Source organism: Notothenia rossii, assembly GCF_949606895.1.
Source record: "Notothenia rossii genome assembly, chromosome: 1".
NCBI classification, from domain to species: Eukaryota; Metazoa; Chordata; class Actinopteri; order Perciformes; family Nototheniidae; genus Notothenia; species Notothenia rossii.
The window spans coordinates 88,706,827-88,777,607 of NC_136912.1; the positions used below are offsets into that span (position 1 = coordinate 88,706,827).

Genomic DNA, 70,781 nt, shown 5'->3' on the forward strand with positions numbered 1-70,781 from the left:
TAGCTCTGTTAAACAAAGTCGTTCTACCAGAATTTAAAGTTAAATGCATGTATGCATTTCGTTTGTTAAACCCGTTTAAAAGTGTATCAATAATGCTCTTTTTTTCTTGCCTGGATCCAGTAACTTTTCTAAAGCCTCTGGGTACCCACCAACTGCTCAGAGTCAATAGTCACAAAAAAAGTCACACTCGTAAAATGGTGCAATTCCTTAAATGCCAAACTATTCCTTTAATGGGGAATGCAATCCCATACTGACACAGCTCAATACTTCCAAGACACCAGAGTGACTGATTATTTGAAAGACCACAATCATTTTCTAGATTAAAGCAGGAACAAAACATGGGAAACATTTGTGTATTTATCAGGAAAGTGATATATACTTTTATATCACCCTCACTGTCTTCACTTACATATTATGTAAATACTTTCTGAACTAAGCTGCCAACGAAGGCTGAAGGAAATCACATCCAACATTAACACATATTAAATCATCACTATGGCTGTGAAATCAGAGGAGTGGGAACTGCATTGCTATGGTTAGTGCTGTAACATCAAGCATTTTTTGGTGATCTGCGCTTTGCAGGTAAGCTATAGCATTACAATTGAGAGAGTAGCAAAAGTCGGAAAACTTTCTAACACTCCCATTCATCAAACTGTAAATACATGCAGGAAATACATTGCTTTCAACAAAGCAAAAACCCAGAAGGTAGAATTGTCAATGTGGCATTTAAAGAGGAAAAAATCTTGTATTAATTCAACTTAGTTTTTAAACAAGACTTGCCTTTAATGCTATGTGATACTTACTTCCTTCATTCATTTGAGAGCCTCAGTGGGACCACGCTTGTCTGATAATAATTAGTATTCATACTTCATGAAACACACTTACTATTCCTCTTGTGTCTCATGTCTTTTGTTTAACGTTCACATATTAAAGCCACTCACCAGGTCTTGGGAATCTTTAAGACTCATGCAGCCGACATGCACAGCAACATGATCCATTCTGTAGAGACATGCACACACATACAAAATAAATCTCACAAACTGTTTCTGTTTCGTGACCCTCAACACATTTCCAGATAAAGATGATGAGTGGCCACTTACTTGCCCTTGGCTTTCTTACACCACTCCTCAGCCAGGAGCTTCCTCTCTGCGACAGTGAGAGACATGCTCTCTCCGGTGGTGCCATTCACTGAAAGCAAGTAAAGTCTTTTTTAATCAATTCTGTTTCCCATGTAACAAAAGCACATCTTACAGGAAAGGAAAGGGAACAAACACACATGGAACTAGCTGTGATGAATCAGAAAACAATAGCCCACATTAAAGTACAATAGGGACGGAAATACCTTGATATCCATATTGCAACAATATGGTAGGCTTGACAATACTTCTTTTTTTAAAAACATTAGCACAATGCAAATATTTTTATAAATAAATCATCAGTAATGTGGACTTAGGTGGAAGTGAGCAAAGACATAATACAAAATAAACGTTACTATAATGCAGCCTTTAAAACCAAAAAGAGACACTTATTATTTTTAAAATCCAAAATCTATGATGATATACAGTCTCAAATCATAATATTTATATAATATCAAGATTCGAGGCTTTTACTGTCATTCGTACATAGCTACAGTGTAGTCATGACGATGACAATCTTAGGTCACAGGCTCCTCCAACAGTGCAACACAATATAACAGATAGTAGTGCAAGTAAATTAAATAGAAATAGAGCAGAATAGTCCGTATACAAGTAATTGGAATATTGATATATATAAGTTGCAAACAAACATAAACAAATCAATATACCGCCCTGTCCTAGTGTGTGCAATGCGTGCTGGGACAAAATCAAATATGGGTAATGTGGGTTATGCAGGCAGTGACAGGAGGCTAAGAAAAATGTTGAGTACGAACATCCTCTGCAGGGGGAGGTCACACATACCTTCACAGACAGTAAAATGGATATGCAGCGTTAACATAAGGAGAAGCTTAGTTGGAACTATGGTGATTCATTGGGATAGATTGATTCTATGTGAAATCTAACAGAAACCAGAGTGATATCTGATACACAAGAAATTCCGAGTAATCTTGATAAATAGGGAGATAAGGGTAGACTCTGGGTGTTTCTCAATCTCGATTACGCTTGCTTGGTAGCACATGTCGTCCGAGCGTCTTGCTTCAGAAGCGAGGCAAGAATACATTCCTTTGTTGCCAGAAAGGTAATTTAACACTAAGTTAACTGAAGAGCAACACATAACTAAAAGTAAGGGTTTCTAATCTGCTTTTCCTGGGAAATGATATGAATTTAAACTGTGTTTTTGTTTTGCATTTCAAATGACAGATAATGCCTTCAACTTGTTTGCAAGGCATAAAGACATTTGTAGTAATTTGGTGAGCAACATGTAAGCATTAATCCACAAAGCACAAGGATAATGCTATAATGTCAATATTTGAGATCATTGTTTTTGAAATACATATTTTGAATGGAATATTAGGGCGAATAATTCCAGCTGATGTGTCTTTTGAGAGAACATCTGCACTAAAAACAAGGAAATGTGCATGTTTTGAGGAAATGATTATGCGAGTCTCACTATGAAGCAATATGTGTCAATTACAGTGTGTTCAAAACTGATTATTTTATTGCTGTCTGAGCAAATATAATCTAAACTAACAACCAGTGGTGTAAAGTAACTAAATACTTATACTATAATTAAGTAAAATGTTGAGGTACGTCTACTTTACTTGAGTATTTCCATTTTTTTATACTTTGTACTTCTACCCCACTACAATTCAGAGGTACTGAATTGTGTACTTTTACTCCACTAAATGTATTTAATACAGGTGTAGCTACACCTGGAGTAAATTCTAAATCCACCCTGCAGTATACAAAGTCATTCAAACCAGCTCCACCTTTACCAGCTTTGATAACAGATCTGGTTCTTCTATTTTTACTCAAGTACAAGATGTACATCTCACACCTCTGATAACACCTAACGGAAGTTGGGTATTGCTTTTCAACCCGAAAGGAGGGATAACACGGTTAACAGAGGACCAACAAATATACAAACCAAAGAGGTGAAACATAAATCATGTAATACTGCGTTGGATTCAGATTGCAACAGATATATTTACAAATAATAAAAGGAAAATTCCACTGGTAAACTTACCAAATATCTTTATTACACCTTGCCTCTCTGTCAAGTAGTCAACATAAGGTCCGATCTCTTTTATGTTGATTTCACTGTTTTGGGAAAATTTGAACATATCGTTCTAAAAATCTGATGCTTCAGATCTACAGGATTGTGCAACATTTCAGATTTCTTCACAGTCATTCCTCACTTTCAATAATCTACACTTTCTCGAACAACAAATACAACACAAAGGATTCATAAAGGCTACTCACCCTTCTTCGGTGAGTGGAGTAAACGTAGCTGCAACCAGACCTGTCAGCGGTTTTTCAGAAGAAGCGGCCATGACTGCCATAAACTAAAATAAGGTAGAAATAAAGAACAAATTAGATACAAAAGAAAGAAAAGCTAGAGAGCAAGAGGAACCACTGTATTGCTGTTAAAACGCACATTTAAATGAATACCAGTCATGCAACTACATAATACACGTTTGTAAAAATATACTATACATAGGCTACATGCTAACAGCGATTATGAAGAGGAAATCCAAATACACTGAAGTAAAGTATTAAATTAAAATAACATTTCAGCTCATGCCCACCTGTTCGTGCTTCCTCACCTGTTCGTGCTTTCCCTTCTGTGCGTCTTGGGTATCAATGATGACTGTTGGGTTAGCCTGGTTGCTGGGTCTTGTGATGTGCGGATGTTCTTCTTCTTCTTTTCTTTAATGGCGAATCGCTTCCACATGGAGCATATATCGCCACCTACTGTTGAGTTATTACATGTTCATTTTAGATCCTTGTCCTCAGGCCAGTGCTTTTGAGGAATTTGAAGATCAGCTTGTTTGCTTCATTTCTTGATTTACTTTCGTATATTGACTTGAAATCCATGTCCTTGACGTTGAGTTGTTCCAGTGCAGTTTTCAGAATGAATCTTTGTCTGTTATAATCCGGGCAGCTAAAGAATACATGATGTATTGTCTCCGAGTGTTGGCAACCATCACAATTGCCATTTGGATGTTTTCCAATCAGATGCAGTGATGAGTTTAATCCAGAATGTCCCAATTTTTTCCCAAATCCTGCTGTTAATGCTCTTTTCTCTTCTACTACTCCCCCAAGTGCTTCCTGTTCATACTTCCCTTCTATCTGGTATAGATGTCTTCCTTTGGTGTTACTGTCCCATAGTTTTTGCCATTGTTGCTTGATAACCACTTTTGTAAAAGATTTGACCTCTGCTCTACTGATGGGTATCATAATATCAATCTGGTTTGCTTTCAAACCACATTTTGCCAGTTGATCCACTACTTAATTCCATCTAATACCCACATGCGCTGGAACCCACACAAATTGAACAACAATTCCCAGATGAACTAACCTAAACATGATGTGTAAAATTTCATTAAAAATATCCTGACGACATTCTGAAGAGAAGTTGTCTATACTCTCCAGTGCTGCACTGGAGTCAGAGCAAATGACCACTCGCATTGGCTGTATTTCCTCTACCCACTGAAGTGCTAGAGAGATAGCCATCATCTCTACTGTATATACTGCAATGTGATCACTTGTACGCTTTCCCACTTTGACTTTTAATTCAGGAACATAAAATACACAACTAGTTAGACAATTTTCTGGATTTTTGGATCCATCAGTAAATATTTTTATAAAGTGCCCATATTGTTCATGTAGAACAGTGTTCACATAAGCCTGTACATTGATTTTGTTTTTCATTGAATGTAACCGTTTCAATAATGATAAATCTACTATAGGCTGAGGTAGCAACCATGGTGGAACAGCTGATAACAACACCGTCGGACTAATATTCCATTCTTTAACTTTTGAATTCCTTACATATTTCCGAAACACAAACACAAAAACTTTCTTTTTTAATTTTGTTACTTTCCCAACTTGTTTGTACAGTTTGTTTATTAGGGTGAGTATCTTTATGGCCCTGTAGATTTGCCCAGTAATTAACAATTAACTGTTTTCACCTCAAAGAAATTGGTATTTCTCCGACCTCTATCTGAAGTGCCGACACTGGTGTAGATCTTACTGCCCCACAGCATATCCTTAGTGCTTGTGCTTGGACTCTATCTAATTTTTGAAGAGAAGAATATGCAGCTGAACCATACACTATTAGTTCATATTCTATGACTGATCTTATTAAGGCCGTGTATACGTTCCTCAAAGCAGCTTTATCAGCCCCCCACTTAGTGCCTGCCAAGCACCTCATAACATTTAAAAACTTTTTACATTTATCTACTACTTTATCAATGTGAATACTCCATGTGACTCTCTCGTCCAACCATATTCCCAGAAATGTAAATGTTTTCACTTTCTTTAGATCTTGTCCATAAAGTTTTAACCTAACCTCCTCATCTATCCTTTTCCTCGTAAAAAATAAAGTTTCAGTTTTTTCCACCGACAATCTAAACCCCCATGTCAGAGACCAACTTTCAATTTCCGTAATGGCTTCCTGAATCTTAGCTAAAATATATTTTACATTTCTGCCCCTTTTCCAAATAGCTCCATCATCTGCAAAAAGTGACTTACCAATATCAGATCCTACTTGTGTGTATATATCATTGATCATGTTAGAAAATAAAAGAGGACTGATGACACTCCCCTGCGGGGTTCCATTTTCAACTTCATGCCTTCGAGAATATGAATTGCCAACTCGGACTCTGATGGCACGGCCAAACAAAAAATCCATAATCCAATTATATACATTACCTCCCAGACCCATAATCTCCAGTTTTATTAATAATCCTTCCTTCCACATCATATCGTAAGCTTTTTCCACATCAAAGAATACAGCTACAACACAGTCCTTATTCGCTTGGGCTTTCCTGACTTCAGACTCCAGGCACAGCAGTGGATCTAAAGTACTCCGGACTCTTCTAAACCCAATCTGATAAAGAGTCATTAGTTAATTTTTCTCAATGTAGTATGTTAGCCTTTCTGTTATCATTCTTTCCATAACTTTACACAAGTGCGATGTCAGAGCTATAGGTCTATAACTGCCTGGACTGGTTGGATCTTTCCCAGGTTTCCTAATAGGAATAATGACTGACTCTTTCCATATTATTGGCAGCTTCCCTTTTTCCAAGATCTTATTGTACATCTCCAGCAGCTTTCCTAATGCAAAATCACTTAATTTGGTCAACATTATATAACATACATTATCTTTCCCAGGAGCAGTCATTTTACACTTACTTAATGCTCTTCTCAACTCTTGAATAGAAAAAGGTATATTTACAACACTCTGTGACGAATGTCTTTCTTCATATACATTAAGATGTTCATCTAACACTTCTTGCCTCCTGATTTGCGGATGTTAAGGCAGCTGAGCGTCTTAAATACTAACCGCGTTTGCACCTGCCGGCCACCGTAACATCTGCACTAAAAAATGTTTTCTGAAGAAATGACACTGAATCTGATCGAAATTAGTATGTGGATCTCACATGTATAAGCAATATGTTTCAGGTACAGTGCGTTGAAAGGGAAACAAGTGTAGTAGCCTTACACATTTAAAAATACAAGACGCTGATTCTAATGGCAATTAATTCCGTTTGCCATTAGGTCTACTACACAGGTTAGAGTTATCCAGACACATAACAGATGATTTCCTGTCTTTGAATGCAGTTTAATATTTATTTCATTCAGATTTGTACAATACCACGGATGAATCCTCCAGTCAGTGTTTGGAATAGTCAGAGCGACTATGCTCTCTCTCTCTCTCCCTCCCTGTAATCCTGTGCACATCCTGTCACATGTGGCCCTGTTTATATACACCATGTGCAGCTAACCCCCGGCACTAAGTGTTCAAAAATAATATGGCTTGATAAATGTACAAAAATAAACTGATATTCCAACAATACACATACATGGTAGAAGAGAGGATTTGTTGAGCCAGCAGAGCAGTGGTGCAATGTTGCCTCTGGATTAGGTTATAGATCATATCACCTTGATTACCATAGTTCAATTTTAATGATTAAAGGCAACACAAGGGAGAATGGTCTGCTAGGTTATTATTGACTATTCATTTCCCAAATGTAGACTTTCAGGTAAATTCTCAAACCTCTTGTCCAACAAATTCGAATCCTAACACACATCTTGTTGTCCTTAAATTAAAGTTATATGTTTTTAGTTGAAGGACTACAGTCAAATCTAAAGTTAGGAGTGCAACATCCCATCGAAGGCGGGGCGATATGTTTCTCAGCCTGCGAGGAATGTTTGCCTGAAAAACTAAACTCAGGGCGTAATACATGCCGCAACGATCCAGGAAGCGGATGTTGTTGTCGTCATCCGTTTTTTTTTTAGACAGGCTAGCTTAGCGTAACAGCTTCTTACGGCGGAATTATTACACTTTTAAACAGAGGTACAGAAAAAACAGATCGCACAGGTGCGTTGCTCTACAATGGACGCGTTTTTTGTGGATTTTTCTCGCGTTATCGATCAGTCCGTTATGGCGAGATCGGCTAGTTATAGCGCGGCTGGCTAACAGGCTAACAGGCTAATTAAACCCTGACAACGATAACCTGAAGATAACTGTCAAAGAGGAGGACATCATTAATTTATAATATCTAAAAAAGGTTTGACACACCAGAGTGATAACAGGAACTGGTATGAACAAGTCGTTTCCAAATGGGTTATTGGTTTGACTTGTATATTAATTGATTGTGTTGTAAACGAGTGGGTTTTTCAACACAAACAACATAAGGGTTGGTGTGCTGTGCTTCCTTTGGTTTACAGTGAGTCTTAGATAAGGTGTGTCGTGTTAACGGAATTGTTTCCTACATCGCTGTTGCTATAAGACTACATCTAGGAAATAATATTATTTTCATGTTTACATTGAAGGGTTAACTTGGGATAACCGGTTTGCTTTAGGTGAGAGTTACATGAAACGTGGTTATGTCAACGTGTCACACCTGACACTTTGGAGAAATAAGCAGGTGTGACTCACCAACCTGCGCACAGCAACTTTGCACTAGTCCTTATGTCTGGTACATCTCTGTCAATCACACCTCGATATCTGGTTACTTGAAATAACAACATTCCTATTTAATTGCAGTTTAAGTGCACTTCATACATAGTCACAATAGGAATAATATTGCTGTTTTAGATGTTTGCTGATAAACAAGGACGCTGTGTCAGTGGCAAGATTCAGCAACCTACTAGCATTATTCTGTAAAGCTTTCTGTGCCTGTAGATGATTAAGTGGTATATCTTAGGCAAAGCCAAACGTGCTTTAAAATGATCTCAGAGGTATAACACTGGTTAGTTTTGGGTGTTTGGTTAGGGCAGTGGTTATGACTAAGTATTTGCTCTGGGTCTGACTGAGAGCGGTAGTTTATGCATATTGCTGCGATCTTGCCCCCCTACCACAATGCCGGCTGTACTGTTCTCATTGATGCTGCTTGGAGCATTATGCAGACTCGGAGAGAGCATGTCACGAGAGGAGAAAAGCCGCTTGAGGTGAGTTGAGAGAAATCAGACAGTTCCCATTAGCAAAAAAATACATTTTCACACTGAAAACAATTGAACAATGCTGACTTTTGTTTGTGTTTTTCCCCTCCCTGAAGGAACCAAGTGGTTGAGATGTTTGACCATGCATATCAGAATTATATGGTAAGTAAATATCTATTTCCACTACCTACAACTGTTTGTATTTTTGTCATGCAGCTTTGATATTTAAATGTGTTTCCAGATTATATCAAGTGACCAGAACGGTTCTTGTTTGCATCCCTGCCCAAACCAGTTAACTGTAATAGAGTAAAGCATATCTATTGTAATATAAGATGTGATGTTTGTAGTTTTGATAATTTATAGTCCCTGCTGGCTTTTTGGATTTTTATTTCAAGTATCATGTAGATTGTTATGGCAGCTTTAAGATCAGTGTATAAACTAGACTGTAATTGAACTTAGTTGGAGAGTTGCCTAAAGTGCCTCTGCCTTGTCATACCAGTCAAAGTACGAGGAGAGGAGTCGAGGACCCACGATGAGAGCGGTTTGATGAATTATTTCCTTCACAGCACTTGACTGTCACAGTTAAAGGTGATGTTGATGATGATTTTTATAATAATAATGCGTCAACTGGTTAAGAGAGCACGTGGGAATCAGCTTGCTGCCACAGACACGGGAGAAAGACTGAGCGGCTGATTTCAGGCGTTAAGTAGGATCAGGTTTCAACTTTCATGGCTTTTATTGTCATGTGTGCATAGATACAGTGAAGTTATGACAATGAAAATCTTAGGTCACAGGCTCCTCCCACAGTGTAATACAATAAAACAGATAAAGAGAGGGGGATTTAAAACAATCAGACTGAGCTGGCCTACTATTGAAAAGACAAAAATGTAAGGTGCATGGTGTTTAAATTATGTTTTTTGTTTCTCAGGACCACGCGTACCCAGCAGATGAGCTGATGCCACTAACGTGCAGAGGAAGAGTGCGTGGGCTTGAACCCAGTCGAGGTGACGTGGACGACGCTTTAGGAAAGTGAGTAACGCGCTGTTCCTTAAGATCTAATGCAATAACAGAGCAATTATGACATGGGTCAACAGACACACACATAACCACACCTGGTTGAGCTCCTGGCAGAGGTGGAAGTTTACTTATAATTGTATATTACATAACTTTTACATTCATTATTGTGATTCAAAATCTACTCCCTTGCTAAATATATTTGTCTCTCTCCGACAGGTTCTCTCTGACGCTCATAGACACTCTGGATACTCTAGTGGTGGGTATTTTCCATGTTTTGTTGTCTTGCAGTCATTATTTATTTGAAAAGGCAGAATACTGTGAAAGTATTGATGAAATTGGAGAAATGTATGGATTTGGCTATAAAATTGCAAGACAAAAAATACTGAACTGCAGACCACAATGAAGTCTTGAAAAGAGAAATAAACTATTTATTCAGAGCCTTGTGCAGACATCCTTTGTGCTTTGATTTGACTAAATCCAACATTAACAAAGCCATTCATTTAGTATTTTTAAGGGCAGTTGTTTTAAGTCTATCTTGAGTCTTTCACTCCACTTTTAAACTATGAAATGCCTTCTACTTAAACCTGATTTTTATAGTAATGTTTTTTTCTGATTGACAGCTTTTGAACAAGACGACAGAGTTCGAGGCGGCAGTGAGAAGAGTGCTGAAAGATGTGAGGCTGGACAACGACATTGTGGTGTCGGTTTTTGAAACCAACATACGAGTGCTTGGGTGAGATTGGATCAGACTATCAACACATGTCAATGGTTAACAAATAGCTCTTATGATGTAATTCTTTTATTTTTTATTTTATTCAAAGTTATTCTTTATTAGTTATTTTCTGACATTCCCCTTTACATCCATTAGTACTCCAATTTAGATGAACAGTTTCTTTAACAAGGGGTCACAACATGTAGAAGGTCTCAAATCCAAGAAATTCAACATGAGAATATAAAAAACAGAACGTATAGAAATCAATAACACTGAGAATGTAAATAACACAGGTATAACAAAAATAAAAGATGGGTTATATATAAGGTCATCCTACATATTACAATAATACAGTCCAATATACTTAGGAAAAATATCCATGTACCAGAATATTTCAAAAATAAAAATTCCTAATTTGAAAGGAGTCATATTATATTATTTTGGGGTGTCACACAGTCCAGTTCCTTTTTTTGTAATTTTTATAATCCTTCCATTATTAATCCCAGTCCCCCCCTATTAGTTACCTCCATCTTTCTTTAAAAGTTTCCCTCTGTAATCGTAGCATATATGATGTACTTAATTCTTAATGTGGCTCTTGGTCGTGTCTATGTTCAGAGGCTTGTTGGGAGGGCACTCCATGGCCGTGATGCTGAAAGACGGAGGTCAGAACATGCAGTGGTACCAGGATGAGCTCCTACATATGGCCAAAGACCTGGGCCTCCGCCTGCTGCCGGCCTTCAACACCAGCAGCGGCCTGCCTTATCCCAGGGTGAGACCACTGCACACAATACAGAATCCAACCCAAATCAAGTTCAGAAACAGACCTACACGCACTGTAGTCTGTCTAATGCGGGGATAATTAACAAGAATGTTACACATACTTGTTTTTTGTAGTTCTATTATTCCACTTGTGAATATGCTTGATTTTAAATAAATGTAGCTACTCTAGATGAGGTGAACCCACTCAGTTGCAGTGAGAGAAGTCAGTGAACATTGTGTTCAGAACATAAAAACACTTAAAGGTCCCATGACAAGCTTTTCCGGTTATTACCCGTCCCCTTGTGTGTTACGTAGGTTTTTATGCATGTAAACGGTTACAAACCCTCAAAGTACACCCTGTAGCGAGTAAAACTCTAACACAGAAAAGACCTGTCTATGCTGCCCCAGAACGCCTCGTTGGAGATTTAAAAAAAAAAAGTTCTTCCTGAGTATAGTAACGTAACGGTCATAGTGACGTAATGGCTCCGCGGATTGGGGTCATTTGGACCAATCCGCGGAGCCATTACGTCACTATGAGCTCCTCACACACACACACACACTCACTCAGCCTTATATTTTCTCAGCCGCGGCTCCACGATTCCCCGCACACACACACACTCACAGCGTGTGTGTGTGTGTGTGTGTGTGTGTGTGTGTGTGTGTGTGTGTGTGTGTGTGTGTGTGTGTGTGTGTGTGTGTGTGTGTGTGTGTGTGTGTGTGTGTGTGTGTGTGTGTGTGTGTGTGTGTGTGTGTGTGTGTGTGTGTGTGTGTGTGTGTGTGTGTGTGTGTGTGTGTGTGTGTGTGTGTGTGTGTGTGTGTGTGTGTGTGTGTGTGTGTGTGTGTGTGTGTGTGTGTGTGTGTGTGTGTGTGTGTGTGTGTGTGAACGCGAACGCGAACGCGAACGCTCAGGCTTAGTTCCGCTGTATCTCGCTGTCTCGCAGACCCCACGCAGCAACCAGGAAAGGACACCAGTATTCCAGCTCACACTGTCTGCTCCTCGAGCCTCAAAGGGCAGAGCAGCGAGCCCCTCAACGTCCCGCCAACACAGCACCCAGACCCCACGCAGCATAGGGCTGCTCAATTAATCGCAATTACGATTTTGGCTTCCAACGATTATGAAAACAACATAATCGAAATAAAACGATTATTTTTATTTTTATTTTTTTTATTTTTATTTTTTTTATTGTTTTTTCAGTTGAGTTATACTTAAAGTCCAGGGTAATCAACTGTTAAAAACATACTGTTCACATTTTTTTTCAATAAATGGATGTTTTCAAAGTAAATGGATAATCGTTTTTAATAATCGTGATATCAATTATTGACCCAAATAATCGAGATTATGATTTTTGCCATAATCGAGCAGCCCTAACGCAGCATTCACATCTGTTTGTCATTACTGGTGTCATTTCCTGGTTGCTAACAAACGCCATTGTAAAACATAATCACTGATGTTCCGCTGTAACGGTGGTGGACTCATCAGAACAGAGTGGGAGAACTGACCAATCAGAGCACAATCAGAGCACAGTGGGCTCATAGGGAGGGCGGGGGCTGGAGCTCCAACAAGGCTTGTAGGACAGAGAGTGAATACACATACTATACAGAGATGCTGTATGAGAAACCAATGTGATTTTGGAACATTGAACAATGTAAATCTATTCTAGTAGACCTCAACAATGGAATTATGATCGGTAGAAATGGCCATGTCATGGGACCTTTAAGATTTTAGAACAACTTTTCCTGGCTTGCAACATTTTAAAATGACACTTATAACCTCTCAGCTCATGACCACATCAATAACATGTTGTGTTCCACTTCTCTGCGGGTAGCTTTGGAACATTTCTTGTCTGACTTTGATCATGCAAATATTTCTTGCAGAACAAATGCGACTCTTACAACAGATAGTTTAATGGTTGTCTTCCTTCTGCTTGACAGGTGAACTTGAGACACGGTGTCAGGGGTCCTGAGACGAGAACAGGCACAGAAACAGACACCTGCACTGCTTGTGCTGGCACCCTTATCCTGGAGTTTGCCGCCTTAAGTCGCTTCACTGGGGATCCTGTCTTTGAGGTATCAAATCAACAACAATTAAAATATCTTGCTATTACAGCTATCTGATCATGTTGTGGTTTATCATGTAAATTGCACTGCTTTTAAATGCACATGTCAAAAGTGTTAATTTTTTAATTTAACCACATATTTAGGGAACAAAACAGTCATGTTGTCATTTGTCACCAGTGTGAACAGAAGTATACTGCCAAATAAAGTATTATGTATGAGGGGCGATATATTTTAGCCTCCATACTATTCTTAGATAGAAATACCTAATTAGAGTCAAACTACTAGCTTATTGGTTATGAACAAGACTTCACTGTAAAATAAGGCACTTTTTCTTAGATAGAAATACCTAATTTTGAGTTATTTAGACTTAATTAACACTTATAGTTGCATGTTTTGTTACATAAGAATAGATCATATTTGTTAAGTGTTATTATGGGAGAATTACTATTCTTGTGGTACTACTGCCTTATTAGGCCCATATTGAGCAGAGCATATTAAGACCAAAACTTGTGTATAACCACTTCCTTACTTGCAATAAATAAGCACTAATTGGAGGGTTATTGAGGAAAAACTCAACTAATGGCTTATTACTTGTAGAATAAGGCATTAATAAGTGTTTTATAATGACTAATAAAGAGCCAATATTCTGCTTATATGCATGTTAATTAACAACTAGTTGATGGTGAATGTGTGTACCTTAATACAAAGTGTTACCAAAAATAGTTATTTGGAATAATGACTTAAATGTTATCAACTCAGCTAAATACATATCAACAAAACTATTAGAACAGACAAAACTAAGCTTGTGGATCTACTGCAATGTCATTCTTATGGAGAATCTTTGACGTATTACCTATCAGACCATTTTTTAAAAACACGTCGGCTTACAGTACCAGTAAAAAGTTTGGATACAACTTCTCATTCAAAGGTTTTTATTTATTTAAATTATTTTCTAGATTGTAGATTAATACTGAATACATCTAAACTATAAAAGAACACATATGGAATTATCTAGTATACCAAAAAGTGTCAGTCAGCTTCATGAGGTCGTCACCTGGAATGGTTTTCCAACCGCCTTGAAGGACTTCCCAGAGGAGCTGAGCACTCGTTGGCTGCTTTTCCTTCACTCTGCGCTCCAACTGATCCCAAACCATCTCAATTGGGTTGAGGTCAGGTGACTGTGGAGGCCAGGTCCTCTGACGCAGCACTCCATCACTTTCCTTCTTAGTCAAATAGCCCTCACATAGACTGGAGGGGTGTTTGAGGTCATTGTCTTGTTGAAAAACAAATGATGGTCCCAGTAAGAGGCAAACCAGATGGGATGGCATGGCGCTGCAGAATGCTGTGGTAGCCATGCTGGTTAAGTGTGCCGTGAATTCTGAATAAATCACCAACAGTGTCACCAGCAAAGCCCCCCCCCCCACACCAACACACTTCCTCCTCCATGCTTGACGGTGGGAACCACACATGCAGAAACCGTCCGCTCACCTTCTCTGCGTCTCACTAAGACACGGAGGTTGGAACAAAAAAAACTCAATTTGGACTCCATCAGACCAAAGTTCAGACTTCCACTGGTCTGATGTCCAATCCTTGGGTTTCTCGGCCCAAACAATTCTCTTCTTCTTGTTGTTCATCCTCAGTAGTAGCTTCTTTGCAGCGATTGGAACATGAAGGCCTGATTCACGCAGTCTCCTCTGAACAGTGGATGTTGAGATAGTCTGCTACTTGAGCTCTGTGATCATTTATGGGCTCTAATCTGAGGTGCTTTCATTTTGGGTTTCTGAGGCTGGTAACTCTGATGTATTTCTCCTCTGCCGCAGAGGTGTCTCTTGCTCTTCCTTTCCTGGGGGGGTCCTCATGAGAGCCAGTTTCATCATAGCGTTCGATGGTTTTTGCGACTGCACTTGAGGATTCATTCAAAGTTCTTGACATTATCCGGATCGACTGGCCTTCATTTCTTAACAGTAATGATGGACGGTCGTTTCTCTTTACTGAGTTGAGTGGTTCTTGCCATAATATGGATTACAACAGTAGTCAAATAGGGCTCTCCACTGTGCACTAGCCCTACCTCTGCACAAGACAACTGATGGTCTCAAACACATTAAGAAGGCAAGTCATTCCACAAATTGACTCTTGACAAGGCACACGTGTTAATTGAAAACCATTCAAGGTGACGACCTCATGAAGCTGACTGAGAGAAGCCAAGAGTGTGCAAAGCTGTCATCAAGACAAAAGGGGACTACTTTGAAGAATCTAAAAAGAAAATCATTTTCTGGATTGTTTAACAGTTTTTTGTTTACTAGATAATTCCATATGTGTTCTTTCATAGTTTTGATGTCTTCAGTATTAATCTACAAAGTAGAAACATTTTTAAATAAACAAAAACCATTGAAAGAGAAGGTGTGTCCAAACTTCTGACTGGTACTCAGATAATGATGGGTAGGGAACCTGTATCTGCGGAGGTATTGTGAAACAGTGTTAGATATTTTACCCTGTGCAATGGTTTCTGTTTCACATCCTGGCAGCGGCCGACTGCTGATCAAGCAAAGAGCCAATCACTATGATCTTTCTCACAGCAGACAGCTACTGCGGATAGATTTTTTCACTTTTTAAAAATCAATAATGCTCCCTTCCTCACAGGCTCATGCCCGGAGAGCTATGGACTTTCTGTGGGAGAAGAGACAGAGAAACAGCAACCTGGTGGGAACAACCATCAACATCCACTCTGGAGAGTGGGTCCGCAGGGGTGAGAGAAGGGGAGAGGGGACCTGAGGGGAAGGGACCTGAGGGGAGAGGGAAGGGTAGAGGGGACCTGAGGGAACCTGAGGGGATCTGAGGGGAAGGGACCTGAGGGGAGAGGGGAGGGTAGAGGGGACCTGAGGGGAAGGGACCTGAGGGGGGAGGGGAGGGTAGAGGGGACCTGAGGGGAGAGTTGTTCATATGTAGGCGTAAACAAGGACATGGGAAAGTGTGTATTAGATATAAGTATATCTTTCTGTCTGGGTGAGAGGGGATTGCGTTAACGGGTAAAAATAGAAAACATCCAATATGTCTTTTAAAGTGATGTATGGTTGTGTGTCTCCAGACAGCGGAGTAGGAGCGGGAATCGACTCTTACTATGAATACCTGCTAAAGGCTTATGTCCTCTTGGGAGATGACCAGTTTCTGCAGCGGTTCAATATTGTGAGGACAAACACACACACTCTTATACACACACACACACACACTCATACACACGCACACACTCATACACACACACACACACACACACACACACACACACACACACACACACACACACACACACACACACACACACACACACACACACACACACACACACACACACACACATTCATACAGAGTCATTTGATGCCTATTATTGCATAATAGCATTTTCTCAACGTGGCCTTTCTGACAAAAAGCAGTGCTACACTTTTCAGAATGTGCATTTCAGGATTTATTTTTTCTTCTCCAGCACCAAAATTAAATTAAATACTTTTCCTCTGGGGCTGCATCATTAATCAAAATTGCAATATGGACTAGCGCAATAATCAAAACGAAAAAAGCAGTATATATGTTACAGGTTAAAAAATATTTGTTAAAACCAAATTTGAATGAAGTATTCTTGGGACTAGCACCATATATTAAAATATCCCACCATGATTTATTTATTTTATGATCTGTATCAAATATTTACCAATGATAAAGATGCAGAATGATCACTACCTCTAATACCGTGAAACATATCCCAATTGCAATATCAGTCAAAATAATTGCAACACGTTATTTCTGTGTATATCACCGAGCACCACATGCTGTTTTTATATCCTCAATCGTTCTGCTTCGTATGCCTCATTTAGCACTATGCATCTATAATGAAGTACATCAGCCAGCCCCCGCTGCTGCTGGACGTTCACATCCACAAACCTCTGCTCCCCGCTCGCACCTGGATGGACTCTCTGCTGGCCTTCTTCCCTGGACTGCAGGTCAGATTGGATCATAGATATTGAAAGTGTTACTCTTCTAATGTAGGCTTGTTGTGCCATTTCAGTAATCATTGTTTTCAATCTGCAGGTGTTGAAGGGAGATATCCGTCCTGCCATCGAGACACATGAGATGCTGTATCAAGTCACAAAGAAACACAACTTCCTCCCAGAGGTAATCTGTCTTTGTGTAACCAACATGAAAACAGGTCTGCTCTACAAAAAAGTCACTTGGTGTCTTTTAATTTGACCGTGGATTATTCGTAACCCCATATGGCTTGTGTCTCCAACTGTAACTGTTTAGAAGTGAAGCAGCTTGCGTTTCACACGACACGGCTGCTTTTTTAGCTTCGCCTGTCTGTTCTTATTACGATGCTTTGGATGCTGTGCTGACCCCTTTGTCCTTCTCCGTCTCTCCCCAGGCCTTCACTACTGATTTCAGGGTACACTGGGCCCAACATCCCCTGAGGCCTGAGTTTGCAGAGAGCACCTATTTCCTTTACAAGGTGATTTATCACAGAAGCCTTTCATAATGCAGGAGTTCTCTTTTCACTCTACTGAGAGCCTATTATCAGCCACCAGATTTAGCTAAATGACATTAACTTGCAATTATGAAAAGACTCATTACACAGTTTCAGACTCACTATCTCCATTTCTGCAGTTAATAAGCATTATTCAATACTTTGCCTTTTGGCATTCGGGTGTCTTGTAAAATATGTATGAAGGAAAATCTTTGTGTCTGATCAGGGCTCACTGGAGACTTCTCTAACGTTGATGTTCTGTCCTCTGTTATTTTTATATACAGTACAGTCTTTGTTATGAACTTTCTTCTTTACTCCCAGGCCACAGGAGACCCTTACTACCTGGAGGCCGGTCGCACCATCCTGGACAACCTCAACCGCTTTGCTCGTGTTCCCTGCGGCTTCGCTGCGATGAAGGACGTGCGGACTGGGAGTCACGAGGACAGGTCAGGATATAAAGAATAAAGTGTTACATGAGATGATGTAACACCTTGTATAAGCCACAGCTAGTGAGGCAAGGGAGGGTTTAACAGTGGGATAGGTTAGATTTCATTAAACTATAACTGAGCTGGATTAATATTGAATTAATGATGTTAATAATTCAGATTTAAAATACATAATTGATAATACATAATGGCTAGGACTTGTGTTTAATCAAACAAACATATGCCACGGTCTTTGAAATGATCAAATGTGTTTATTTAAAGAGTTATGTGAAACCTAGGCGCTAAAGCACATTATTCTAACAATAAAAGCAATTCAAACATGTTACAATATTTATTTATTAGGAATATTTTAATATTAGAGTAAATATCTGCAATCAGTATTATAAGGATAATATAATAATTAGAAAGATGCTTAAAAATGCATAAAAAATAGATGCTTGAAACATGAATTAACAAGTCAAATACATATCAAAATGTAACCAACAAAACATGAATGTACCAAATATAGAGAAAACAGCGCAGATAAGGTGATCAAATACAGCCTGCTGGTAAGTCTGGCTCTACTCCGCCACGCCCTACATGATTATCTGATCAATCAACCAACAGTTATAACCTCTCGCCTCTTCCCTTGGATCAGGATGGACTCGTTCTTCCTTGCTGAGATGTTTAAATACCTCTTCCTGCTGTTTGCTGATGATGAGGATTTACCGTTTGACATCGAGGACTACATCTTCACAACCGAGGCTCACCTCCTGCCCCTGTCTCTCTCCACCACGCCTCACTCGCAATCTATTCCCTCAAACCGAACGGTACTCCATACAACAACAATTAAAATATGACTTTAAAGGTCACCTATTATGCAAAATCCACTTTTTCATGTCTCTTCTACATCAACATGTGTCCCCTCTGTGTAAAGAGATTATGAAAGTTTCAGGAAAAAAGATTCTCTCTCTTTTTGTCCTGATCCATTTCTATAACAACCTGTCTGAAAATGAGCTGATCAGATTTTGGCCACTTTATGATGTCATAACGATTCTTTTGGCTTGTGGAACCATTAGCCAATCAGCAACCAGGGTAACCCCCCCCCCCCACACCTTATCACCTGAATCTCTTCCTAGAGCTCCATTGAGTTCTTTTTAACCAAATATCTCTCAGAGGGGCGTGGGGAGGGGCTCCTTATTTTCATCTAAAGTAACAGACAGAGAATCAGCACTTTGGAAACAGAGGGGATTATGGGTAATGCTGCAATGATCTGTTTGGTGTTTTGAGCCAAACACTTCAGAGACATGTTTTCAATTGATCTGAGACCTATAATAAAGTAATGAAAAACTGTACAATAGGGGACCTTTAAATGAGAGCCTGTATATATCAGTTCCTAACAGAATCTGTATTATACTCATACTGCAGTCAGAGGAGGAGATGGACGACTCTAACTTCGAGTGGACGTGCCCTAACACTCGCCTCCTGTTTCCTGACCCCGCATACCCTCGTCATCTGAGGGAACCAATCCGTACTGCTGTGGATAAGAGCTGCCCCCGTGCTGCTCCTTACAGGTATGCAAACACACTGACCAGGTTCTGTGCCTGCCCTTTGTTATCTACTCTCTGTAATGCTGTTTCTCTTCCATGTTATTAACTTCTGGCTCCTTTCCCTCCTGTCAGGGAGCCTGGAATGGGCCGCCCTCCCCTCAGGGCGCAGGACTTCATGGCAAACAACCCCGAGCATCTGGAGCTGCTGAGGAGAATGGGCGTCACTCTCATCCACCTGAAAGATGGCAGGGTGCAGCTGGTGCAGCATGCTACACAGGTACGCTGTCTATCAACAAGGGGACACATCTACATATCCTCTTTAGTGGCTGATTTAAAAGACACTGAATCCAAGGCATGAAATCATCTTTTAAGTCTATTAATCGGATGCTCTTGGCAGTTTTGTATTAAATATTATACATTTTTTTTAATTTGTTCTATGTCCTACTGTATATATATTCATGTTGCACTGTTTGACTTACGTTTTAATTGCCATATCTACACTGTAGCTAAGGTGCACATTAGTCCTTGAAAGAATAAAGGGGAGTAATGATTCTATAATGTTTCTTCCCCAGTATATACATACGAGTGTAAAGCAAGATACCTCTAAAAACATACAATGCTATCTCTAATATGAAGAAAAAACACATTTTCAAAATGTCAATAGTTGTTTGTCAAAAAGAGAAATTAAGTGCATATTGTTTTAAAAGGAATACTTCACCCACAAAATGACCAATGACTGTTAGCTTGGATTTGTAAAGAGAGCAGGCCGCCACGGTAAACGGAGAATCCAAAAAAATCTTGATTAATTGTAAATGCTTAAATTCATTTATTTTCACAAAAACTTTACTTTTTAAAACACTACATGCATGTACAAGTAGTTATTTAAACTCTACAACATAGTTTTTTAAAACCCTCTCTCTTCTTCCTCTCCTCTCCCAGGCGGTGAGTGCGATAGCGGCAGAGGACGGCGTGCGCTTCATGCAGGAGATGATGGAGCTGTCCAGCCAGCAGCAGAAGGAGCAGCTACCGCCCCGAGCCATTCAGATCGTCTCAGATCCGTTCTTTGGCAGGGTGGTGCTGACCGCCGGCCCAGCGCAGTTTGGCATCGACCTGTCCAAAAGTGCCACAGGAGTGAGTAGTTTGCCAAGCTGCCAGGTTTTGAACGGGCATTCAGTCCTCCTGTTTGTTTTCCCTCCGAGAGCCTGTCACTTTTTTCCTGGCGTTTGTAAGAGGGCTCTTCCTCTCCTACAATATCCTCCTGATTCAAGCCTACATGGTTTCAGCGCCAGAGGAGAACGTGTGGACAACTGCAGCACCTTATTTGAAAACTTGTTTCATTATTATTTGCAATAATTCCTCCTCCTGTCTCTTCCCCAGTTACGAGGTTTTGTGACGGTGGCAGAACCATACAGCGGCTGCAGCGAGATCACCAACCCTGAGTACGTGCGGGGCCACATCGCCCTGCTTCAGAGGGGCCAGTGCATGTTCGCAGAGAAGGCCCGACACATCCAGAAGGCTGGTGCCATCGGAGGCATCGTCATCGGTGAGTGTGAGGGGCTAACGACAGAAGACGGAGGATGACTGCGCAGTGACTAGATTAGAGCTCCATAAATAGATTACCTTGAAGACAGCCAGTCGATTAGGGTCCAACACAATACATGAGGACTTAATAATAAAGCACAACTCAAATAGGCTTGATCTTAACAAACTGCTTCTATATAGGACCTTTTATAAACAGCTGTGAATCCCTTTATACCACAAACAGTGTATTAATGAATAGATGAAACTTTTAAATTTAGAAAAAGTCAGAAACTAGTCAAAGAAAAATATGTTTTTAGTGTTAAAGATCATTAACATTGGAGAAGCCAACAAGTGTTATAGAAAATCATCCAATCAAAAATAACAGCACATTGTTGCTAACTCTTACAGTTAAGGTAGCTAACTTGGCAACAGCCCGTCTCTTCAGGCCTCCCTCTAAACGTAAACATATCATGATGGACGTAAACAACAAACATGGCAACTATACTCACAGATGTCAAGCTAGCATATTTTGAAAAGACTGGAGTATCGTGCAATGAGTGCAAAGGCAGGGAGAGAGGCAGGTAGGAAAAGTCACACTTTTTACAGTCACTGTGAGACTGAGCGTTGAGCGGCCCGACCAAGCAAGGAGGCAGAACGTCCAAAAATATAACCCGACGTGGGCTTTTATTAAAACATTACACACAGCCTCAATCCTGCTGCTGCTGTTTCAAGTGAGCCCAGCCTGCAGCCACCAGGATCTCACACATACTACCACTCTCAAGACACAGCACCTAAATACACACACAGACTAACCAGACACAGGTGATGGGGGAGCAATTAGACACAGGTGAGGGGAGGAGCAAACACAGGGCACCAGGTGAACACAATCGGATAATCAGCAGGAGGGAACACAGAGACGACCGGAAACAACAGACAAGATGAGGGGTGAACACTTATATAATTAATGCCATTTAGTAAATAGCAGTAACGGCGTCTCGTCGTTACAGTCACACATTCTGTATTTTCTTTTCCTTTGTTCATGTCTGAGCATTCGCTGTTGCTGAATTTAAAGAAATACAACAACAGACATTTCTTAAATAAATTAGTCGACCTTGTTTTAAAGGACTTCAATTAAAAATATTCAATTCAAGGATTCAAGGCTTCTATTGTCATTTGTACATAGCTACAGTGGAGTTATGACAATGAAAGTCTTAGGGCACAGGCTACTCCAGCAGTGTAATACAATAAAATAGTGAAAGTAGAAATATTCTATATACAAGTAATTGGAATATTGATATATATAAGTTGCAAACAGATGAATGTTATGGATGTTCTTTCAAAAGTTCAGTTGTTTAACAGTCTTACGGCCTGTGCGATGAAACTGTCCCTTGTATAAAAGTTGTTGTAAGTTCATTTTCATTTTCGATCAACAAATTCTTTCAGCACCACTATCTCTCTCTCTCATCTCCCTTTGCTCTCTCTCTCTCATCTCCCTTTGCTCTCTCCCTCTCCTTCCAGACGACAACGAGGGCAGCAGCAGCGACACAGCGCCCCTGTTTCAGATGGCGGGCGACGGCCGCAGCACGGACGACGTCACCCTGCCGCTCCTCTTCCTCTTCCACAAGGAGGGCAACATCCTGCTGGAGACGCTGAAGGAGTACCGGGAGGTGGAGGTGCTGCTGAGCGACAAAGCCAGAGACAGAGGTGTGACATGACTCCCTGAGTGTTCCACTTATCACTCCAGATTGATCACATCAGTGGAGTTATCTCTCTCTCCACTGACTGGGCCTCATTATGTTCCTGGCTTCATGAAATAAAGATGAGATGTAGGGACTCAGGCATTATTTTGAAGTCTCGGAGAGCGTGACTCATTCCCAAGCTGTGGTTTATAACAGTGGATGGTTAGGAGTTGTACCCCCTTATCAATATTGCATGCTCATTCTTTTATTCTTAGCTCCTTTGCCGATTCCCTGTGGTGGTTTGTAACGGTGCCTTTCCTCTTGGTTTCTTTTCTTCTTTCATAACCCTCTCCCATTTGGATGAGCAGCAACAATATTCAAAGGTAAACCTCGCCCTGGCAGCCAGATTGAGGGCAGTAAGTATTCTCTTCCTTCTTTCTGTGCCTGTTATTCTCTTTCTGCATCCTTTCTCTTGCTTTTATCTCCATTTCCCCTCTGCCCTCAAACCACAGGATTCGGTTTGTGTTTGATATAAAAAGGCTTGGTGCGGTCACAGTATTGTCATTTGCGATTTTACCCTTCAAAGCTGAGGACACGGCAGCTCTTCTATGTCTGTTAATCATTAGAGGAAACCAATAGCCATATAACAGTGATTTTACATGACCGTTTCTGGTGTGAGACTCACCGTTTATTTTTGATCTACTTTACTTAATTCTAGCCTAAAATTGCTTTTGATGATCCAACGGTTTCCTGTCAAACGGGTTATAAAATGGTTAGATTCCAGAACTAATGCGCGGAAGCCTAAACAAAGGCCATAATCTTTACAAGTAACCTGGGTGTTTATACAGGATCGGATCCATAACAGCACAATAAGAGCTGATATGGATCTGGCTACATGCTTTCACAGACGAGCTGCTTCCCAAAACAGACAATTGGCCACAGACCTTGTTATTATTTTCAAACAAAGCCACCAGAATACAAAAAAGGCCAGATCCCTTTTGCCTTTCTGTACCTAAATTCCACAGCCTTGAAGTAACAGTCATTGCTTTATCCCCTTGACTGTAAAGTATCATTAAAAGACTTGTTCCTTAACACATATCCACTCAGGAGTTAAATATACATATCAACTTTCCCTAACCAGATCGGTGCACAATTCACAGTATATTTTTTGCCAGATGTCATTTCACAGTTGACTCTCAATTTGGTTGCGCAGCTATGTGAGAAAGTCTTTATCCTGTGGGAAACATGACTCACCGTCAGCATCATGCTGTTACAGTTGACAACCTCACGATGAAAACGCTTCTATTTTTGCCCAAGAATGGCTGCATGTTGTAAAGATGACTGACTGAGGAGGAGTATACAGGCTCTGCGCGTCTCTCACACCTCTGCTTTCTTTTTCAGGTGCGGACGTGGAAGCTTCTGAGGGGGGCTGCTTAACTGAGGCAACAACCCCCACCAATTTTGAGCCAATTAGTCAATCGCTAATTAGCACTTTGGCGCTAGACGAGATTAAGCCATCACAGGAGGCTGTCAGTGATGTAGATCAAGACACTAGTCCTATGGACGAAGCTAGTCCTGCAGAGGGAGTTGGACCAGCTGATAAGGAAGCTAGTCCCGCAGAGGAAGCTAGTCACGCAGAGGGAGTTGGACCAGCTGATAAGGAAGCTAGTCCCGCAGAGGAAGCTAGTCACGCAGAGGGAGTTGGACCAGCTGATAAGGAAGCTAGTCCCGCAGAGGAAGCTAGTCCCGCAGAAGAGAGAGCTCCTCCTACAGTGGCGGATTCGACTCAGCCCAAAGAGGAGACAGACTCTGAAAAGAGCAAGGAAGGCGGCACAGACTCAAAGCAGTCAGTGGATGAACTGCTGGCTGATTGGCGGGAAGACTTGGAGGCGTTCCAGCAGATGGAGAAGGACGAGCTTTGACCTTAGGGCTCTGACAGTCGTCGGGCGTGTCGTACCCTGTGACTGCGTTGGGATCCCTCCCTGTGAGGAGGAGCACGGAGGGGCCGCATCATCACCAGTCACCGGGCTCAATCTGGTGAGCTCCAAGAAAGCTGGAGAGACTGTTTCTCTTGGTCTCTGTGGACGGTAACACGTGCCAAGGCAGCCCAAACACTGCATCTCCGGACCATAAGGGAGTCATTTTTAGCCTGGTAGATAATGGATGAGAGACCAGGGTTTTTACCTCACTTTCTCATACAGTTTCTGTTTATCTGTCATAGGAAACCCTATGAATAAAATGGGCCAGACTGTGTGTGTGTTACAGCTTCTCACTTCCACTTCAAATTACTTCTCACACTGTTGTTTTCTCTATGCATTGGTCCAACAATTATGAATTAATCCATCGACCAATTAATTTGATTTTAAATGTGATGATTATATGTGATACATTTACGTCTTTGGCCTAATCATTTGTACACATTGATGTGACTTGAGGACTTAATTCATTTGGGGATGTGTGACTGCAGGATATTTTTTGTTATGGGTTTTATGGTAGACAACGCCAAACTTGATCTTTCTGGAGGATATATGAAGTCATCTATGTAAATATGTATTTGTGGAGATATATTGATTAAAATAATATAGCGCTGCTTTGCTCAGGTTCTGGTTCACCCCACAAACAGCCTCTGGACCACATCGGGTGGAGCAGACTCCCTAAGCAGTTGCTGGGATGGATTACACGGCTGTAGGCGGCCACAGGGGGGCGCTATGAGATCTGTCTGTCATGCTTAGCTGCTGACTGATTGGAAGGAGCAGAAATAAGCCATTAAGTTAACGTGATAAAATGTAATGAAATAAAAGATTAAGAGGGAAACTGGGAAGTCTGGCTTGGTTATTTGTCCTGTTTTTACACTGGATGTTTAATTTAGTTGTTAAAGTTGATAAAAACAAATAATATATTAAAGGAGATTCAGGATTTTAGATGTAGACCTGGCTGAATCCAAGTAGTTTTCTTACTGAATGTTATAACACTAGAAGGGATTTCAAAGTTGCTCTAATATATCATACTGTTAAGCATCTCTTTTCTGAGGACTTTTTGAGGAAATGCCTTTTACAAGAAAGCGGAATAGATGAGTGAGAGGTAACATTTTTAAACCAGTTATTTTCCAAGAATCATTTTTCTATAAACAGTGGGTGTACACCCACATAAAATCAGTTAAATTAATATGACATTCTCAATATGCACAATATAATTACTGTCAAACTGATTACTGCTGCAGTGGAAGAAGTGATTACATATTTTAATTAAGATTAACAGGAGCTATATTCAGTTACAAGTGAATCCCTGCATTACAATTGCACTCTAAATTGGAAATAGAAAAAATGCACTCTAAGTGTCCAGACTAAAAACAGTTGTATCGATTGGGATTATTATTACGACTTATACATTGCCATGTCTGCCCTTTAATATTACACCTGGTCGAGGTGGAGACACTTTTCCCTAAATTGTTAAAAAAGCTCAACACATAATTTTGTCTCCGATATTGCACTGCCTTTTACTTGATCATTTATTTCTGTGACCAAAATAAACTCAGGTCCAGCAGTACATTTTAAAAACATGTAATATGTTATGAAGAAAAGTTTAAATATAACTTTTTCTTTTGTAAATGTATCTTTAGACATTGCACTACATTATGATTCGGAATTATACGATTCCGTGGTGGATCACTTTTATTTCTTGGAGAAAAATAAGACTCAGTAATTTCCACCAATACTTTACAGTAAGTATATTTAAGTGACACCAAACATGGAGCATTTTATGAAGAAAAAGTTAAATATAGTCGATTTTTTTGTCAAAATATCTTCAGATATTGCCCTGCATTATGTAGGAAATATTAAGATCCTGTGGTTGAAGCAGTAATTTACACGATATTAAAGTTACACTAGTGTGGTACCAAACATTACGTGTTCTATGAAGAAAAGGTGACATATAATCAATTTTTGTTAATGGGTTTCCTTCAGATATTGCTCTGCATTAGGCTATGCATGGGAAATACTAAGATCTCGTGGTGAAACGCTTTTATTTCTGGGACCAAAATAAGACAAGATCAAGCAGTGATTTACAGTAGGCCTATATTAAAGTGACACCAAGTGACATTAAACAATAAGTATTTTATGAAAAACATGTGAAACATAGTCCATTTTGTTAATGGGTTTCCCTCAGATATTGCTCTGCATTATGCATGGGAATTACTAAGATCTCTAGGTGGATCACTTTCATTTCTGGGACCAAAATAAGCCTCATGTCCAGCAGTGATTGGTGAGTTGGTGGGGCACTCCTCAGCAAGATGGCTGCATTGCTGCGCGCAATAGTGGCATCCTGGTGAAATGACGCAAGCCACAGTTTACGTTCAGTCCTTCAGGCTCTGAGCTCTCCGGTATCCATAGCGCAGATCCCACCCGACTCTCAGCCGGAAGACCTACCGGCTATCCTCCAGTGGACCGAGCGCACCCGGTTCATTTGAGTGAGTAACACCGTGAATTACTAGTTAATCTTCTCCCAGAGGTGTCATATATCCCTGGGAGTAAACCACGCTGCTGCCTGTGGTTTCTTTCTCTCTTTACTCCTCTCTTTTGTTGTTGTTTCCTGAGTGTGCCGTGATTACCCGGCGCTTTCCTTTCTGCACACCGCCGCTTAGCATTGATCGATGTTTTGTTACTTGGCGGTGCAGATATATCTCATAATTTCACGGGCGATACAAGAAGCAAGAGGGCTTCAAGTGGGATGTGTGCATTTCTGGGGGTTCAGTAAGTGTGTGTGTGAATGTGCCTCGCTTGGCTTGGACAGCGTTGGCTCAGCGTATTTGAAATTTTCCACACATCCTGGTCTGCTTTGCCACCCTGTCCCGCTGCTCCCTCCCTGCCTGCTGCCGTTGTAGGGCCGTCTTTCGGGGGGGAAACACTTCTGGTGGAGACAGTTTCTGGAAATGAAATTATGTGTACACACAGGGACACCGTTTGCATTACCTCTCCCAACAACCCTGCCTCCCCCTGTGGGGAACAAAGCCCCCAGTGTCTCCCTGTAGCACAGCTGGACACAGCTGTTGAGCCGAGGTGTAGCTTCAGGAGCCCCAGGACGGAGCTCTGTGGTGGGGCCAGGAGCTGTAGCTTCAGCCCCAGGACGGAGCTCTGTGGTGGGGCAAGGAGCTGTAGCTTCAGCCCAAGGAGGGAGCACCGTTTTGGGGCTAGAGCTACTGCTGCTACTGCTTCTGTCCAGCATGTGTGCCTCCCAGCTCCCAGAGCATTCCAGGATATGAACCATTGCCTTCTGCTGATCACCACACATGCATTTCGAAAAACAAGGAATTACTCGAAGGCAGTCTGTTGCTCATTATTGCCTCAGAGGGAAGACAGGGAGCTGCTTCTAATAGTAAAGCCACAGCAGCCAGAATTAGATTTGATACACAGACTCATTTGCAACTCAACACTCTTCTTCAAATGTATCCTTGCCCACTTCCTCAGACATTATTATACAGCAGCAAAGAGACTGGATAACTGCTTTCCTGGTTGCTGCTTCAAATGTTGCTATATGGCCATTAGCTACTGTAGATTTCCCCATGTGATCAACACCAGGCCATTACATCCATTTGGTGTCTGTGTGCAGCACCCTGGTGTGAAAGTATGTTGGTGTGGCCAGCATTACAGCACGGAGCATGCTGTCACCAGCAGCTTACATCAGGGTTTTATACTGTACACGAGGTGACGATCATCAAGTAGCAGCAATCCTGTGAGTGGATGTTGCGAGACCCCCCCATCCCTGCTTGATTTATCTCTCTGTCCTCATCCATCTGCCTGCCTCACTTGCTCATCACATAGTCTGTATGTGTGTGTGTGTGTGTGTGTGTTCATGAGTCCCTGCTCACATATGGCTTTTGGTTCCGGTGGCTAGCAATAGAGAGACTGAACACACACACGCCTCCTCACTCTTCTGTCTCTTTCTCCGAGGCAGGAGGGTCTATTCTTAGTCCCTCTTCCTCATCCCCTCAATCATCTTCACCATCATCCTGGCGTCCAGATGGTTCACCTGTGTGGCCCCCTCACCTTGAGCTGGTTTAACAGCGGATCAGGTGATTGCCCGGCCCCATGTTTGTGTCTTGATGTAAAGCCTGTGATGTCATTGGTGAGGATGTGGAGGGTTTCCATGGTTACCGGGATATCTTCTGTGTGTTTGTGTGTGGGCGTGGGAGGGAGTTCCCATGACTGTGTCTTACATCCTGCTTGTGTTTGGTCTGCCTTTGCGTTGCATGCTCTGAGCAGCATTCAGTGCTAGTGCTGTCAGGTGTGATGAGGTAGTCTGTATTGCAGTGCCGAGAAAGCACAAGGCCAGCATAACACGATCCCTCCGGGTTCTGAGTGTCTGTCACTTTGACTGAGAGGCCGATCGGTTCGCCCTACCTGACTGCATTTTCAAAGCTCAAGCAGCAAACGTTGCAGCATGAAAACTAAAAGCTGCACTCTGGTTGAAGGTTGCAGGATAAGGATTTATTTTCAGACAATACTGGCAACGAAAAATTACCTCCTCATCATGGCCGACACTGATCAGATGACTTTTTGTATTTTAAACAGAAGCTTATAACCTGCAGTTTCTGCACAGTAAGGGTAAGAACAGCTAAGATAGTGAGTAAAGGTGGATTATTCAATACTCCATAACTCTGATCAAATTTAACTGACATCACTAGTTTTCACAACCTATCAAAAAACAGTTCTTACTGTTTACATGTTCTTCATTGTCTCTAGTTAATAACAAAACGTGCATAGGAATTAGCAATCCTGTTTTCTCTCTGGGACATCTGCTGTTGTGCTGGTTCTTGTACTCTTTGCAATGACAATAGGGTTGAATGTAAACAATCAAAATGTCAACATCAGCGACTAACTGCTCGGCTCTCTAGTCAGGGTGGTGCATTTAGTTCTGCTTCTTCTTCTCTGTGTTTATTGGCAGAGCAAACACTAACTGTAAAGAGGCATATTGTCAGATACTTTATCAGAGCGTGTAGATGCTGCACTTTACGTTAAGATAATGAAAGCAATTTGGCTTCTACAGCGCTAACTTCACTATGGGAACATTACATCATATAAATCGTACTTAAGTGTACAATCATTTATATGCCTGATAGATTTTGTGCATCCCTGCTGGTGTCTTTATCATCACTTCTGTTACTTCTGGTTAGTGTGTCTGCATTGCAGTCTACGTGCAGAACACTGGATGTGGTTTATTTCCTCCATTGGTCTGCCTTCTGACAGCTCGCCTTGACTCAGCATGGGTTGGCCGTGCAGCCTTCATGCATGCTTTGCGTGTTTGCCTCTGTCTCATGATAAAGCAGTGCTCTGTGTCCCTGCCTGTGTTTACAGTGCACTTTGTGTTCAGAGTCCAGTTGGAACAGGACATGGAGACAGGGTTCACTGCTGATTTAGATAGCCAATTCTTTTTTTCCTTTCTTATCTCTTATTCTCACTCTTGTATTGCTGTGTGAATCTCTGCACAGTGTTTTCCCATCAGATGGCATGCATCTTTTTCCAATCTGCACCGTAGATAAAATGGTTTCTGATAGCATCTCTAGACACGATTCTTGTTAATGACAACTGCAATGTTGGACTGATGTGAGAAAATAAATGGACCGTTCAACAATATATTTAATAGTACAATAAGTGATAGGGAAAATAAATAACAACAAACATGCTGCTGTCTTTGGTTGGGTATTGGTTATTGGTGCAAAACACTTTAATTCTGTTTTGTGCACAGACACTATATTACTTTGTGACATTTAATGTGTACATTTGGCTTTCTACTCAAGATATGTTTTACTTTAGAAGAAAACAAGACACTGCAGGAACTAAATATGTTGTCATTTTAATTGATCTTGATACCTCAACATTGATATGAATTCAGGTTATAGCTATGGTAGTGATCAATGTTGACTTGAAACATCCACCACTATAACTGTCTACAGGGAAGGGCAATACTTCAGTTAGCCTGTTGTTTATTGACTTCCAGGTGAACCATATAAACCACCATAAACCATATAAAAAGGCTAGGGCTGCAACTAACAACTGTATATTTGTATTTATACTTTATATGCAATCTATCTGCTGAGTAATGTCTCGATGAATAAGACAGAAAAGAGTTTTAAAATGTCTTTAATGCCTAGTTTAAATGTCATGCTTTTTCCTATCAAATCAACAACAAATAACAGACTGTTAGCTTCACTCTGATGACCCTGATCTGACCCAGCATGTTTAAGCAGCTTCAGGCATGTTTTATGTCATTATTTTCAACGATAGTGAAGCATTTTTCTCTTGTTGCTTTTGCAAACGCTCCCTGAACGCCTCGAGTTAAAGAAACTAAAATTGAGAACGGAACAACACCAGATGTCATCAACGTTTTTTACCAATGTCCAATCAGATTAATTGAATGGCAGGCCTTCTGTGGTGGCAGTTGGTGAAATTTGTATTCCGATAATAACTCCAGCCACATTACCAAGTGCAACTGCTGTCTGTGGATTGTGAATAACTAAATCTCCCGTTAGGTGTCATTAGTGTATTTTACAGATGATAGAAACTGTTGAATTAAGTCTATTGAATAAAAGGTGTCCTGTCTGTCGAGTGTGTCCCTGTGCAGGATAACAGACGACGAAAAGAGATGGTTTGCATGTCAAATAATACATTTGTGGAAGTATCACACTAACCATGGTGAGACGTGAAACACAGGCTCATCTACAGCTAGTTGGTGGAGGATAGAGCATACAAACATGTCATTGTGTTTCATTCACACAGACTTGCATCCGAAAAGAGCTTTGGAAATTATCCTGCTGCATGCTCGCCCATTACGATATTCATTTTCTTCCACTGTGGTAATTTCTAATTAATATTAATGCCGGTATTCTTCTATTTTGCTGCTTGGTTTGATAGCAATTCGGATGCATTTTTGGAAGAGGAAACATAAGTATCTTTGACCTTGTGTGGCTGCTGTGTGGGAGGAAGCCTGCTTCATCAGCTGTGCGAGTTGTCATTTCGAAATGTAATGAACAAGCGCTTTTTCAGTCATACTAATATTGAATACTTACATGCAATGATAGTAGATTTTACAGGTCTACAATGAGAGAATAGCAGTAGTTCTTTTACATTCTAGAAACCGCAGCCAGGATAGAAATAAATGCTTTTTCCACAGACGCATTTAACTCACTTTTTAAAATACATCTGAACAATAGAGCCAGATCTTAAATCAAGGGTTCAACAAGGAAGTGTGTTCTTTTGAAGAAAGAAACTTTAGACTGAAAGCTGGCATTAATGACTCACTTTTCTGGTTGCTCTTCATGTCAACGCAGGAGGTAGCCACAATATCACTACAGCATTTCTTCAGTTCCTTAACCTCTTTTAGATCATGCGCCTTCCTTTCTAACCACCTCAGGCTCTGACCTGCTTTTACCTCAGCCCCAACAGGAATCATAAGTACATAGTAGTATCAGCAGGGGACAAGAGAAACAGGCTTGACTACTTGACTTTTTGCTTTTCCAGGGGATTCGTTTCGCTCTTGAGAAGTCATAGGTACAATGCCAGCGAGTAACAGGCCTCAGAGGAGACATTTCATCTCCTAGCCAGGACCCTGTAAGGTGGAACAATCCATTTCTGTACGGTTTGCTTCTTCCTGGACCACCTTTCACCCCTTTGTCTTTCGTCCTTCTCCACCCCCTGTCTCTCTGTTTCTCCTCTAAAGCTGCAGTAGTGAAAGGAGCCGTGCATTTATGGGCCTGGAGTGAAAACATACGTCTACTCTCTTGCCAATGTGTAACAACTTGTCCAAAAACCTGCTTTTATTTCTGTAACAGCACATGCCTTAGCTATGTGTGTCTCATTATCAGCCACGCGGCCAGGCTACAGTTTCCCTAACAGAACAGAGGAGCTCCTGTATCCCCCCCCCCCCCCCCCATCCTTCCCCCTCTCTGACCACTTGTCACCCTCATTACAACAGAAAGAAAGAGGAGAGAGTTGTGCTCATACAACAGCAGACCAGTTTAAACACAAGGAATCTACTTTGTTGTATTGGTGCATAACATAAGAATAGCAGAATGGAGATGCGCACCTGAAGGAGCAGGGCAGCACTGAGAGAAGCGTCTACTGTCCTGCAGCCTGAGTGTAGGTTGGCACAGCTTGTCAGGCTTGTCAGGCTGATGGAGTGCTTAAACAGGGACAAGAGGAGAGGTGCAGAGCATTTGCTGCCTGGCTAGAGTAAATATTATGGCGCGCTGGCCCAGGAGTTAAACTGAAACTCTGCCTTGTCACAGAGCGAGGCAAAGACACACTGCAGCACACAGCAGTGATTCTCCAGCAGAGTGTCACAGAGCAACTGCAGTTGGGCTGTCATGAGAGAAAGCATTGTGTTTGTTAGGTTAGTCATTGGGGGGGGGGAAGTGTTTGCTGCTGCATGAAGGTTGGCAGATGTATGTACAGTGAGAGGATGATATACATTTATCAGATGTCATAGAGGTCAATTCAAACATTTCGAATGAAAGTACAGTTGTAGGCAGTAAGTTAATAATGGTTGGACTGCCTCAATTTCAGGGTCCTGGTATTGTCAACACTGGCGTAGTATCACTCTGGCTACTGGGACACTGGAATAGAACAGAGACTATTTTCCTACTATTACAAGTCAAAATGGCCGATCGTTGATTGATTGATGGCAATATTGTAATTTATGTATCATTTAGACAAGAAATCTTGATTTGTCGGGTAATTATTACTTTACTGTTTCCGCTGTCATTCCTGTCCACTCTTATTTTATAGCTATTCCATGGTAGACACTTCAGATTTATTGCATTTGAGCATGAAACCAATAAACACTAAAACTCAACATAGATGTTTGTCTTTGAGGAAGGAATTGCATATCGCAGCGTGATTTATGCACATTTCCGAAAATGTTCTAAATAAAACAGATATCGATAAAACAACATTTAGTTTTTTGTCAAGACTTAACACTTTAAAATAATGTTACACACCTTGTAAATTAAATATTGTCATAAGGCAGTCCAGCTCATTGATTTGCATTTTAAATATTGCGAGTCATTGCTTAACACACCCAGAGATATGAAATGGGTATCCACCTCTGTGTTATTGACATGGTGATAGATTGTATTTCTGCACTGTTTTTTTTTATTAGAGGCGGGCCACTGTAAGAGACGACTACCCCAACTAACATCATAACATCTGGATACATGTTTATGAGATAAAACATTAACCTTGAGGTTATAAGACCAGAGGAACTGAAAGTCAACTTTATTGTCAATCTTTCAGTTTGTGTGTACAGACATAGAGATCGAATTACCGTTTCCCACAATCCCGAATACAAAAATAAAAATATGTATAAAATATATCATATATTTAAGCAATAGCTCACGACAGGCCGTGGTATATGCTCATTATATCACAGCTAAGGGGCGTGGTTCGGCCTGACGCAAAGCGGAGGGTCGACAACCCCCTTAACTGCAGGAAACCCCCTTAACAACCCTCTTAACAACCCCCTTAACAACCCTCTTAACAACCCCCTTAACTGCAGGCAGTTTGCCTTTCAGCCCAACTGTATACTGTTTGTCTCAGGCGCGGAGGGATACTGACTTGTTGTGAAAAGTAACTTACAATTCTACCCGTGGTATACGCTCAGTATATCACGGCTAAGAACCAATCAGATTGCTTGATTTGACTTGTCCGTTTTATAAATATATATATATATATATATATATATATATATATATATATATATATACATATACACACACAATCAACAGACACAGTTATACATATGTACAAAAATCAATATATACAAAATAACAGTCACTTCAATATATTTGTGCAAGATTGTCCATAGCAGCGTAAAAAGTGTTTACTGCTTGACATTTCAATGTTATTGATCATGAGATGCATGATGATATGCGTGACTTGCTTAACAAATATGTCTTAACCTTTCTCTAGGGGAAACCCTGTTAAGCTAGCATGTTGCAATGCCCTGATGAGCTCATAGAGCAGCGCAGAGGGTGGCTCAGCGTTTAGTAATGCAGCATGATGAAGCAGAGGATGAGTCTCTGCTCTGTCACAGGTGGATACGCTGAGACCGGCCCTACAGCTCTGATACTGTGGTTTCGACCGCGAGTGAAGTCACCGCCTCCCCTCCCAATCTTACAAATCCCTTGTCTTTCCTGGAAGCTCAATCTTAGCCAGTCAGTCCTGCTTACAGAAGCTCTCTGACAAGACCCACAAGGCAATCATATTCAAAGAAAAACAGAAACCGGCTCCACACCTCCCCTAACCGTCCTCAGAGTTCTCTTCTCTCTTTCGCTTCTGCTCAGCCAGTTTTTCAGGCTCTGTGGTCTCTGGCTCTGGCACAACCCAGTGTTTGAGAAACCTTCGCTCTGCACACTGCTGACTCTGTGTGCACGGGGTTCTGTTTATGCAAGCGTGTACGTTCACATCTCCCTCCACACAGTCCTCTTGAGTTCCTCCTTTGACAAACTTGTAAAGAAGGCTTATTCACACGACTGAGAGTAGGTCAACTCCCACCTCGTGGTGTGCAGGCATGGGCAAGCCTGCGCGTCTGCCAAATCGTCTTCATTTTCAGGGCATGGCCTTTTCCCCAGGGTTAAGGATTGCTTTTTGCTTGAACATGCATTTAAGACAGCTGAAGATTTTGTGTTCTCAAGATTTTATTACTGTTTTGACGTATTTGTTGCTTACGGGATAAAATACTGATGCCAAATCTGGTGTAAGTTTAGCTACAAATGAGTCAATACCTGCTGGCTGACATCATGGCAGTATTTATAGCTCTGAATTCGACTTCTGCCTAGCTTTGGCGAGTATCCCCATGATGAATGTTAAGGATCTGGAGGGATTGCGTAGCTCCTGAGGTGGTTTTGTGCCAGTTGGTATTAAGAAATCTCATCCCCCTCAGACGACGGAGTGTTTATAAAATCATGTTGGCTCAGTGAGTGTGTGTTTGTGTGTGTGACAGGAGCAGCAAGACATGCTGTAGTTGGTCCATGTGAGGATCTTGCACCTTTTGATGCTTTTCAGAGACTACAGGAGGAGAGGAGCTCCAGCCCAGTTGTCCTGTGGGTTAGAGCAACACTGTGCAACGCCCCACTGTGGTCTCACACGTGGCAGTGAGCAGACCACTGGGGAGGGCTTAGTATTAACTCAGGCTGATTCCACATGGAGACACCAATTCTTAAAGTATATTCACTTATATCGACCAGTAAAACAAATGCAAATTGGTTGGAGGATGCAAAATAGATGTCTTTAGCATTTGCCTACCTGAATATTCCTAAACCTCTAGACTCCTTTTAATATTGGGCTTTGTTATGCCTTAGTGCTCCCTTGTTAAAAAGCAGTTTATACCTGGTGCATGACTATGAGTTTCAGGATTTCAATCAAAAAGTAATTTCCCCCTCTCTGACTGTTTCATTTGAAGAAACTTTAGTGGCTTTAAGAAGTAAAACAAGACACTATTATTCCAAAAAAAGTTGGTTAATAAACACAATGTAGTCTAGCAGATCTGTGGAAAACATGTTTGTCAAGAAGGAGAATTGATACTTTTATGGTGCTTGAGGACAATAAATGTGTGTTTGATACAACAGCATCCTGATAATCAGTTTTTTTTTTAAAGATTGGAAGGCCTTGAAAGATTTTGGATTTTCAAAAGAAACGGTGCATTTTTCATCAAGTCCTAAAAAAACTTTGTGTATTTCAGTGTTTCCCCTAGGTTTACTGCTTTGGGGGGGATTTTTTGTTTATTTAATAAAAGAGCTTTTCAATGTGAAAAAAAGATTATTTGCAATATGGTGCTATATATATATATATATATAAAGATTATTATATATATATATATATATATATATATATATATATATATATATATATATATAGCACCATATTGCAAATAATCTTTTTTATATATATATATATTTTAAAAAAAGTTTAGAAAAAAAAAAAAACCTTCAATTTCAGGGGGGGCGCAGTGCTCCTTTGGCGGGGCGCAGCACCCCTCCAAGACAATGGTAAGGGAAACACTGTGTTTTCAAGATTTCCCTGCGACTTCCTGACCTTCCTTTTTAAAAAGACCATTCCTGAGGGTTCTTGACGTAACCCAGGGCTCGACAGTAACGGTTGCCATTTGCAACCATTCAGAAAGGCCACTTCTTGGCGATGGCAACCAGTTTTTAACATATAAAGAAATAAGGACAGCAAAACGTGTCCCCCAAAATAGATAAATGTTATATATTTGCTGTATTAAGAGTGATATTTAATTATTGTTGTGACCAATCGGAACCTAATACTTAAGTTGCACGTGCATTGGTGTGATTACGGAGCCAGAAAGCGATGCACGTTTACTCGGGTGCGCGGTGCGCCGTGTGTTTGTTTTACAAAAAATGGCGAAGCAAAGTAAGTTGTTTGACTGTGGGGTAAAAAGTTTGTCAAACCCGTCAAATCTCAAACGAATGTTCTAAGTGATTCAACTGATAAAGCGCAAGATGAACCCGAACGAAAAGCAAAGAGGAAATGTGTAAAGTATTGGGAGGCGAATATATATATATATATATATATATATATATATACGGCGCTGATATATATGTACATTCTGCTCCGTTTGTGCATTCACTTTCGGTAAAAGTTCCTTCAAAATAAGAGTCCCGATCTTATTACTACCAAAATAAACGTGCTAAACGAAACTTTACCATAGGAAAATATTGGCATACAAATATAATCACTTCTATAAAAAGGTAACACATTTTCACAATGCTGAAGGGCCAGTGGATCTATGGTGGGGGTCAGCACAAAGGTCAAGAAACCCACATTTGAAAGGGAGACAATGGATGACCAAGAAACTAGTGACTTTCTCAATTCATTTGTGAGGGATCTGCTGCACTACTGGTGTTTTGTATACCAGCAATTGAGGGTGGACAATTTTACTACCACTTAAGTTTCAAATAGTGGTGTTAGTTACTTGTTGTAAAGCATGTGAACATTCTTTTGCGTCACATTTTCATTATTAATTTGATGTATAACTTATAGTATCTTAATTATTTAAAATATAAGGTGACTAAAAATGGCAACCGTATTTTCAGTTTTGGCAACCAAAAGCTGAAAAAAGTTAGCGTTGAGCCCTGTAACCCCTTGAATTTCAACACTTAACTGATTATTGTGTAATTGAAGCATCCCTATATTATCTGCCTTGTTACAGGCCTCAGTTATGTATTTATAGCTGTAATTGGCTTTGTTTTAGTCGGCCCGCTAACTGTAGCTTATTTGTATAACCCAAGTAATAGGAGCGTGGTTAACAGATTCTCACAGCCTAGCATTATCCCTGCACACAACAATAGCTCTGGGACTGCTAGGTCTATTTTTAGCCTGCTCCTACTCACAATTTGATGTTTCAATACACACAAATCAAAGCCCTTCAAACAGATGCTGCCCACACGCAGGAGGCCCATTTGAAACTTGAAAAATCTATCAAGGCTGCTCACATTTCTCACTTCACTTCCTTCAGTGCTTTCAGAAGGGGAGTCTCTGCTTTGCTGATCTAATACTTGCTTTAGTCATACACTAATAGCACAGAGATATCCAACTTTTCCCTCTCCTCGCTCCTTAAGCAGCTGCCTGTGCCTTTTTTTACTAGACATATTCTGCTTCTGTAGCTCTCTCTGGCTTTTTCTTCTGTGCTCCGCTGTGCTGTGATTCTCTGATAGGCAACAAGCGCCCCTGCGGCAGTGTTTCAGGGCAAGCACCTCATCCTCCTCATTTTTAGCGACTCTGTCAAGGGACGAATTATGCTGGATGAGGTTATTATTGAAAGTTTGCAGCGAGTGTTTCTTTGCGACAACGTGCCCGAGGCTGCATTAAGACGTCCCAGCTGTGCATGTCTGCCTGGCTTTATGATTGAGTCGCTTCAGAAGTGGTGAGAGGTGTCACAGGCGGCCTGAAACAGCATGATAAGCTGCTCTCTAGACCAGGACACGCACTCGGGCCACAGGTGATGCTACACACAACCACACGCGCGTGTGTGTGTGTGTGTGTGTGTGTGTGTGTGTGTGTGTGTGTGTGTGTGTGTGTGTGTGTGTGTGTGTGTGTGTGTGTGTGTGTGTGTGTGTGTGTGTGTGTGTGTGTGTGTGTGTGTGTGTGTGTGTGTGTGTGTGTGTGTGTGTGTGTGTGTGTGTGTGTGTGTGTGTGTGTGTGTGTGTGTGTGTGTGTGTGTGTGTGTGTGTGTGTGTGTGTGTGTGTGTGTGTGTGTGTGTGTGTGTGTGTGTGGTACAGCTGCTGCCTGCCGGCCCTTTGAGAAATTCATGTCTAAGCTCCAGAGATTAATGATGTCACCTGGAGAGATGAGGAAGAGATTTACACCTTTGCAGCAGAATAATTCATTTACACTTAGTCAAATAGGTTTTGTTGTGACGTTGTAATCGCCATAGTGATGCCACGTTTTTCCAATAAAATAAAAATGCACATGTTCTCCATTTACAGAACTAAATCCTAACCAGATCAGCCATTTAGTGTAGAAAAGACGTGTGTCCTTCATTCATGTACCTTCAATAGCTCACTAGAAAACAAGCTAATAGTTAACTCCAGATTCTGTGTCATGTTACTGTGGGACAGTTTCTTCCATCCATGTTGTTTGTTCAAAACTAATTTTCCTAATTTCTTTTTGGTGTCATGATTATTCCTTTGTTTTGTTAGAATGTAAGCTCATTTTACAAATGTTCTCCATGCAGTTTACAGAAATTCTGCGAGTACAAGACACATTTTAGATTGAAAAAATGTCGGACGTGTCAAATTATATTATTTTGAGTTTTGGATAAAAACTGATAGCCCTAACTCATCTGGGAAGGAAGAGAAATCTGACAGGGAAACAAATAATCAACCAGACAATCACACAGGTTGTAAACATCCAACAGTTTACAGGTAACAGTATTTTTACTACTTTCAAAAAGATGAAAACTGAAAGGCAGCACACCTGTATTCTCACTAATGATCCTTTATTTGAAGCAGAGTGTATTTTTTCTTTTAATCCATATATTTAATTTAATAACTGGCTTCTTTTTAGCCATGTCATTGCATTCACAAATCTCAGCAATAACTTGGCTTTTCATAGTTACTCTTTAGGAAAGATGGCAAAATTGATGGTAAAACGACCCAACTGGAATTATCCCTAAATAACTAAACAACCCCAACAACACACAGCATGGTCACAGCCTTTCATACAGTTAATTTACAGAAACCCCCTCCTGTACACCTGGCGCTTTGTTGTGTCCAGAGAGGTGGAGGCCGGTCGGCCGCAGCCTAAACACAGGAGTAAACACCGGCCTCCTGTCAGCTTCAAACGCTCCGAGGATCACTGAAGGAGGGAGGAGAGGAGGGAGGAGAGGCAGGCGCAGTCTTTTGAAGCTCTGCACCTCTCCGCCTCTCCGCCTCCTTCTATACCACCTATTTTCCATCTTTTCCAGATGTCTTTGTCTCTTCTGCCTCTCTAAAAAAGCCCCCTCAGCTCTCCTCCTCCTCCTCCTCCTCCTGTCACTTACAGGGAGCTGCAGATTTGATTTTGGATGTGGGTAATCATTGACTGCCCCCATATGTATTTGTGTGTTTTTTTTTTTTTAAATGACAGCAGCCAATGATGGCATATGGCATGTGTGAGGGACATGGAGACTATCTATAGTGTCTGACAGTGTGTCTGATTGACTGACAGCGACGTTCACAGCTTCACGTCAGCTGTCCTGCTGAGTGGGAGCGCTTTTCACTGATTTCCACTTTTCTGAATAATAATGAAGTTTTACATTATTTAATTCTCACCCTAGGATGTTGAGAGAGAGCAAGTCGGGGAAATTCTGCTTCAACAGTCTAAACCTTCTAAACAAAGCAGCCAAGTATTGCAATATGTTTGCATGGCAATATCAACAGACAGACAATAAGTATAGATATCTATTTTACACACTTTTAAACTAACTTTTTGGTAACATTTGAGTTCTTTCTGATGAGGTTCGCAGGACTGTTGGGTAGTTGTCATGGAGACATCAGAAAAATGATCTGATATGTATCCTAGATATAACAGATGTTAATAAACTCAATAACTTTCAGTTGAAAAAAGGTTATAAATCTCAGAAGATTTTAATGTTCAGCCTATTGTCGTTGTTTTAAATTGCAATAGTATTGTAATGTGACTTAGTGTGATATTATTATATTCTGGAGCCATTGGTGATCACCTCCCCTTTTCACAATGGACGCTTCTATTGGCTAGCGCTCAGACACATTCAACATGATAGGCTAAGAGCCGGGACATTTATTAGCGGTTGACCAATCACAACAGAGCCAGCCAGCTAACCAATCAGAGCAGACTGGGCTCTGGTTTCAGACGGAGGGTGCTGCAGTATGAGGAAAATAAAGAGCTTTTTGAACATTTAAAACATGGACACATGTCCCAGTAGAGACACTAAATACAGATGTGAACCTGAAAATGAGCTTAGCATGTCCTCTTTAAGTCAAACAATGATAGGATGAAGAATTATAAACCCACTTTATTCCTGCAGCACCACACAGCAGACAGACAGTGTTAGCAGCTATCTGGTGAACACAGTTGAGCCTGGAGCTAAGTTAGAGAGATATTTCCCTCAGGAGTTGGGGCTCATAACTTTAATGAGAGTGAATATTGGACTTGCAGAAACAGTATCACAAGTGAATGACAATGTTGCTCCGTGTCTGCTGGATGGTAATAGTCACGTTTGTGCTATTGCATTCATCATATCAACTTTAGGTGGTCATTGTAAAACGCATTCTGTGGCCACATTTTAAGTTAGTTAGAATTAGCTGCTTTTTAATTTATTCCGCTTTTCTTAATCCGACACATTACCCCAAACAGCTAAACTGAATCTTTGAGCGGTTAACAGTTACAAGGACACACTAGAAAATACATTTATAATTAACTTTCCTATTCCTATTTTTTTGGCAATTATTATTTCACGAGTGCACAGAATGATTGGGTGTGTGATCTGTAAGGGTTTAAAATGACATTTTTCAAAATGTTATCTCGACTTCACACTGTTTTTCAGACATATTTAAATATTCTGTTTGTTTCGCTGCTCTGACCTCTCGCAATGGGAATGAGTCCATGACATTTTCAAGAAAAACGTCATATGATTTGAAATAATAATCTAATATGAATATCTTCAAAACACTAATGTATTTGCAGCCCCTCTTAAACAGGTCATCCCGTTTATTTTCCTACTGGGCCTCTCCATATATAATGACAGTGGTTATGGTGCGAAGAAAGACGTATGAGGCAGGTAATGATCAGCCACACTTTCATGTGAATGCTCCCTCCACTTCTCCTGATTTATATTATGACTCATCTTTCTTTGTGGCTCTGAACACCAGGTGTGAATGGACACTAAAGGAAAGGAAATGTGTTTTAGGTTTCCTGCCTTTAGGTCACATACAGGGCGCCCAGACAGGAGCTGAATGTATTTTTCTAAAAAGAGAAATAAGTACAGCAGTGAACAACCTGCTCCAAAGCTTAAGAACTTTTGGCGAATACAGTTTTGAAAAGATTTGCAGAGCCAGGGCGCCCTCCTCTTTGAAGGAGAGGCAAATCTGAGGAGCTGTTATAATGCAGCGAGAAAACACTATGAATAAATAAAGAAGCAGAAGAGGCTCATGAGCGATGGACACCACTGAACAAATGGAACTGTGTTTTCATGTGATATCTATTTCAATCAGGAGGTAATTCATTTTTTGGTCGAAAGAACATTTATTTACAAGTGTATTATATGATAGAAATGTTAATGGTCTTTGACGATTAGACGCCAATCCATATAACGTATGTATCTTTGGGGGGAAGTGCAGCCGTGAGTAGGAACCCCCCCCCCCCCCCCCCCCAGAGGTCAAGAGACTGTTAGGGGTGCTGAAGATCTGGATTTGATGAGATTGTTCACGATTATCAAATAAAATAAAATCAAGTTTTATTTATATAGCACATTTTTGGTCGAGCCAAAGTGCTGTACATGCAATAAAAACACTTTACAATAAAAACACTTTACAACAGCAAAAATAAAGAAAAATCACACACAGGGAAATGTCAGGAGTCGTGCTCCGCTCTGACTAGAAAGCCAGAGAGAAGAAGTGAGTTTTAAGTGTAGATTTAAAAAAAAAAAACAGAGTCGAGGGCCATTATGATGACTGGAGGTAGATGGGGTGGAGGCGCCTGAAATCAAAGCTGACTGCAGGAGAGAGGAGAACAGATACAAAGTTGGACTGCAGCGCGATGATTGGCTGCTGGAGATGTGGTAAATGTAATTGGTTAAAAGTGGACGTATGATATGTCTTTTCTAAAACTGGAGAAAATTAAATATTTTTTAAGAGGCGAAACTTCTAGGTCTTACACTAAGTGGCAACCCTTCTTAACCTTCTTCAAATCTCTCATTTGTTTCACTGATTAATGGACTACCCCCCCCCCCCCCCCCCCTTTTCCCTCTTTATTATATATTTAGGTTTTGTCTTTGTACTGTTTTGTTATTGTATTGCTCGAATCCACTTAAAAAAAATGGTACTTGCGTACCATGCTGTGAATGGATCTGGCCCTTCCTACATCCAGGACATGGTTAAACCGTACACCCCAGCACGTGCACTCCGCTCTGCATCAGCCAAACGACTCGCTGCACCCGCACTGTGAGGGGGACCCAAGTCCCCATCAGCAAAAACACGTCAGTTTGCTATCCTGGCTCCAAAATGGTGGAATGAGCTCCCCATTGAAATCAGGACAGCAGAAAGCTTACACATCTTCCGGCGCAGACTGAAAACTCATCTCTTTCGACTCCACTTCGAGCGATAGAATTACTAACAAAGCACTTATATACTAATAAAGGACTGGCTTATCTAAAGCCAGTTGAGTAGCACTTGAAATGTTTGGCTCTATGAAACCTGATGTACTTATATGATTCCGTTTTCTTCAAGGTTGTATCTTCCTGGTCGAATGCACTTATTGTAAGTCGCTTTCGATAAAAGCGTCAGCTAAATGTAATGTGATTATTTATTTATTATTTATTTTAATTTTGTCCTGTTGGTCTGTACAACACTCTTACATTTGGGCTACATGTTCTGTTTTGGTTATAATTGTGGTTTAAATATTGTACGCCTTCAAGTGAAGATCAACTATGTATGGCTTGTCAATTGATGTAGACTAGTAGAGACTAAGCTGAACACTAGTAGAGGCTAAGCTGAACACTAGTAGAGACTAAGCTCAACACTAGTAGAGACTAAGCTGAACACTAGTAGAGGCTAAGCTGAACACTAGTAGAGGCTAAGCTGAACACTAGTAGAGGCTAAGCTGAACACTAGTAGAGACTAAGCTGAACACTAGTAGAGGCTAAGCTGAACACTAGTAGAGGCTAAGCTGAACACTAGTAGAGACTAAGCTCAACACTAGTAGAGACTAAGCTGAACAGTAGTAGAGGCTAAGCTGAACACTAGTAGAGGCTAAGCTGAACACTAGTAGAGGCTAAGCTGAACACTAGTAGAGACTAAGCTGAACACTAGTAGAGGCTAAGCTGAACACTAGTAGAGGCTAAGCTGAACACTAGTAGAGGCTAAACTGAACACTAGTAGAGACTAAGCTGAACACTAGTAGAGGCTAAGCTGAACACTAGTAGAGGCTAAGCTGAACACTAGTAGAGGCTAAGCTGAACACTAGTAGAGACTAAGCTGAACACTAGTAGAGACTAAGCTGAACACTAGTAGAGACTAAGCTGAACACTAGTAGAGGCTAAGCTGAACACTAGTAGAGGCTAAGCTGAACACTAGTAGAGGCTAAGCTGAACACTTTTAGAGGCTAAGCTGAACACTAGTAGAGACTAAGCTGAACACTAGTAGAGGCTAAGCTGAACAGTAGTAGAGGCTAAGCTGAACACTAGTAGAGGCTAAGCTGAACACTAGTAGAGACTAAGCTGAACACTAGTAGAGACTAAGCTGAACACTAGTAGAGGCTAAGCTGAACACTAGTAGAGACTAAGCTGAACACTAGTAGAGGCTAAGCTGAACACTAGTAGAGACTAAGCTGAACACTAGTAGAGGCTAAGCTGAACACTAGTAGAGGCTAAGCTGAACACTAGTAGAGACTAAGCTGAACACTAGTAGAGGCTAAGCTGAACACTAGTAGAGGCTAAGCTGAACACTAGTAGAGACTAAGCTGAACACTAGTAGAGACTAAGCTGAACACTAGTAGAGGCTAAGCTGAACACTAGTAACTTTGAACTGTTGAACATGTGTAACTGTGGTTCCTACTGAAGTGCATTTCTTTCACCATCTTACGTATCCTTGTCTTTGTCCTTGTGCAGGTGAGAGTGCGATGAGGAGAGGTTTCAGAGTGTGAGGCCATGGGCTGCACCTCGGCCAAGCAGGTGTCGGCCGTGCCCAACGATGAGGAGGGACGCGGCAAGGCCTACAGCAACGGCGACCTCTTCAGTGGTCAGTACACACAGATGTCAATAAAAGCTTCATCGCTCTATTTCACTCAGTTAATTGCTCGGCGCTGAACAATTGCCCCGTCTGCCCTCACAATGTATTCGCTTCATTATGGCTCATCGTCCTCTCGCAGACTGTTAAGTTCTCCATTTCAGACAATAACTGTCACCTCTGCAGTTTTTATTGGACTCGTCCATGTTGACAGTTCATGTTAGAGAGAGAAAGTGTGAGAGACTGCGGTGTGAGACGTGTACTCACTCAGGTGGTGTGTATCTTTTTAATATGTTTGTCTTTGGAAGTGAAAAGGAATGGAAAGGGATGAGAGGAGAGAGAGTGAAGTATTCCTTTTTAGAGTTTCCATTCGTAATGATTAAACGAAGTCACAAACCAAGACTATGAGGAGCCTCTGGATTATTCACTGGATTAGATGGACAGGCAGTTAATCAATAATCATTTTAATAATTGATTTGCTGTTAACATTTCTGAAAGCAAAAATGCCAAACAGTCTCTGCTTCCTCCTTCATTGCTGCAGGGCTTTCAGAATCAGAATACCTTTGAGTCCCACAGAGGACAGCAAAGGTATCGAGGCACAAATAACATAATATTAAATAAGAGACATGCACAACATCTTAAAGATAGAAATACCACGAGTCACAATTTACAGAAGTACACATCCAGTTGGATCCTTATCAGTAGAAGTGTTTAAAAAGATATATAAGTGTAGCATGTAGGAAATAGTGTGATAGCAGCCAGATAACTTTAGTCAAAGTGAAAGTATATACTGCATAAAGTTAGTTATTATTATGTGCTTCTCTCAGTTTTACATAATTTCAATCTGAATATTTATTCAAATAATCTTTTACTCTTACGAAATGTTCTAATTTCTGGGAAATTGCAATGGTTATTTCAAGTTGTAAATCCGATTCTCAAACTATTGTAGGCCTGCAACTAACCATTATTTAAGATTTAGAGATTAATTAATTGAGTTTTGTTTTAAAATGGCAGAAACAGAAATGTGGGCAATTTTTGCAAGAAAAAATGTGTATTTTTCTATTCCTGATAAATGACTGATTCATCAATTAACTAAAACAGTTGGCCATTATTTCTCCTGTAGTCGTTGCAGATCTATAAGGGTAGGGAGGATGGGACGACCCCTGTGTCAAAGTGCCAGTGAGCTAGAAACCAAATCCCCCCCCCATTGCTCCCTGTGTGGCTCAAAAACTAAAATGAGCTTTGGACAAGAGCGCCTGCCAGACATTTAAAGAATCGATGAATTGAAACAATAATCGTCAGAGTGATCTGTAACGAATGTAATTGTCAGCTCTTTCTAATAACTCGCAGGCTGTTGTGCAATCAGGGAGAGAATTGAAAGTGAAAGCCAGAGAGGGGAGAGATGATGGGTGGAGTGGGGATTAACAGCGATTAAGAATTAGGAGCAACACTGGGCGGATGGACGTGGCAGATGATGATCCACAGGAGGTCTCTTTCCCTCCTCCTCTCTCTCTCTCCCCCCTCTGACCCCTCTCCCTGCCTCTCCTCCTGCTTCTCAACCTCTCCCTGCGACCTCTCATTGACTCACTTTGCTCTTGTCCCTTCTATTCAATTGTATTCAAATTTAAATAGCTTTATTGGCATGACCATAATGACACACAGGATGGATGGATAGATAGATAGATAGATGGATGGATAGATAGATAGAGCTTTGTACAATCATGACATCTATACATAACATTTTGAACAAAAATGAAAAAAACCTGTTTTCTGATCAGATAAAAAAAATTGGATCGTGAACAAGAAATTATTTGAATAATACAATTTATATAAACCATTAATAAGTAATACAAATAAAAAGACGTGAGATGAGAGAACTGATGTCTCTCTGACACGTTTCCCCTCACCCTCCTCCCCCTTTCTCTGCTCAAATGTCTTTTAAGGAGAAACAAAATAAGGAAGCAGCTGAGACGGAGAGAAGGGAGGAGGGGGGCGTTTTTTCCTTGAGAGAGGAAGGCAGACTGACGTCACGCTGCTGCTCTTCTCTTTTTTTTCTCCTTCTCTCTTCAACTTCTCTGCCTCGGTCAGATCGCCTCTTCCTCCCCCCGACACAAGGCCTCGTTTCTTCCCTTCCTCTTTCTCTCTAGTCTCTCTATTTTGGGTCTCTGCACACTCCTCCCTCTCTTCCTGCCTTCACCCCCCCAGTGTTTCTTCTCCTCGGCTCTCTCCCTCTCTTCCTCCGGCACGACATTAGGTCAGAATCTTTTGTCCTTTAACCTCTCCTCCTCTTTCTTGCCTCCTCTTCCTCCAATCCTATTCCCAATTGTAGTTGTCAGTTAGTTGAAGGGGAATCCAGTCTATTATTTGTGAGTGTGTGTGTGGAGGTGGAAGTGACCTGAATACTGTGGATTAAAGCTAAAACCCCCGAATAACACCCCTTCATGACGCCCGCATTTTGTTCATCTGATCTCAATCCCCTCTTATCTTTGTTTCCTCTTCACTTCCATCCTTTTATCTTTTTATCTCTGCACTATTTCAGTCGTGGACACATGCTGTAATGGACAAATGTTTGTTCCGTCATGGCCTACGCGCGTGTAATGGTGTAGCTTGACATAATCCACTTGAAGTCAGTTTACTTGACAAAAGAAGAAATCCACTTTTTAATCCATATTTTTCAACGAAGGTACCATCCACCGAGTTTCTAAATGACATGAATCTATAGTCTGGACTAGGGATGCATACCGGTATCCGGTATTACCGAAATACCGGTTACTGGTGGCTACGGTATACCGTACCGAAATCAGATCCGGTTTCGATACTTTAAAAAAAAAAAAAGTTTTACATTTTAAAAGTGAGTTCGTGGCCCGTGATTTCAGGTGTTATAAATTAGATTGCATAATCGTTTTTCTTCATATTTTATGTATTTTTCATTTTTTGTTCAATACTAGAAAGGCAAGTCCCACAAACGAACTGTGATGGGATTTGTTTTCTCTCACCAGTGAAGGCAAATGTTGATTTTAAAGATGAGATTTGTTTGTTTGTGCAATGCCGAGATCTCATTACCATTATTCTATTATGTATTTGTTCTCTAGTCGAATCTCAAGTTTAACATTAATTATAACGGTGCTATGACAGTCTGTTTGCATTGACAAGATGTGCTATTCACGAGGCACACCTGATGGCGGGTGTTATAAAAGATATTCCATAATCGGTTTTCTTCATATTTTTTATGTATTTTTCATTGTTTGTTCAGTAAAAGGTCCAAGAAGTCCCACAATTGAATTTAATATTCATTTGACATGTTAACTATATCGTAAAGCGCTTCATGGGAGTAATTGTGGGATGATACATTTTCAAAGTATCACGATATGTATCGGTTGAGTATCGGTATCGTTCAGTGGTATCGGTATCGTAAAAAAGTCAACGATATGCATCCCTAGTCTGGACGCTACATGGTAAAGAAACTCCACAGTTTCTCCAGCAGCTTCAGTGTTCTCATTTTTTCCCACTAAACTCGCTCGGCCTCAGTTGACCTGCCTCCGTACATCCGGTGTACTTCTCATGATTGAGGTGGAAAAGATTGGTCCGTTCTGGTCAGTCAGTCCGCCTTCAGGCTCCTTCACACATACCTCCCCCCCTCCCCCCCCCTCCCCCCCCTGCCCCTCCCCCCCTGCAGGCTGAGTGTGTGTGTCAGCGTGTATTTGTATTTGTGTTAGTCATACATGTCAATCAGTGTATTTCGTAAGACACTGAGCCCTCGTCTTACTCACGCTGATCCGCCGTGTGTGTGTGTGTGTGTGTGTGTGTGTGTGTGTGTGTGTGTGTGTGTGTGTGTGTGTGTGTGTGTGTGTGTGTGTGTGTGTGTGTGTGTGTGTGTGTGTGTGTGTGTGTGTGTGTGTGTGTGTGTGTGTGTGTGTGTGTGTGTGTGTGTGTGTGTGTGTGTGTGTGTGTGTGTGTGTGTGTGTGTGTGTGTGTGTGTGTGTTTCTGTCCGACTCAAGCCACTGACCCCCCCCCCCACTCCTCTCTCGCACAATAACCGGAAAAGGCTGAGCTCCATTACACCAACACTGAAGGCCGACGAGGGAAAATAGCAACACTTTCCACAACATCATGTTATTGATGTCAGCAATAATCACAGTCGGAACAGAGATGAGAGTGGAGATATCGTATGTGGGACAGTATGTGTGTGTGTGGGATTGCCAAAGTACCCCCCAAACATGTTTACACAACATGGTGGCATGCAGATTTCCCTGTTTCCTTTAAGAGTTTGTGTTGTTTTGAGACGGAGAGCAGCTCACTCTCTCCTGTGTGAGCATGTGCTGCTTCTGACACTCTGAAATGTGTGTGTCAGATGCAGAGAAGATAGTATGAAGAGAAAGCAGGTGTGTACTTTGGACTGGTGATTTTCCACTGGTTTCTGCCAAGACACCCTTTTTGAAAGGATCAATCCGCTCTCGGGAATAAGTGGTATCTCTCAAAGCTAATTGTTTTAGAAGTGCCTCAAAGCTTTGATGGCACTTCAAACATACTGAACTTTCTTTATCAGATCACTAAATGAGCACCCTGTCAATATCTTCACAGTGGAAATCAAAAGAGCGGAACATACTTCTTCTCCGTCTTTTCTTTCTTATTATTCTTAATCTTTATACTTCTTGGTCTTCTTGTTATTATTATTATTATTATTATTATTATTATTCTAATGAACTACAGTTTCTTTGTACAGTGTTTGGAGAGCAGTACGCTGAGTTGAATGCTAGGCTGGTGTGAGTTTATTTTTAGTTTTTTACAAGAACTGAAGAATAGAATTGGGAGGGATGAAACCCTCTTTAATGGTCACACATGCAGAGCACACAGCACACACAGTGAAGTGTGTTCTCTGCTTGTAACCCATCTTAGTACCAGGAGTCTAGTACTAGGAGCAGTGGGCAGCTATTGTACAGCGCCCGGGAGCAATGGGAGTGGGGGGCTGGTGTATGTTATCGTCAAATTGGCATATCAAGTAAATATATGTGCTGGCTGTTTTTCCACATAATCATAATGGCTGTTTGTAAGATCTATTCAGAGTACATACTGTATATTTGTTGTGATTATTTGCGATCTGCATGCCCTGAACACCTGAGACCTTCTGCTGATGAATGTATGCTGATGTCCATACATTCAATCAAAAGCCAATCTACACCAACATGCCCTACCCCCTATCCATCTTTCTTCAGACACTGATTTTGAGTTATTCCATATGTGGCAACACATTGAAGCTGCCTCAGATTGTCCTCGGCTTCACGTATCAGAGAAACAATCTTCCGTCAGTAATTCCCTGATATCAGCAACCTTATGGTTATGAGAAACTGCTGATGGCCAAAAGACCCCAACGTTTGTTCACACAATATATGTACGTAATTCATTATTCTTTAAATATTGTTCTTCTAGTAGGACCCAGATACTCATTCAATGTGATTATTTAAAGGGGGCCTATTATGCAAATTGTTCAGGTTCATATTTATATTTAGTGTCTCTACTGTGACATGTTTCCATGCTTTAATGCTCAAAAAAATCTTTATTTTTCTCATACTACCTGTGCTGCTGCACCTCTTTTCACCCCCTGTCTGAAACCAGAGCCCAGTCTGCTCTGATTGGTTTGCTGGTCGGCTCTGTTGTGATTGGTCAACCATTTTAGAGAAGTCCCCGCCCTTAGCTTATCACGTACAATGTGATGGAGTGCCAGCCAATAGAAGCGCAAGTGTTACATATTTGTGATGTCACTATGTTACGTGTGTGGGAGAGAAACTCCCTCTGGAGAGAACTCTGTGATTGTAGCCTGTATACACCTATATTACACACTAAGGAAAGGGAAAACCCCCCAAAATCCTAATAGAGCCCCTTTTACTGTGTATGATGAGTTTTCAGTCTGTCGTTGTCTGAGGTCAATATCTTATTTTGGAACTTCCCTATGTCGCAGGTAATTTAATTTATCTATTTTCCTTTTTGCTTATTGTTGGCACTTCAGTATCAAATCAAAAATGACATTTTGAGATTTACTGTCTGCCTTTTCCTGCCTTTCATAATGTCATCCCTTACAGCAACAGCCATGACATTTATTTCTCTGGAGAATATTAGGCCTCAGTATTTCTTTTCTAAACTGATTGATGGGTATGATTTTTTTTGTGTGTGTGTGTGTGTTAGAGATGAGGAGTCGTGTTCAGGTGTAGAAGTCATGGCGAGGCCGGTGATGGCCTGGAGCCAGAGCGGCCGAGAGGCAGGACACACAGCAGGGAGGACAGAGTGACATAGCCCCAGGACAGAAACACCAAGATGGCTATTTAAATGAGTCACACCCAGACAAACGGCACACTTGCGTAAAAGGACAAACGAGCTGATTCAAAGACACAGGGTTATCTGAAATAGAAACACACTTGTGCGCACACACACACACACACACACATACATACACATACACATACACATACACATACACATACACATACACATACACATACACATACACACATACACATTCTCATGCACGATGTTTGTACCTTAAGGTCAGCGCACAGCCATTCTTTAATCAGAGAAGAGAAACATGTCCACATCACAAATCACAGCTTCTCAAAATAGTTCTTCCCTTTCATCTTCCCCTCTCCGACGTTTCCCCTCCCCTCTCTCCCAAAGCAAGCCCCATCATCAGCGTGACGAAACATCAGCATGACGATGACAACCACACACACTCACACACACACACTACTGGCACGCATTGCATGACCAGTTTTTGCTGCTATCTCAATTAAAGCAATGTCTGTGATGGGATGAGTCTTGATCAGTGGAAGCTGGGTCACTTTGATCTATCCACACACGTCACATTAAGCGAACTGACTGACTATCCTGTGATGGGAGGAAAAAAACATTCAGCCAGTTTTACCAGTCAGGCTGCAGCTCACACAAATTATGATGAGACATTTTACCTAAACATTTCATTTTTTGTATGTTGCCCACAGCAGCAGCTAGTTGTACCCATTCCTCTTCATCCGTATCCACCTCCAGAGGCCTTATGCTAATTTCCTGCTTCATATTTGTACTTTGTGTCTCTACTGTGACATGTTTACATGCTTTAATGTTCAAAAAGCTCTCATACTGCCTGTGCTGCAGCACCTCTTTTCACCCTCTGCCTGAAACCAGAGCCCAGTCTGCTCTGATTAATCAGCTGGCTTGCTCTGTTGTGATTGGTCAACCCTTAAAGATGTCCCGCCCCTTAGCCAATTATGTACAGTGTGTTGGAGAGGTAGCCAATATGAGTGCAAGTGCTACATATTAATGTTACTATGTTCCGGAAGTAAACAAAGGAGTCCAATGGAGGTTTTTCAGGCAGGGGGGGGGGGGGAAGTGTGTGGGAAAGAAACTCACCCATTTTAGCCTTTGCAGACCATTTACATGCAAAAAACCTATATAACACACTAAGGGAAGGGGAAAACCCCAAAAGCATAAAAGGGCTCTTTTAAAAGAAAGGAATATATTTGAAATGTAATGCATGTGGCTTGCTGCTTTTAATAGGCAGTACGGCAGAGGAAATGGCTCTTAATCTGTTTCCTTCTGCAGCACCATATGTGCTGCATGTTTACAAAGCAGATCTTAGTTTGGTGAGCCTGTGTAGTGTTATAATACCGTTCGTCTGCGTCGGCATGTTCAGACAGGAGCCGCTTTGCTCCGACTCGTTTACATTCCTGAGACAAACAGGACAGCAGAAAAGTAGACGCCGTTTATTTTTCCCTCATCTCTCCTTCGGCTTCCCTTAAATCTGCCAGCTTCCCTTCTCTTCTCCCTCTCTTTGAAAATTATTTCTCATCAGCGGCATTAATCTGACATACGCAGGCCGTATTTGGCCTACAGTGACGCATGTGTAAGATGTAGAAACACGCACACACTGGAGCGCGCACACACACACACACACACACACACACACACACACACACACACACACACACACACACACACACACACACACACACACACACACACACACACACACACACACACACACACACACACACACACACACACACACACACAGGTGATCGAGGTGTTTGCAACAGAGGCAGTGTGGAACCTCTAAGCTGAGTACAAAGTGGCACAGACAGAAACACAGAGAAACCGACAGACTGCTGATAGAGGGAGGGCAAAATACAGTATGCAACAGATACGGCCCAGAGGTGTGTGTGTGTGTGTGTGTGTGTGTGTGTGTGTGTGTGTGTGTGTGTGTGTGTGTGTGTGTGTGTGTGTGTGTGTGTGTGTGTGTGTGTGTGTGTGTGTGTGTGTGTGTGTGTGTGTGTGTGTGTGTGTGTGTGTGTGTGTGTGTGTGTGTGTGTGTGTGTGTGTGTGTGTGTGTGTGTGTGTGTGTTTTATCAGTAAGATACCCAGCAAAGCGAGCAGTGTGCTTGTTCTGCTCAAGGTGAGGCTGGGTTTGGTCTTCTTAGCTAATGGTGAGTTTTAGCCGTTATATAATGTTACATTACTGGAAAGGTTAATTCTGATAAGCCTTCATCCACTGTGCTAAAACAATAAGGCGGTGTCCACAATCACTCCCTATTTATACTGCGCTATAAACTGAGAGTAAACTATTATGTAGGGAACAGTGAGGTAACCAGGGTGTGGTTTTTACCACAGGGTTGTTTGATTTATTGGTCTTTTTAAAGGGCAAGATACTACAGTTAATGATTAATCAGCTGGTCATTTTATTGATCAATCAATCAATCCACAATTTGGTTTATAAAATATTAAACCTTGAAATTACATAAGATCATCCTAAAGACTGAGATGATGTCTTTATATCGCTCTATCTTGCTAAATGAACAGTTCAAACACACAACAATAAAATACAGTTTACATCACAGTTCACTTTCAGACAAAGAGAAGTGTCTCATGTGATTGTTTTTCAATACTGACGTGTTTTTGAGCTTGAGAGCAATTTAATGATCAGTATTTAACTGCGGCTCATAGAAATTGTGATGATAATTGTTCACCATTTTTCTGGCATTTTACACACTAAATAATTTCTGGCTTTATTGTTAAATGTGAACAGTAGATTTTGTATATCAGCAAGTTGCAACCCATTAATTTTAGCCTGCTGTCAAACCGCAAAATGCAAAGTTGGGGTCAGCAGAGGCTCACAATAATAGTACAATATCTAAAAATGAATGTGTTAATTATTGATGTAAACATATTGTGATACACATGTATTTTTACACGGGCTGGACAGACGACATGCATATTGCCCTTAACACATCACATTCAGGCCCTTATACCTCTAGCAGTGATTTAGGATGCACATTGCGGGTGTGTAGCGCTGCTTTGACGTTTTGAGGAAGTGTTAGAGTATCTAGCCATTGAGCTCCACTTAACTGTCTTAAAAGTCTAAGCTTTCCATGTAGTCTAGAAGCTGTTCCACTGATCTTTAATCCCTTCAAGCTTTCTCCTACTTATCTGCTCCATGTTTTTTCCCTTCTTCAATTCTCTTCTATATGCACACTCGCTCTTACTGTTGCTCATTTCTTTTTCTTTCCAGTTGCTGTAGCTTAAATGGAAAGGAGATGACTAGTGTTCTCCTACTTATCTCAGCTTTCGTGTCCACCCTCTGAAACACTGCATCAGGTTGTAGTTATTGGATTACCTTGGACTAATGATAACTTAAATCAATGGTCTTGGCATTGTTGACTTAACGCAGCGAGAGTACAGTGAAGTCGATATGACAAAGCTCAATCGTTTAAGCATCGTATTGATCAGGATGAATACGGTGAAGGTTTCGTCCCTGGGAACGCCTGATAAATACATGCTGTTGTTTGTTTCCCTTCCTGCCTCTCTCTGTCTCCCTCCTTTAATCATGCCTTTCTCTCTCTCTCTCTCCAAACCACTCTCTCCTCAGACGAATACAAGATGAAGGGCGTGGAGGAGGTGAAGTACATGAGAGGGGATGAAAACCGGGTGAACGCTCGCAACCAGGAGAACCTGGTGAGAGACACACACACAGAAACACCATTATTTCAACTGACAGCCTGTCACCCACACTCAGACCTTCTTCTCTGACAGTTCAAGCAAACAGGCTTGTGTTTGTGTCTAGAGGCATCTCTGGTCAGCCTGCACATATACACTTATTGTCTCTTGTACACGAGCCTCACACGCAGGTAGAGACAACATGCTGGCATGTGAGGAATGTTGGGGCTGATCACTCGGCTGGTTTGACTCCCTTCCTACAAAATTGTGGTCTAAAACATAACAATAATTACCTGCTTAACCTGGCTATCAATCCCCTATTGCACATTCAGCGTGCAATGTATAACACGTGGGCATGTTTACATCCTTTCAACACACTTAATGTCTGAAAAGTGTAATGGGTTTCAAGTAAGACGTCTTTTGCTTATTCAAGTAAATCAGTTCAGTCTCAGTGGCGTCCTGGCAAGTTGTAAAACAATAACTAATGCAACCATATATCCTGATATAAGATAAGAGACATCTTTATTGATCCCATAAAAGGATTATGGTTATTGCAGCAGCATAAAGACAACCTTGTATATACTGATAAATAAAGAAGGTAAAAGAGGAATACAATTAAATTAAATACAAAAGCGGTGTCAAGCTGCAGCTAATTCATATGAATGCAGCTCAGAAGCCAGCCTGACTTGATATGGACATTGACAAATCTGAAATGAAAGGTACTGCAGCACAGGAAAGGCAGAGATTATATGCAAATAAATCAGACAAATTAGGCTCGAATTACAGTGGGATGATTAGCTGTGATTAAAATGATCCAACAATGATTAAAGACGCGAGGGGACGTTCCTAGTATCACTGGATTGTTTTTCTTCTACAACAAACACACAGCAGGATTCATTTTATTGTAAATGAAACAAATGTTTGAAGTGCGTAAACTGTTTAAAATGGCTGCTTGTCTTGTTTTCGAATGAGAGGTATGTTATTTAGTTGAGTTATGTAAGCCCAAAAACCACAATTTTACACAGTCCCTGGTTAGAGCAGAATTTGTTTCCCATCACTTGTCATTACTGAAGCTGTAAGAGACACACACACACACACACACACACACACACACACACACACACACACACACACACACACACACACACACACACACACACACACACACACACACACACACACACACACACACACACACACACACACACACAGTTGTATAAGACCTGCGTACATTGCACCTGTACCTGGTATCTGATGGCAGTTCTATAGTAGCAGCTGAGCGAGGACATGATTTAATAACACAGGTTTGATTTGACATGTCCTCTCAGTGGTGTGGCTGTTAGCTGATATGAGTTGTTTGTTTTCTGCCTGTTTATCGGTTTATAATGAAAACTAATTGTGTGTGTGTGTGTGTGTGTATGTGTGTGTTCAGGAGAAAAGTAGTGTGCAGTACAGAGGCAAACCGCAGAAGGAGGTTTCTTCAGCAAACATCAAATCAAAGTAAGTCTCCAGCAGCAGTCTGCTTACTGAAATACAAGCCTTATGGATATTGTATCAAAATAATTCCATCTCAGTATTATGCAACGCTCCAAATAAGAATGATATGAGTCATTGCTTTGTAATCAGCTTTCATTTAACTGTAAATATATTACTGTTTAGATTTTTGTGTTTCTATTATGTGTATTGATTTCTTTTATTTTTTATTCCTGTTTATTTTCTTCTTGTTTATTTGTTGTGATGTACCTGTATTCTATGTAAAAAATAAGATTTGATATTCTAAGCAACGTACATCCTTGAATGAAATAAGCAGATAAATAAAAAGTGTTAAATAAAAAGTAGTCCGGGCAGCTCTGATAACATTAACGCGTGGTCACAAGTAGAGGTACAGTTTTTACAAAAAGGGAAACTCATGCTGTAGCCATCCAGTTTTTTTATTTAATTTTGTGTAACTTTATAAGGTTAACAGGAAATAAAGAAAATACACATAATACAAAAGGATAGTTATGCATGTTGTGTTAATATCATTTTGCCAGATCACTCTGATTGGTCCTCATAGGAGTCGCTACTTCCACAGAAAGTAGTTCCGGTGAAAACTGAAACATTTGTTTATAATCATAACACGTGGTGATTTGCCTGACCCTTTTAATAAACCCAGCATCCAATAACTTTAAGGATCTGTATGTTAATATTCTGATGTTTGAAGTAAGCGATATTAAGTGTCTGGTTTTCATAACGCTGCCTCTTGGACTGTGTGTGTGTGTGTGTGAGACTGTGTGTGTGTGTGACTGTGTGTGACTGGGTTAATGCTTTATAAAATAATCATTTAAATTCCTACGCAGCCTTTCTCACACTGCAGGGAGGCTTGTGTGTGTTTGTGTTGTGCGGGGGGCGTAATGGAAAATTCTCATGATGAATTTGTTGCCTCCCTTCTCCTCGTCTCCAATCTCTAACTTCCTCTCCCCCTCTTGCTTTTCCTTTTTTCCTCTCCCTCAGTATTCACACGTCAGAGAGCCAGCAGGAATTTTTCAGGATGCTGGATGAAAAGATTGAGAAGGTGAGGGACGTGTGACTGTGTGTGTGTGTGTGTGTGTGTGTGTGTGTGTGTGTGTGTGTGTATTTTTTTGTTGGCAGAAGCCGGGGGTTACAGGGGCTCAGGGCGTTTAAAGAAACAGCTGTGTCTTGACATTTAAAGAGACAGGCTCTACATCAACATCCATTATTCCTCATTGTCACACTGTTTCGCTCCACATTTGTGAGGGGGGGGGGGGGCATCGCTGCAGTGATGAGCACTTACTCTGCCACTTGAATCACTCCTGTTATCTCTGACTGTACATGAGGTAGCAGAGTGAAATTAAACTGAGTAATTCATCATTGTGTAATCAACTTGTATCTTAAGTTTTCCGTAGGTAGGTATATCAAATTCCAATAGCTGTCAGGTAAATGAATTAGAGTAAACATTTGAATTCTATTTTAATTGGAAATGGAGTAAATCAAATATATAAAACAACATGAAATAACAATTTGGGAACATGCTTTTTTGGAAAATATACTTAGTTTCCTCCCTCCACCGATTTTCAGCGTAACACTGCCTTGGTTTTAAAGCATCAAATGAGCTGTTAGACAAGAAGTTCATTTAGTTCTTCATCATGATGGAAGAAACAAAACAACACACCTGTCGGCACTTAACGGCAATTTCCTCTTCCAGTAGCTGCAAATAGACAAGGGGTTTGTTCGAAAGTGACTTGAGTAACAGGTGCGTCGGCGTTTGCTGCATTTAGATATGTCAGAACGAGACATTTAAAGTAGGTTGTTTCGGAGTAAATTTAAGTAGAGCACATTAGAGTAAAAAAAACATTAAAATGATGCACATCTAATTTTCTCTCCCTTTTTTTGCAGGGGCAGGACTTCTGTTCGGTGGAGAAGGACGAACATGGGACATAGCAAAGAGGGCCCCCAAGGTCCACCCCAACAGAGCCTCCCAGTGTGTGTGTGTGTGATATATATGCGTGCTCGTGTGCCTGAGAGAGTTGAATCAGTGGTTAACCAATGGGGCGTTGATATGATGGGACAAAGTATGTGTTGGTTAAGCATGTGTGTTTTTGGACGTATGGCAAAGATAGTATTTTAATGGAAAGTGAAAGAGTGGGGAATAAATGTGAGAAAGAGAAAGAGAGATATATGGATACTGGAAGACTTTTCCGGAGAGTCTACAGCCCTCCTCAGACCCTCAGGCCCCCAACAGATGGATGAAAGGTGAAGATGGAGGACGATGTGACGGGAAGAGTAATTTCCACAAGCAGGACAAGAGAATCCCTCTATCTGACCCTTCGTATTTGTCCGTCTGTACCCCCGCGGTTCGATCCTGAACATTTAACTCTTGCAAACGGACAAAGGTACTCCCAAAATGGAAGCCCAGAGAGGACAAATGTCTTTGGTGGGTGCGTGCTGGACTGAGAGACTCACAAGTGAAGAGGAGAGGAAGCGCTGGCAGGAAAAGATGGCAAAGGCAGAGGAGTTACGCAACACCGCCGGGATCCATACTGAACTTTTACGGCCTGCCTACTTCCAGCCAGGCCGGCCATGAGGGACTGAGAGAATGGACGAGGGCGTCAGAGGGATGAAATAGTGAAAAAGCGATATTTTAATAAGAAAGAGTAGGGAGCCAGCAGATGAATTGCAAACTCAAAACTCCTCCTGCCTTCTAAAGTCAAGGGCCTTTTTTTTTTTAAGACAAACCTTTTTTAATTCTGTTTCGCAGCCAATTTTTTCAGTTTTGTTTCTTTTTCTGATTATGTTTTCTCCTGTTTGTCTTACTCTTGGCTTCCTTCGTAGTGTATCATCATCATCATCATCAACTCCATTATCATCCTCACTACAGCAGGCAGACTGAAGCTGTGTTAATTCAGAGCATCTGAACATCCTCCTCCATGAACCATAACAGTGAAGATCCTAGGGTGAAACACACATACACACACCTATACAAACACATATACAAACAAACATGGATTTTTTTATTGTACATATCGTAGCACACTCATTCCAACACATCTCAGTATGTACATACAAACCACACACATTATTGTATAATTTCACCAGCAGACGCTCGTGTGTGTGTGAAGATTTCCTGTAAAGCTCTATTTCTGCTTTGATTCAGTGGTCACACACACACACACACACACACACACACACACACACACACACACACACACACACACACACACACCCACCCCAGGCTGAGCTCGAGAGGAGGATTGCTGTGTAGACATTACATTTTTTGTTGCCTCCATCTTTACCGGATTCTTCCTGTTGTATTATTTTGGATACTTTTTTTCTATTAAAAATAAAAACAAAGAAGCTCTTAACGTGTGTGTGTGTGTGTGTGTGTGTGTGTGTGTGTGTGTGTGTGTGTGTGTGTGTGTGTGTGTGTGTGTGTGTGTGTGTGTGTGTGTGTGTGTGTGTGTGTGTGTGTGTGTGTGTGTGTGTGTGTGTGTGTGTGTGTGTGTGTGTGTGTGTGTGTGTGTGTGTGTGTGTGTGTGTGTGTGTGTGTGTGTGTGTGTGTGTGTGTGCATGCAGCGGCGTCATGCTGAGCAGTGTGAAGTCAGACTCTGGCCGTTTCTCAATCGCGAGTAAAATTGCTGCAGAGCAACTATTCCAAGTATACTACGTCATTGAGTAGCGCCGAAGTACTGTTTAAATGCATGGATGTAATGCCCAGCATTCTGCGCCACTCTATGACGTAGTATATTTGAAATAGTTGCTCTGCAGCATGTGTACTCGCGATTGAGAAACGGCCACTCTTCTTGTGGTCATGCAGCCCAGAGCCATGGAGTCACCAACACTGCGTCACGCCAGCTGCTGGCACAACTCAGTACTGCAGTCTGGCTGCAATAAGGTACATTTCACCCATGATTGAATGCCAGATGTATCATGAAATGTGAGCCAGGGGGATATTAGTGTTTATATTTTTTTATGACAAGGTTCAACTTACAACCATAAATGAAATCCAGCTCTATGTATTCAGCCTAAATTATATATTCTTATGCCAGTTAAGCATCTTTCAGTTTATGTTTGTTCTTCTTAGACATGATAGGTTAACACAAATTGCTGGTTAAGTTGAATGACTTTGTGTCCTCTCTACTGGTGCTTCTTATACTGGTATGTTTTAATATTATTTATATTGTTATACTGCAGCTGTTGCTTGTGGACAAATGCCTATTTTGGCTACAAGCAACAGCTATTTAGTATAATGTAAGTCTCACTTTAAACTATAATAGTTCTGAAAAAACAAACAAATGGTAGCTGCACAAACCAATACATTAATATAAAAAATTTTTAAAGTTGTGACTGTATTGACAATTCTGAGATTTAAAACTCCTATTTACAGGTCCCTCAGCTGTATGGATGGATCTTTAAAGCATCTTTCAGCTTCTAGTTTTGTTTTTTCTGGCTACAAATGTTTGTGTTCATTCTCAAAGTTCACAGCGTCGTTTCGGCAAAAAGAGAACACCTGATAAAACATAACCAGCACTTCCTGCTCAGCTCCAAACAGCAGAACAAGTCACTGACTACCTGGGGAACATGGTGCAGTGCTACGGCCAGATAATTCCCTTAGGAGTTGGTGAAGACCAAAACAGAGCTAAAAGAGAGAACATTGTACTTACATTTGTCATGTGATCACAAAACACGACTCCAAATGACTGTTAATGTTGCTCTGTATCAGTTAGATGTTTAAATAGTCATTATAAATTCAAATATGAAGTATTTGCATAAATTTGCCTTACAGAGATATGACGAAAGAAATTCTACGCCAATGTTATCCCTGCACATAGACACTGTGTTAGTAATACTTAATTATTTGATGGCGCTTGATAAAAGTGTACGTGCATGGATATCAATACTGAGATTTAAAGAAATCATAAAACAACTTCCTCAATGATTTTATTACAGACGCTCATTAAAACTCATTCTGGTGAAATAAATAAAAGTTGCATTCCATCATCGTAAAGTAGGACACAGGTCATTTATCCTTGTGATGACTATTTAAATGAAATACAAATGCGTTTCTTCAGAAATGACTGTATGATGTGTGTAGTCTATAAAACCCACTGTGCTGGATCGATATCGGCCTCTGGGCTCGGCCTGATGTGGGAGTGGACGGCGTAATGCTTAGCGTGAGTGTCCGTGGTTAAGTTGATTACAACACCATGAAAGCATCACTCAGTAGTTTCTGTAATAGCTGCACCCTGTCTCTCTCTCTACCACTTTACACAAACACACACACACACACACACACACACACACACACACACACACACACACACACACACACACAACACTCTTTCACCTTGCATGACTCGCTTGCATTGGCACATCAGTTTACAATCAGCAGCCACTGTGCTCATCAGCAGAGTTAAATACTCCCTGTTGGCTAGTGCTCACAGCAAGGCTCCCAATACAGAGAAATAAATGTGCTGGAGGCAGACAGAAATAGTGAGGGGAGGGGAGAGAGGGGTGGTCGAAGTAAGAGTGAGAATATTAAGAGGAGGGAGCTGAAAATGTGGGAGGGAGGGAGACAGCGGGGAAGAGACGGATGTTGCCCGTTAACCTCAGAGAGGAATACAGGCAAGAAAACGTTCTTTCCACCCTGACGTAAGCACCAATAAAGAGCCCATCCCTCCCTGCTTTGAGAGAGTGAAATACTGCCCAAAGTGTGAGAGTCCTTATTAGGGTACAACGTGTTCTTGGCTGCTATTGTGATTTAAGTCCAAATCCCTAAATACATCTGAGCCAAATCCAACAGAAAATGTGTCATCATGATGAAAAGTTCTGCAGTTTGCTCGACGTTAATGAGAATATTAGGGCTGTGTTTGCAGCTTTAGCAACTTCTGAAACATTGATAACTTGGATTTAGTTGTTCTCTAGTCTTAATCCGTGTATTACAACACCTGTCAATCATTTTGGGCGTGATCGCAGGTTACTGATTTTTGGAGTTTGTTGCCGGGAAGGCCCTTATGTTTGTGTTTGGAAACAGATTTGGCCATTTGGCAATGACGCCTTGTGGGCTTGCATTAGGGATGCACAGCCAGACCTCAAAAAGCTTAAAGTGAAGATGAGAGAAAAGAGTTTGAGGTTGTAAAACATACATTTTATGACTTTTTATGGTGATTTTTTCCCACTTTTGACCTTTTAGCCACCATTGTTGTTTGATTTGACTCCTGTCTTACATCTTTGTGGTAAACATCTTTATTTCTAAGATAAGGAAACATTACAATTGATTTTTCAGTTGATAGTCAGTAAATAAGCCTAAGCTAAAGATGGCTGTGACTAGTCCAACTATTCTAAACTGTCCAGACCACTGTGGTTTTATTTTTACAGTTATTTTTTTGTTGTTTCCTACAGTTTTACACATTTATTTGGAATGGTTTTTTTTACGAGATAACACGGAGTAAGAAAAGTAAGAGAGAAAGGGCTCAAAGAGAGTTAACTACATCCCACATCCAAGTTGTTTTGCAAAATATGTGCGAGAGAGAGCTTCACAAATGTATTGGCAGTAAAGTGTCACTGGCTGGCTGGTGATGCAGCAGAAAAAACCAAAATGTGTTCATGTTTTAAATGTAGTTTGAACCGTACGATGAGATACTCTAATTTTGCATTGTCTTATCATGTCTGAATGTTTTTGAAAATCAATAAGGACAACTATTTAAGACAGGAAACAGGAATTTAAGATAACATTTCAATCACTGAAGAGATTATTTTGAAAGCCCTCTAAAATATTTTTGATCTGGGATTTAACTCGGTACTTAATTTTAAGGTTGAATGGTACCCAAAAGAGTGCTTGTGTCATGGGACCCTTTATCTCTGGTTTCATATTAGCTGTTGAGGACATTCAAGGACACTTTTTCGATATTGGAAGGGTTGTTAAATGAGTCTTTCACTTCAGTTTCAAATTGACTGTAATTGTATGTTTTTACAATGCCCATGTAGGGAGTGAGTCAACTCAGAGGGGAGAAGGGATGGATCCCTGCCTGGAAGCCCAGCAGGTCTTAAGCTTTGTGTCTTGAAATCCTTCCAGCAGTTCCTCGCTGCCTCACACCTACTGCGGAGTGAACAACCTCCATTAGCTCTAAACACATTCATTTGGAAAAGTGGCACCACCAGCCGTGTTGCTCACGCTAACGCTCGGTGTGGAATCCATGTACAGTAAAATATTCCAATGTCTCTTGTGTCTCCACTCTCTGCTGCTCTCCATCCATTTGTATGGAAAGCCTCTACATGCAGATCCACTCTGGATTACCTTGGCAGAGAAGCAACACACACCAGGGGGGGTCTGAGGCTTTAGGAAGGTAGCATTGAATGCATTTGCATTCATGCCACATCCACCAGAACTGACCTACTTTAGTCCCAGGAAGCTAATTGTTCAGTGTAAACACACCAGATGTTATCTATGAAGACTTACGCAACCGCCTGGATGCATCTTCTTCATGTCAAGAGCACAATTTGAAGATATTGGACATAAGTCGTGAATATTCTGAGACCCCCAGTGTCTTGGAATGGATAGCCCGAGAGCCTGATGCATTATGGTTCTGCACTCTTATTGTTTTTTACTGCAGTCTGCCAAATTCGCATTAGCTGAGCAAGCAGAAAGTGCCTGGAGCAAACCTGGTGACTGAGGAGGTCGTAGCACTGCAGCAGTGTGAGGAGAAGTTCAGCTTCTCAATCATCTGACCAGCATGAGAGGTTTCCTCTCACACTGTCTGGAGCCAAGTTCCAATAGGACAATGTGTACGTATGTTCGTGTGTGAGAGAGAAGAGAGAGATAAAGGTTAAATCAAGAGCACCATCTGCTGGCTTGGCCTTTTCCATGACGTTGACAAAAATGCCCAGTACGGCTCCCTCAGAGACGCCATCTATGATCTATAGGAATGTACTTCACCCTGACTGCCATGAAGGACTCATAAAGTCTCACACACACACACACACACACACACACACACACACACACACACACACACACACACACACACACACACACACACACACACACACACACACACACACACACACACACACACACACACACACACACACACACACAATAATTCCTCTCCTGATTTCACTTCCCTCCAAGCCTCACCAGACTGCTGAACTAGTTGTTTTTGATACACTTGTAATATCTCATAATTGAAAATGTGCTAAAGGATTATTATTGACAAAAGAACATTGTATAGGCATCATTTTAATCTCTTATGCAATATATCAGTAGAATCAAAACAAAATATATTAGGAAAATAATCTGAGCATATACATAGGTACGTTAAAAATAATGTACAAAGAGAGTTGGCAATATAAATATATACAAATCAAGTTCCCTCAATAAGTTAGTAGGATTAAGGATTAGTAAGGATTCATTAAATTGCCATCATAAAGATACAAACATAAGAAGCGCCTTTTTAAAATTATATTTAGTGAGCAGATATATTTCTTTTTGTAAACTCGTATTTAATCCAGCCACAGATTGGGTTGTGCATGTCTGTTCATATATCTTTTTTAAAACCTCTTGATCTCATCATTTGTCTTTTTTTTTGTATCAACCTTATGAGAAGTGCTACATCCCTGGCCTTCTAAATGTGTTCATGCTAACTCTTACAAAAGATACAACATGTGGTATATCTTTTCCCAGGATCTTTCTGTAAGAATTTTTTTCTATTTACTGAACGTAGCTATGAAGGATTTACCCTGCTATTTAATTCGTAGCTATGCTTTCCTTGCAACCACAGCTGAACAAACCAAAAGCTTGGCAGTCTTTAAAACGTACATTTATCCCAAACATAACTTTGAAGAAAGAAAGTTTCAGTTTTGCTTCATCGGTCATCCATAGTTTAGTTACAGAGACACTAATGGCTGCATGTCAAGTACGTAACCACAATTACAAAGCAAATGTTTTGCTATGACAGAAGAGGGAGTGCTCGAGCCGTTTGAATAAGAATGAAAATATTTCGTTCACAGCCACCGTGTTGAAGCCTGACACTGGGCCAACAGGGTGAGGCTGCTTTTGAGAACATTAAGTGCAGTGACTAACACGGGGAGGTTGAGTTTTAGATTAGTCATTTATTTATATGCATTTTTATTTAAATGTCAGTATGAAAGCTAAACTTCTAGAGTCCTGTTTGAACGAGAAGCAAATTACAACACAGACAGTCAGCTGTGGAGTGTTGATGATCCTGAGCTCTTTGTTTAAAACAACTGTGTGCAGGAATAAAATCATGAGTGCAGGTTTGAAAATGTCTGTTTTTGGTGAGTTTTCAGGTCAAGAAGGAGAGTCGACCTGAGACGTCAAGTAATCGAGAAGGGATAAATAGTTAAGTCGCCAAAGTTACAGGTATAATTCACTCACATTAGCAACCATTTTGTATTCCAATACAGCTCTATAGGTGGGGGTGGCTAGTACATTGTGTGTATGTTTCATAACATTCATCTACTGAGACCAATTTTTGCAGATGGTCATTACCAATGAGCAAAATGACATTCGCAAATAATAAACAAGTTACTAGATAAAACTAGCAAGAGTGGATCAAAAAACAATGCTTTCGGTCTGATGTTAGAGTGTAGCATCTTTCTGATTTATGTTAAATGTATATATTTATTGTCGGATAGATAATGTAAACTGACACAGGTTATCAATTTGCAGAATGTCCTATTTGTGGTGTCTTCCTTCATGTTTTTTTCTACGCATCTTAACCGTTTTGTGGAAGACACTAGAGGGAGCTGATGGTTTACTCTGACTCTCTCTGCCTGTCTCTCATCCACAGTGAGTAGAGCATCAACAACAGAGAACACCGAGCACTCTCATTACCTCAATGAAGAAGGAAAACATTACCAAGTGGCAGAGATCCTAGTTAAATAAACAGAGCGGAGTCGAGACAGTGACAGAAGTAAGCTGGCTTTACCCGTCTGTCTGTTCTGTGACTGCACTGTAATTTAAAAAGGTTACTAAAGGGTTACGGTAATCATATAAGAACACTCAGCATAATGCTATGATGGCACTGGGAGCATGGATGCCAATGTTTTTTGGGCTGGAGGTATATATTTGTGGAAACTTTTCTATATACTTTACACAGTACAGCACATTAACAACAAACTTCAGATTTCCTCTGGAGGATTGGAAAGTGTTTTGGTGCCATGTTGGTTAAATGATGTCATGATTTTTTGGTTTGGAGAAAGCAATATTTAATGTTTTCGTGCCATGCTTGTCCAGTGTTTAATGCAAACTACAATTACATTTACAGTTTGTTTTTACGGAGATACTGTTGATGTTATCGGTATATTTCTGGACAAATCCCTCTTATTTTCCATCTGCAAAGTTGAAGGAGAATTGTATCACTTGGGTTAGTTGCAATCCAGAGTAATTCTCCACATTTAAGATTTTCTGGTGTCCTTTTTTGCTGTCATCTCAAACAACAGTCAAAATGTCTATTTAATATGTTGCATCAATCAAAACTTTAAAATGACCTTATACCTGATTATCACTTATTTGAAAGGTAATTAAGAATACATTATATATGTATAGATGATAAGAAAAATAGTTTTAAAGATCCCATGTCATGGCCATTTCTACTGATCATAATTCCATTGTTGAGGTCTACTAAAATAGATGTATATTGTGCAATTTTCCAAACTCACATCGGTTTCTCATACAGCATCTCTGTAAAGTATGTGTTTTCACCGGTATTCACTCTAATACTCCCCTCCCTGTGAGGCCAGTGCGCTCTGATTGGTCTCTGGCTGGAGGCTCGTTGCTGCTCGTTGCCTCTCTGCTCTGCTGTGCTGATCAGACAGGCTTCCGTGTCTGCAACTGTAATACACAGAGAACAAGCGAAACTCATCCTGAGCACACACAAACACTCACAGGCAGCCGAAGTAAAATCAATAATAAGCGTGGCTTGATATTGAGTAAGAAAAAGGTTTTTATAACGCTGTGAGCATGGGTCTGCGGAGAGCATTTCTCCGCGATCCCAACATAGTAGTCCGAAACCCGTTAACCCATTTAAACAGTCGTGGTAGATGCCTTGTTTGTTTTAAACATCATAAATTCACAAACAACAATGAATACTTACAGGTTGTGTACCCGAATCTCCCGCTGGTTCAAACAAAGTAGGAAAAGTATCGTTCTTCAATGCCCTACTATGTACATATCTGGAATGAATTGCTGAAAGGTTTCGGAAGCTTTCTTTCGTGAAAGGCTGGCAGAGGGTGCGGCCATAGCTCTAGGCGTGGCTACTGGGATATCCCTACGTCACGATACCCGGGAAGAAAATGAGAAATCTCCAAGGAGGCGTTTTGGGGAGGTATTTTCTGTGTTAGGGTTGTAGCCTACTCCCTGCAGGGTGTACTTTGAGGGTTTTTGACTCTGCAGACCGTTTACATGCATAAAAACCTTCATAACACACAAGGGGACGGGTAATAACCAGAAAAGCATGACAAGGGATCTTTAAGGTACGTTTTTCCTCTTTTTATACTGTCAAATATATATACGGTAATTTCCCAACAGTTTCAACTTACTATTCTGTTGATTAACTTCTATACAAGACACACAAAGCTGCACTACAAGACAAGTGCAGCTTTGTGTGTGAAGTTTGTTTTCCGAGCAGGTGATTTCATGATCTCCACCTCTGCAGCATCCCAACAGAGGCTGTCAGTGGAAAGTGGTAAAGACACTTAGAAATAAGGTGGGAAAACACACAGGCATCATGGGTAATGATCTTGAACATGGTGTACTTCTCATTTTGTTGACAAATTTAAATGGGAGAGTACATGTTTATGCATTTTATTATTAGCTGGAGGAAGATGTTGGCTCGAAGCTTCCCACAAACCGCAGAAGCAGCAGTATCCTCCAGCAGGGTGTGGGGAGGAGGGGTAAAAGAGGTAGAAAACCCTCCACCCAGCCTATTCCTCTCTCCCCATCCCACTGCACTCTCACTCCCTCTCCCTCCTTCATTCATTCACACTCCTCTCCTTCTCAATCTCAGGGCTCCAGGTCGGAGGACTCACGGAGGAATCTTGAAGCGAAGATGCGGGCGGTCGTGGCCGGGGGAGTCGCTGTGCTGTGCGCGCTGCTGGTCGCGGTGCTGCCCGGCTGTGTGTCCGAGCTGATGACGGTGGTGCAGGAGCCACTCAGAGCCGAGTCTTCCCTGCTGAAGCCAAAGGTTATGATCGCCATTGTGGCTCGCAACGCGGCGCACAGCCTGCCACATTACCTGGGCTGCATTGAGAGGCTGGAGTACCCGAAGGAGCGCATAGCGATCTGGTGAGTGACGCACAGGGATGCAGTAGTGGGAATATGTTGGATGGAGTTTACCTAATTACTGTCCGACTGTTCTAGTAAAACTTTGTGGTGCTAAGATTTCTGCAAGTTTTTACACTTTTTAAAGTAGTCTCATTTAGAGGTGGAAGATGTACTAAGATATTTATGGGATTAGTTTTGTTTCATAAAGACAAAGCAACACTTTCTCAGAATCTAGCAAAACTAAGAGTTTAAGAGAAAAAAATTAATGTAATTTCAAAAATAAAACTATAAGTTGCAAACAAATCATTTGTGTAATCATGTAAACTATAAGTCTTTCTTTGTTTTAACACGTCTTTTTGTTTTCAGTTCTCTTTGTTTCTTTCTCAATGATCAGACTTTTGCTCTCGCTGCAGCTCTTCTCGTTTGCACCTCATTTTTTGTTTTTGAGTTTGACACAAACGTCCCAGGTGGGCGGGACTTTCAGGGGTGCGTCCCCATTGGCTACTCAGTTTTTGAGTGACAGACCACTACACCACAGATCATACAGTGCAACTCATACACCGCAGCTGCACTGTACAATCGCTGGAGAACTGGGCTGTCACTCAAAAACGCACCCCTGAAAGTCCCGCCCACCTGGGACGTTTGTGTCAGAATTGAAAACAAAAAATGAGGGAGTGCAAACGAGAAGAGCTGCAGCGAGAGCAAAAGTCTGATCATTGAGAAAGAAGAAACAAGAACTGCAAACAAAAAGATGTGTTAAAACAACAAAACATATTTATAGTTTACATGATTACACAAATGATTTGTTTGCAACTTATAGTTTTATTTTTTAAATTAAATGTATTTACCTTGACTCAGTTTTTGTTCTCTTAAAATCTTAGTTTTGCTTGATTCTGAGAAAGTGTTGCTTTATCTTTATGAAACAAAACTAATCCCATAGATATTGTTCTTAACTAAAAGTAGAAGTACCAGAGTGTAGGAATACTCATGTAAAAATCATGCAATCAAAATGTTACTCAAGTAAAAGTACAAAAGTATGAGCAAACCTTAAAAACTTAAAGTACCAAAAGTAAAAGTACTTGTGCAGATTGGCTTATTTCAGAATAATATATATGATGTGTTTTGATTATAATTCATTATAGATGCATTAATGTGTTTATCAAAGCTGGTAAAGGTGAAGCTAGTTTTAATGACTTGGTATACTGCAGGGTAGCTTGTGAATTTACTCCAGGTTTAACTAAAGTCTGACTAGAGAGTTGTTTATATTTCACATCATTAATCCAAATGTGCAAAGTAACTATGATATTACATACATTTCGTGGAGTAAAAGTACACTATTTAGCTCTGAATTGAAGTGGGGTAGAAGTACAATCTAGCAATAATGTAATGACTTGAGTAAAGTACAAGTCCCTCAAAAGTGTACTTAAGTACAGTCCTTGAGTAAATGTACAACATTTGCATAGTTTCTGGACAGGTTTCAGAGCGCATGATGTGCACAGTGATCTTCAGTGCAGCGTGCAGTAGCCTAATAGAAAGAAGCATGTGTCCGCGTTAATTATAATAACATATTGTCGGTATTAGCTGTTGCTGCGTTTTACGATGTACCTACCTCGCGTGTCTGCAGCTTCAAAATTGCACACTGTGGCAGAAGATGAAAGAACTGCTGTGCCTGTTGGCTTAACCCTTAATCACGGGTTCCCCCAGCCTGATTCAGTACTTACCTGCAGAAAT

The 70,781-nt window shown here is 40.9% G+C and overlaps 3 protein-coding genes across 7 annotated transcripts in view; 2 read left to right on the forward strand and 1 right to left on the reverse strand.

The window, feature by feature from the left end:
* The window catches only part of npl (N-acetylneuraminate pyruvate lyase (dihydrodipicolinate synthase)), a 6,360-nt gene extending 2,462 nt beyond the window's left edge, over positions 1-3,898 (reverse strand). The window contains exons 1-5 of one of the 2 annotated variants that reach the window (XM_079682966.1): positions 3,743-3,898; positions 3,399-3,481; positions 3,163-3,236; positions 1,101-1,188; positions 942-999 (exon numbers count right to left, since the gene is read on the reverse strand). In XM_079682966.1, the coding sequence (XP_079539092.1) occupies positions 942-999; positions 1,101-1,188; positions 3,163-3,236; positions 3,399-3,478 (300 nt within the window). In that variant the 5' untranslated portion in view covers positions 3,479-3,481; positions 3,743-3,898. Of the gene's footprint in view, positions 1-941; positions 1,000-1,100; positions 1,189-3,162; positions 3,237-3,398; positions 3,482-3,724 lie in introns of both variants that reach the window. The other variant, XM_079682967.1, reaches the window with a different exon arrangement.
* A 3,514-nt stretch (positions 3,899-7,412) lies between these two features.
* Positions 7,413-25,630, forward strand: edem3 (ER degradation enhancer, mannosidase alpha-like 3). Of its 3 annotated transcripts, none has more exons than XM_079640712.1 (21): positions 7,413-8,597; positions 8,705-8,750; positions 9,517-9,617; positions 9,822-9,861; positions 10,226-10,338; positions 10,933-11,086; positions 13,009-13,143; positions 15,775-15,880; positions 16,220-16,317; positions 16,998-17,123; positions 17,212-17,295; positions 17,543-17,626; positions 17,963-18,087; positions 18,725-18,896; positions 19,495-19,640; positions 19,749-19,893; positions 20,556-20,747; positions 20,994-21,159; positions 22,656-22,841; positions 23,185-23,232; positions 24,218-25,630. In XM_079640712.1, exons 1-21 carry the CDS (start codon positions 8,509-8,511, stop codon positions 24,736-24,738), a joined length of 2,877 nt encoding a protein of 958 aa, XP_079496838.1. In that variant the 5' UTR covers positions 7,413-8,508; the 3' UTR covers positions 24,739-25,630. The 3 variants fall into 3 exon arrangements, with proteins under 3 accessions (XP_079496838.1, XP_079496839.1, XP_079496840.1); XM_079640713.1 differs by having other exon boundaries at positions 7,414-8,597; positions 23,185-23,199; XM_079640714.1 differs by lacking the exon at positions 23,185-23,232 and having other exon boundaries at positions 7,414-8,597.
* A 1,452-nt stretch (positions 25,631-27,082) lies between these two features.
* LOC307013506 (uncharacterized protein C1orf21 homolog) lies at positions 27,083-60,129 on the forward strand. Of its 2 annotated transcripts, none has more exons than XM_079640906.1 (6): positions 27,083-27,281; positions 45,174-45,303; positions 55,200-55,285; positions 56,700-56,767; positions 57,761-57,821; positions 58,664-60,129. In XM_079640906.1, exons 2-6 carry the CDS (start codon positions 45,213-45,215, stop codon positions 58,706-58,708), a joined length of 351 nt encoding a protein of 116 aa, XP_079497032.1. In that variant the 5' UTR covers positions 27,083-27,281; positions 45,174-45,212; the 3' UTR covers positions 58,709-60,129. The 2 variants fall into 2 exon arrangements, with proteins under 2 accessions (XP_079497032.1, XP_079497033.1); XM_079640907.1 differs by lacking the exon at positions 27,083-27,281 and adding an exon at positions 28,865-28,883.
* The last annotated feature ends 10,652 nt before the right edge of the window (positions 60,130-70,781 follow it).

Excerpts from the sequence above, each read along its gene's own strand:
- edem3 (XM_079640712.1), top strand. The coding sequence starts at position 8,509 with ATGCCGGCTGTACTGTTCTCATTGATGCTGCTTGGAGCATTATGCAGA. Across the intron at positions 10,339-10,932 it reads ACCAACATACGAGTGCTTGG|AGGCTTGTTGGGAGGGCACT; the intron begins GTGAGATTGGAT and ends GTCTATGTTCAG. Across the intron at positions 17,627-17,962 it reads GCACCTATTTCCTTTACAAG|GCCACAGGAGACCCTTACTA; the intron begins GTGATTTATCAC and ends CTTTACTCCCAG.
- LOC307013506 (XM_079640906.1), top strand. The coding sequence starts at position 45,213 with ATGGGCTGCACCTCGGCCAAGCAGGTGTCGGCCGTGCCCAACGATGAG. Across the intron at positions 45,304-55,199 it reads CAACGGCGACCTCTTCAGTG|ACGAATACAAGATGAAGGGC; the intron begins GTCAGTACACAC and ends CTCTCTCCTCAG. Across the intron at positions 56,768-57,760 it reads TCAGCAAACATCAAATCAAA|TATTCACACGTCAGAGAGCC; the intron begins GTAAGTCTCCAG and ends CCTCTCCCTCAG.